The sequence below is a fragment of the Sphaerodactylus townsendi genome, linkage group LG03 (genome assembly GCF_021028975.2).
Source record: "Sphaerodactylus townsendi isolate TG3544 linkage group LG03, MPM_Stown_v2.3, whole genome shotgun sequence".
Lineage (NCBI taxonomy): Eukaryota > Metazoa > Chordata > Lepidosauria > Squamata > Sphaerodactylidae > Sphaerodactylus > Sphaerodactylus townsendi.
Window position 1 is genome coordinate 113,351,238 of NC_059427.1, and position 72,089 is coordinate 113,423,326.

A 72,089-nucleotide genomic window follows, 5' to 3' on the forward strand; every position below is an offset into this window, starting at 1 on the left:
TCAAAAACATTTGCACTCTGTTTTTTATTTTATTTTGAATTTCTGTGAGATTATTTGGAAGTCATTTCTGGCTGTAAAAATACAATAAACAAATGTGGGCAGAGGATTCTAGGAATAACATTGGAGATACCTGATAGGAGTTTCCAGTGTGTGATTTAAGCTCAAGTCAGGCTACAGGAAGGCCTGACTTGGGCTTGGGTATGTTATGAGGATAGAGATTCTTTGCTTTGAACCATGTCCCCCAACAGGAGTTGTCACGCCTACACCTGAGAAACTGTTACCGTGTTTCCCCCAAAATAACCCCTACCCCGAAAATAAGCTCTATCATGATTTTTCAGGATTTTTGGAGGAAGCTTAAAATATAAGGCCTATGTCAAAAATAAGCCCTACCAGTAGTTACAGATCAGGATGGTGTGATCCAGCATGGTGAAGGTACCGTATTTCCCCTAAAATAAGCCCTATTCCGAAAATAAGCTCTAATGCATCTTTTGGTGCAAATATTAATATAAGACCCAGTCTTATTTTCGGGGAAACATGGTATAAAAGCCAGTATGAAAACAGTAGGCATCCATTATTTTTTTCTTAAGTTTGCCTACAGTACAGGTTTTCACAATGACTGACTTGCAATTTTTCAGTTGTATTTATTATTTTTATAACTGCACAAATCAACCCTAAATTAAAAAGATTTTTTAAATGCCTAATAAAGGTTTTGGAATTAAAATTAATTAGAAAGATTTTTAACAAAGCAACTCTGCAAAGTCAGCAGAGATTAGACCAGAGTAGCCCAGTCAGTTTTAAATGAATGTGTACAAAGCCTAAAGAAGGGCTATTTGTTCAGCGATTACGGAGAGCGTGCACATGCATCCAGGAATCATCGCATTTTGCACAGTGGCTGCGTCATCTCTGTTCACCTATAGAGAAAAGAGGCTCAGAGAATCCGAGGGCATGGCAAACCTTGAAGTAAAAGTGAATTGAACAGAGTTCATTTGAATGATTCTGAACCTAACCAAGTACGTTGTGATTCTGTATTTCTCTGTGAGTAGTTTGAACACAGCAACTCTATAGCAACAGTGTTTGTTAGCAGACACACTTGAATCTCTTTTCATGCCACCCCAGCCTCCCAAGAGAAAGAGGCACACAGAAAGTGAGCGGTAAATTTATTGTGCCTTTTTATGTACCAGCCTGCATACTATTAAGACAGGACAATGGTTACTTTCTTGAAGGACATATTGGAACCTTCTCAGAGGGACATCTTCAACCAGTTAACACAGACAGACAGAACTATGGCTTTCTCCATAAACACAGTGAAAGGTAAGGGTCTATGTATGCCTTTATACCATTATGGTAGACTTCACTATTAATATTCTGCCACCAAACCGAAACAGGAGCAAAATTTACTGAAGGGTGGGGAATGTATTCCAGAGTATGATCTGAAGGCACACCAATGCAGCAAACTTCAATAAGATCCAAGTGTAGTCAGTGCCTGGAAAAAAGCTTTCCTGGGGACCCCTGTATGTACCATTTTGAGTTCCATGACAGACGAAAGGTGATGTGTGAATGTAATGCAGCTAAAAAAACACAGGCAAACCTGCTTTCTAAGAATGCAGCCTGGTATTTTTCACTTTTGTTCTTTTCTTCATTGGTACTAATTTTTGTGAGTGGGTTCCTATCAGCTTTCTACTGATGCAAAGGGTGATAAGGGGCTTGCTTTAATACTGAAAAGGTTAAGCCAAGGATTGTTGGAACCATGGAGACCAAAAATTCTGAGTAGGATGGAGCTGCAGTAAAGAGGCAAGAATAGTTTTCCTTCGGTGGCAGCAGAAAGCCAGTAGGATTGTGTTCTGTGGTTTGGATTCCAGGGTAAATTTCCATTCTTGTAGGAGGTTGCCATCAGTGGAATGAGACATCCTTGCTCATCCTCTCTTACTGCAGCCCCAAATGATCTCTGTAACATTGTTCTTGGGGGACCAGGGCCCTTCAGAATCAGCATCATTGTGGAGTCAGAGGTGTATTGTGAAAGGAGGGGGTGAAAATCACATTCAGTATAAGACCAACTGACTGTCCTTTCTGAACATATACAATTCTTTGACTTGTTAGTTGTTACATGGGTATTCAGATTGTTTTTGCCCAGCTGCACTATACAACTTACATAGTTTTAAAAGGACCATGAAATAAAAAGTGGATTTAGGAAGGGATTCTATAGTGGCCAAGGGTAGTGTCTAGGAGGTATAAGCAGACAAAATTAACATGATGTCTAGGGGTTTTGGGTGCAAGGATGTACATTCACCTTTTAAAAAAGGTTCTGATATTAAAACAAGAAGGCAAGGAAGGAACTGCAAGTCCATTATAAATACAGTATAATTGTACTTGGTTATGAAGAAGCTTCTAAGGGCCAAACTAGACATTGCAGCATCTAGATGAGCAACCTGTGGATGCTGGGACTGTTTAAGAGCTGAGATTGACTATTTAAGAATCATACAAGAGTCCAGTTCTGATCAGGTCTGTAGTGTGTTGAGACAATGTAATCTCGTTGTCATCCACCCCTCTTTTTCAAGTGTCAAAACAGGGTATTGGACCTATGGGTGCTGTAACATCTTGTTTGGCCCTAGGAAAACTGGAAAGTGGAGCACCACCCTTGACAGATCACATCCAGTGTAGGCGTCACTTGTTCTTGTGAAATTTTTTTGTAGTTGATAACATGAAAAAAAATTCCCTCTAGATTTGTCCTGATAAATTTTTTGTGAGGCTTAGAGGCACTTATTTTTGTTAGGGTTATAGTCAAAATTCTACAGTGTCTCTGTGGTCCAAAGTACTTATTCAAAGTACAAATGACTAGTCTCCAAATTTACCTCTGCATGAACAACAATGTTCAGGAGGCAATGCAAGGCCATTTTTTTTTGGCCAGGATTTTGAATGGGTTATCAACTGTAGCCATCTTTTGGAGGAAGAGAAGGTTGCTAATACTTCAGGGCCTGTTGCCTGCCACCACTAGAAGTGGTGTCCAGAGAAAAAATTACAAAGAAACACAAGGTCTCATTTACTTTCAGGAAGTTTTTACCTTAGAGTTCCTAGAACTACCTGAAAGTGGCAAAGATAGTTCTATAAATTACCAGAAACTTTATTGTAAGAACATCCAGTTTTCTAATAGAATTTCCAGCAATTCCCAGAGCGATCACTTCTGGGTAGCTCTAGAAATGGCTAGAAACTTTATGGTAAGAACTTATTTTAAATATTCAAGGCCATATTTTCTTTTCAGTTTTTCTCCTGGGATGCTTTTTCTCCTCACCCCAACAACCCTCTTCTTGCTGGTTGCTTGACACTGTCTGGCAATCCTAGGAGAGGGGGAATCTGGGGGATTATTCTATTGGTTTTAAATGGATGTATTAGGGTGGAGGAAATGGCTCTGAGCAAAGTGCCTGTTTTCAGCCTGCCCTGACCTCCCCTGTCCCCTCCAAAAAAAAAAAGGAAAGAGGGAGAGCATGGCCCAGCACTAGGCCAGCCCTGGCCTTACTGCTGTGAGGAACACACACAGCTGACCCCAGTCTTCATGCTAGTGAGGGACATTCCCAGGCAGTCTTAGCCTCACTACTGTGAAGGCATGAACCTGGTTCAGTGGCTTGACCAGGCATGAATGTTTGTGGAACACAGCACCAACATAGAGATACTGTTTCTTTGGCATTCCTCTGTTCGATGTAACACTTGTTCTCACTTTCAAGACTTTGTAGTATTTCATTTTTAGTCACTTTTCCAGTCAGAGCATCATTCAGTTGCAATGTCAATATCTTTAATGAGTCTATTCCTGTGCCAATCAGTACTAGTCCATGTGGATATCACTGCTAGTTCATGTAAGATAAGTTCAAGAGTCAGATCAAGTGGAAACAGCACTGGTAGCAGTAAAGGCTCAGTGTAAGAAGTACTTATTTGAAGAGACACTTTCTATTTTACATCCTTCCTACATGGTGCCATCAATGCTGAGAATGGCTTGTGGAAATGTTCTTACTAAGACCAAGTCTGTTCCTGACCCTCTACAGGAAAGTACTCAGGAAAGAGAGGTACAAAGGTGATCAGCATTTGCACATCACAAAGTGAAAGAGCTAATAATTTAACCCAGATTTTCCTAATGAAATCCAGACATGACTAAACATTAATTTTGTGGAATATGGCAGGAGCAAAATCTTAAATGCTGCTTCACACATGCTATTTTTCACACATGGCTATCATTTCAATGGAGGAAACAGTATCCACAGCATGGGCTCATATGTTAAGCTTGCCAGCTTCCATGAGGGACCTGGAGATCTCCTGGAATTACAACTAATCCCAAATCTCCTGGAGCATATGGCAGTTTTAGAGAGTAGAGTAGACTCTATGGCATCACATCTCCTCCATCCTCACCCTAAACCCCACCCTCCCCAGGCTTCATTCCCAAATCTCCTTTCTTTCAAGCCCCTCTTTCATAGACTGAGATCTTGAACAATAAAACCATAAAATTTAAATAAAACCCATATGTAAAAACACCTCCCTTAGAGTCTTCCCTGCAACCTCCAAAAAATGAGCAATCAAATAAGTATGTTGAGGATCAGAGGTCTCTAAGAAGAACTGAAATTTTTGCTCTGAAGTTGCTCAAGAAAATATGAACCATTAATTAAAACATGGCACAATCCATTTTAGCATCAGATGGGACACAAAATCTCCAAGAATTTTTCAACCTAGAGATGGCAACTCTAGGATATCATATCTGAGGTTCCCATCTGTGTAGCGCTATGAAAAGCTGCCATTGTCTGCCATTTCCCAACATTTGACAAAATAGGTATGCACGCATTGTGGTGTACATACAGTTTCCCCTCTATAAATTCATACCTGGGGAAAGTCATCTGTGCATAAGTTCTCAGTCCTGGAACAAAATAGCTTCATCTAGTTTCTGAGTTGGAGCTTCAGTAGTTTCATTCTTGATCCAGTTGATTAAGTTCAGAGTGGTACGTTCTGCCCTTTGCCAGAAGTGTTAGAAAGACACATTAAGTTCACTCTCCAGTGATTAACTTAGTCCACTGCTCCTGTTGTCCCAGTAGTAGGGTAGCTTCAGCAGTTCTACTTTTCTGATGCCACAAAGATAGCTATGGAAGGAGATGGGCTGTAGCTTAGTGGTAGAGTAACTGCTTGGTACGTAGAAGGTCCCAGGTTCAATCCCCAGCATCTCCAGTTAAAAAATCAGGTAGTAGGTGATGTGAAAGATCTTTCCCTAAGACCCTGGAGAGCTGCTGACAGTCTGAATAGACAATTCTGATTTTTGATGTTCCAAAAGGTCTGACTCAGTATGAGGCAGCTTCATGCATGAGAAGTCCCAGACCATGTTGGAGGAAGCCATGTTGGAGGTGTTCCCCACACCAATACTAACCCTTGAACCAATCTGTTAACACTGGAGTGGGGAAAAGTTATGGAATAGGTTCTACCCACATGGTGTGGAGCTTCTCAATTTGGCAGAATGGGAAAGATTGGGATGGCTGCAGCTCCCATGCTCCTGGGGTAATATAAAGTCTAAATACAGAATTGTTCTAACATCAACAATGATTATTCAAAGAGTCCGCCATTTTTTTGTCTTTGTGAGCTCTGTTCTACTTTGTCTCAAGGGAAAGACAACAGTGCAATTCTGTGTTGTGCGGCAGAAGTGAAAGGAACTTGTTTCTGCCTGGGAAAATAGTGCAGATTCTCTTTTAACCTTAGAGAATCTCAAGTGCCACTTTCATCAAAACCCTGATGCTTGCACTGTTAAAGATTGAACTTTGAAAAAGAGCATGTTTGACAGCAGTTTGAAATGGACAGAAATTGCCGCCGCCATCTTGGAAAATCCCTGGAAGTTTGGGGGCAGTGCTAGGAGGGAGCTCATTTGGAATGTGATACCTCTGAAATTGTGACGTCCACCAGAGCAACTGAAGATCGGCTGTAATCAGTTGTAATTTCAGTACAGCCTGGAGGATGATACATTAAACTCTTAGGCATGCTGATGAAGTGAAGGGACTCAAGATTCTTCTTTGAGAGAAAGGGGAAGGCAGCAGGTGCTGGCTCATGCACATACACAAAGCTGCCTCCAGCCACCGACTCTGCTATGAGAGACCAACCCAAGGCTGATCACTGTAAGGTTCTACAGTGAGGATAATAATTGGGTGAATGTACAATTACAAACCGAAAAGTTCAAAAAAACAAAACAATATTTTCATTTTAGCTGAGGTTTGGGCACAAACCAGAACCAAGCTAGGTGTATACTTTGGAGATGATTACTGGCAAAGTTTTCACTTGAAGTAGGGTTGGGTTTTCTCTAACTAATGCTACCAACAAAGTCTCAGAGATTTCTAGGTGTTATATTTCTGTTGGTGATGCAAACCCTGCTGGAATTTCCATTCATTCTGTAGTTACCCATGTGTCAAATGAGATGCTGAAACTAACACGCCTTTATCTGGATGGCTGGGGATATCTGTCTCCCCTGTGATGGGTACAAAGCTTCTGAGGAAAATGCATAGTGAAGTAGGTGTGATGCAAGCCAAGTGAGAGGACTTGGATCCAAGTCCTCTCCTTAAAAAATCCCCAGCCAGCAGTTTTCCATGGCTTTATGAACTAGTCAGTCCTGTTGCTCGGTAACTCTAACTTATACAAAACGGGTCCAAGTTTAATTTCAACATTTTGGTTTTCATTTGTTGTACATTTGTGTTTATTTTTAAGATCAGGAATGATCAATCACATGTTGTGCACCTTCACAAGAATACCATAACTCCAAAACTACCAGTGTTCTAAGTTTGCTATTAATCTATGTGGTCCTATTTCCAGCTGTGTAGTTATTACTGGCCATAGCGCATTATAAAAACACATCAAATTGCTCTACATGTAGTTTTTAATATCACTTGTGAAAACAGTTACTTTCCATCTGGAAAAGTGGTCTGGTGACCCCAGTAACTCCATGAGGGTATCAGGGCTGGTTTCAGAAATGCCTGTGACACACAGAAGACAGGAATAGTGAGTGGCAGCTATTGTTCCAAGTTGCTAATGCTTCTCACCTGCTTGGATGATCAAGCGGGATCTGCCACTCGCTCATCTGGCCCTCTCCCTTTGAATAGCAATGGAAGAAGGGAGAGGAAGAGGAGAAGTCACTGATTCCACTTTTGGTGGTTTACCATCAAAAGATGGAGAAGAGGTGAAGAGGCTCAATTCTTCCAGGTAGCTCAATGCCACCCTTGTACTGCTGCCCAGCAAGAGGAAAAGAGGAGACTGTGATGGCTGCTGATGTAAAGTGGCAGGCCCTCCTTAGGCCAGTGGGCCTCAACAGTTGCCTGGCAACACCTACCCTTTGTCATGATTCCAGCCAAACCTGACACTCAACTCACTCCCTTTCAGCTGCTAGCTCAGCTTGATGACAGAACTAGAGATGGAATTCATGGGCAAAACTATAACAATTACAAGCTGATTTAGTTTGGTACACAGCTGATTGAGTTTGGTACACAGGTGGCAACATCCTAAAAATTGTTATCAAGGTCAAACTCAATGCAGTGGGAGAACACAGTCATATGTAAAATAGGTCATGGAGGTTCTATCTTTATACAAAACAAAGTAAGAGAGTGGGAGAAATTACTGCCTGTCCTCTCCCCCATGATACCTTTCACTTCTGATGTCAGGGCTAGAGTGGGAGGGGCGAAAATATTGAAAGCAAAGAATGACAGCAGAGTGGTGGTGTGCAAAATAATAGATCTCCCACACACTTTACATGTGAATTAATATATCCATATGAAGGTTCTTATAGTTTGTCTCAAGTCTATGATGACCGCATGGTGACTTGCCTGCCTGGTGCGAAGGTTGCGGATGTCACGCTTCGTCTGGATAGGCTTTTAGACAGTGCTGGGGTGGAGTCAGCAGTTGTGGTCCACATTGGCACCAACGACATTGGGAAATGTAGTCGGGAGGTTCTGGAAGCTAAATTTAGGCTGCTAGGAAACAGGTTGAAGTCCAGGACCTCCAAGGTGGCATTCTCAGAAATGCTACCCGTTCCACGCGCAGGGCGAGCTAGGCAAGCGGAGATACAGGGTCTCAATGTGTGGATGAGAAGGTGGTGTAAGGCAGAGGGTTTCAGATTTGTCAGGAACTGGGGAACCTTTTGGGACAAGGTAGGCCTGTATTAAACGTGGGACGGGTTTACTCCAACCAAAGAGGAACCAGGCTGCTACGCTCAACATTAAAAAAAAAAGGCGGCAGAACAGCTTTTAAACTGATCACTAGGGGAAAGCCGACAGAAGCTGAGGTGACTTCGGGGTTCGGAATAGCATTACCCATGGGGATGCAGGCAGAGAGGGAGGTTTATCTAAAGCAACCACATACAAGCAAGGAACATAGCAATGTGCATGTGGACAAGCGGATAGTGATCTACAAAAAAGACTTGAGGGTAAAGCAATAAAAATCCCAGGTTAAGGACAGAGACAGGGTATACAGGTGTCTCTATGCTAATAGTAGAAGCATCTGACCTAAAATGGGGGAGCTAGAGTACAGAGCGCTTTGAAGCGAGGATCTCGATATAGTGGGCATTACAGAGACATAGTGGAATGAACAGAACCAGCGGGATGCTGTTATACCAGGCTACAGGCTCTATAGGAAGGATAGGACAAATTGCATTGGGGGTGGAGTTGCCCTTTACATCAAAGAGAGCATAGTATCACATAAAATAGACAATGCAAGGCGAGCTGGTTCCCCTACAGAATCACTGTGGATATCAATACCAGGTGTGAAGGACAGTTTATTATTAGGAATATATTATCATCCCCCTGACCAAAGTGCACAAGAGGATTCTGAGATGGAAAAAGAAATTAGAGAGTAATAACAAACACAAAAATGTAGTGGTAATGGGTGATTTTAACTATCCCCATATAAACTGGAAAAATGCATGTTCAGGTCATAGTAAGGAGAGAGCATTCCTGGATATGCTAAATGACTATGGCTTAGAGCAGTTGGTTGTGGGTCCAACGAGGGGAGAGGTGATCCTGGATCTTTAATTCTTATGTGGGACCCAGGACCTGGTGCAGGAAGTCAGTGTTGTTGAGCCGATAGGAAATTGCCACCACAATGCTAAGTCAGATTCAGTATCTCAGCATGCGAACAAGTGGCAACTACTAATGTAGTTACATTCGCCTTCAGAAAGGGAAATTTCTCAAAGATGAGGGGGATAGTGCGCAGGAAGCTGAAAGGGAAAATCAAGAGAAAATCAAAACTGTCCAGGATGCTTGGAGGTTGTTTAAAAAACACAGTGACAAAAGCTCAGCTGGAATGTGTTCCACAGGTTAGAAAAGGCAGCACCCAGTCCAAAAGAAAGCCACCATGGTTAACAAGAGAGGTTGAGGAAATTACCGAAAAAAAGAAAATACCGTCTTTGTCGGGTGTCCAGTTTGGCTTTGGATGCATAATATGAGAGGGAACACAAATGGTGGCAAAAGAGAAGCAAGTTAGCTGTAAGGGAGGCAAAAAAGGATTATGAGGAACGCGCATGGCTATGAACATCAAGACCAGCAACAAACAAAGTTCTTCAAGCGCCATCGAAAGCAGGAAGCCAGCAAGGGAAGCAGTAGGCCCAAAGTTAGATGACAAAGGAACAAAGGGTGTGCTAAAAGATGGCAGGGAGATTGCAGAGAAGCTGAATGAATTCTTTTGCATCTGTCTTCACCCAAGAGGAGGTGAGGAATATTCCTGCAATCTGAACCAAGCTTCTTAGGAGGCTTAACCGAGGAACCAGCTTAAGATAGCGGTAGACAAGCGAAGAAGTTCTGGCAGCCATTGATAAACTAAATGTTACCAAATCCCCTGGCCCAGATTGCATTTTCACCCAAGAGTTCTTAAAGAGCTCAAGCATGAAATTGCTGATCTTCTAATTTCTTTAATATGCAACTTATCCTCTGAAATCAGGGCTCCATCCCTGAAGACTGGAAGATGGGCAATGTCACGCCAACTGGAATCTGCAAGAAAGGATCTATAGGGAGACCCGGGAAATTACAGGCCAGTCAAGCTCGACATCTGTTCCTGGTAAATTAGTAGAATCTATCATTAAAGATAAAATTATAAAACATGTAGAAAAGCAAGACCTGCTGAGAAAGAGGCAGCATTTTGCTTTTGCAGAGGCAAACCTCTGTCTTACAAACTTACTAGAGTTCCTCTTTTGAGGGTGTAAACAGGCATGTGGACAGGAAGAAACGGTGGACATTGGATTTCCAAAAGGTTTTTGACAAAGTTCCTCACCAGAGACTGTTGAGAAAAACTCAGCAATGAAGGAACAAAGCAGGGGAAGTCCTCCTATGGATTAAAAACTGGTTGAGAAACAGGAAACAAAAGAGTGGGTGTAAATGGGATGTTCTCACAATGGAGAGAGATGTCGGGAGTGGTGGGTCCCCTAAGGATCCGCTTTGGGGACCAGTGCGCTCTTTTAACCTATTCATAAATGACCTGGAAGTAGGGGTGGGTAGCGTGGTGGGCCAAGTTTGCAGATGATACCAAATTATGTAGGTGGTGGTGAGAACCACAAAGGATTGCTAAGAGCTCCAAGCGGACTCTTTGGATAAATTAGGGGATGAGTGGGGCTCAGAAATGGCAAATCCAGTTCAATGTAGCAAAATGTAAAGTGATGCACATAGGGGCAAAAAAATCCAAACTTCACATAAGACGCTTACAGGGGTCAGTGCTTTCAAAAAAAGTCACAGCCTGGTGACCAGGAAAGGGATTTAGGCGTCGAAGTTGATAGTTCCATGGGAATGTCAACTCAATGCATGGCAGCTGTGAAAAAGGCAAACTCTATGCTGGGGAATCATTAGAAAAGGAATTGATAATAAAACTGCAAAGATTGTCATGCCCTTATATAAAGTAGAAAGGTGCTACCGCATCTTGGAGTACTTCCGTGCCTCAGTTCCTACGCCGCAGATCTCCAAAAGGATATTGAGGAGATAGAAAAAGTGCAAGAGAAGGGCAACAAGGATGATTGAGGGACTGGAGCACCTTCCTCTATGAGGAGAGGCTGCAGCGTTTGGGACTCTTTAGTTTGGAGAGGAGACGTCTGAGGGGGGATATGATTGAAGTCTATAAAGTTATGCATGGGGTAGAAAACGCTGACAGAGAGAAATTTTTCTCTCTTTCTCACAATACTAGAACCAGGGGACATTCATTGAAAATGCTGGGGGGAAGAATTAGGACTAATAAAAGGAAACACTTCTTCACGCAACGTGTGATTGGTGTTTGGAATATGCTGCCACAGGAGGTGGTGATGGCCACTAACCTGGATAGCTTTAAAAGGGGCTTGGACAGATTTATGGAGGAGAAGTTGATTTATGGCTACCAATCTTGATCCTCTTTGATCTGAGATTGCAAATGCCTTAACAGACCAGGTGATCGGGAGCAACAGCCGCAGAAGGCCATTGCGTTCACACCCTACATGTGAGCTCCCAAAGGCACCTGGTGGGCCACTGCGAGTAGCAGAGAGCTGGACTAGCTGGACTTTGGTCTGATCCAGCTGGCTTGTTCTTATGTTCTTATGTTCTTATGTCTAAATCTTAAACACTACAACTCTGATTCTCTAGCATGCACAACATATTCTCCAGCCTTGTCCATTTGGATGAGTGTAAACAGAGTCAAATAACATCTTGCATTCAAAATCAGGGCCTGAAGATGATCCTGAAAGACCTGCCTCTTTCATTAGTACAGTGATGGTGAACCTTTTTGAGACCGAGTGCCCAAATTGCAACCCAAAACCCACGTATTTATCGCAAAGTGCCAACATGACAATTTAACCTGAATACTGAGGTTTAGAAAAAACAGTTTGCTCTGAGGCACAAATTACTTGGGAGTAAGCTTGGTGAAGCAACCATACAATGCTTCGAATGGGTAAATCACGATCCTAGGAGGGTTTACTCAGAAGCAAGGCCAGCCTAGATATGTGTGTGTGTGTGTGGGCGCGTGGGTGGGTGGTTGGGTTGGTAGGTGGGTGATTTTCCGCTCCCCCACATGACAAACTCCATGCGTGCGTGCCCACAGAGAGGGCTCTGAGTGCCACGTGTGCCAGAGGTTCGCCACCACTGCATTAGTACTTACCAGACATATCATGACTCCACTGGGCTGAGGGGATGGTCAGCTTAAGTGTTGTCCTGATAAATATGTGGAGGCCTTAACTGACTGGGAGGGGCGGGTGGGCAGCAAATGGTTCCAGTAAAGCACGAAGACCAGATGGCTGTGAATACCAAAGTGCACTTTTCTCTTCCCTCTAGAACAGCAGGGGAGATGGGTTGCTATGGAGTAGGTGGGTCAAGCTTCATTTTAATTCATTCAGGCAGCAGATGTGCTGTTTGCCACCCAGGTGGTGAGGATTACAGTAATACTGTCTGCAGCTCATGAGTTTGGCGGCTGTGGGCTATGGAAGCTCCACCTCTGCCTCAGGGACAGGATGCTCTTCAAAGAGATTTTTTTCCCTCCGAGTGGCCTCATTTCATGGGCAGAGGCAGGCCTTGTTGCAAGTGGTTGAGACAGGGGAGGGCAGAGAAGTGGTTGCTCTCCGGGTCTCTAAGATTCAGGGAGAGTAGTTGCCACTGGAGAACTGTGGGAGGAGAATAAGAGATTCCGGACAGAATTGGAGCTTTTAAGCTGTATATTGTTAAAAGTTTGGAGCTTTGCCTGAGAAGACATACAAAACAGATGTTGCTAGGACTGCACTCTGACGAATAAGCCATATGTGAATGCAGCCAAATTCTGACGTCTGCTTCCTTTTCACTCTTAAGGAGCTGATGCATTTGGCTCTTTGCCTGCTGTGGAGGCCGAGGAAGTTAAATTGCTCCCCACTTAGCCTGTATTGGTCCTGCTGCTACAGTGTATCCTATGGCAGATCAGGAAAGAGAAGAAGAAGAGTTTGGATTTATACCCCCCCTTTCTCTCTTGTAGGAGACTCAACGGGGCTTACAATCTCCTTGCCCTTCCCCCCTCACAACAAACACCCTGTGAGGTGGGTGGGGCTGAGAGAGCTCCGAGAACCTGTGACTAGCCCAAGATCACCCAGCTGGCGTGTGTGGGAGTGTACAGGCTAATCTGAATTCCCTAGATAAGCCTCCACAGCTCAGGCGGCAGAGCTGGGAATCAAACCCGGTTCCTCCCGATTAGATACATGAGCTGTTACCCTCCTGCTGTTCCTGGCTGGACAAAGAGGCTGGACAAAGCTCTAAAAATTCATTAAATAGGTAACCCTTACAAGGTACCTCTTGCTAAGAGCAATCCAGGTGTTTAACTCTTTTTGACATCAGAACACTTGAGCCCCACTGTGTTTTAAGCCAGCCTATGGAGCAAGATGGCTTCTAGATGATCAACCTGATCCTTTCACCAGCCATGCTGAGATGATTTTCTTTTAGAGCCTTGATGACACTTACTTGTTATTCATTGGCTATGCCTATTTTTGTTTTAATTATAATACATGCATCCCCAAAGACAGATGTGAGACAGATGTAATATAGACAGAGTGCTACACATCCCTCAGTCACAGAATCAGCTCAACTTCCTCCTAGCTTTGCAAATGGAATGTATATTGCAGCAATTCGAAAGTTGTCCCTCTTATTACATTTCAGACAGCACATTTGCTTTCTTCAGCATTAAAAATAGCTGTCTGAACATTCAAGCATCTATCCATTCATTTATCCATTTCATTTTTAAAAACGAAAAATTGCTCTGCAGACAGGGAGAGTTTTCTTGGCAATGTCATGGTCAATCGACGACATGTAAAGTCAGCTTCTGCTTCAGATGTGCCAAACCATTGTTTCTAGAGCACAACTCTGGAAAGAAAAAGTTGATGTATTTGGACAGGGCATGGCAAGGGTTCTTTCAGAGTGTTCTAAAAATAGAAATAATAACTATCACTAAAAAGTAGGGTATATTATAGCACCAGTTTGGATGGATTTTGTATTAGTTAGGGGGTTTGTTCAGGGGATAGTTGTAATGTAAAGTTCCAGTCACCAGCAACCAAGTCCATGGAGTGTGATGCCATGGAATTGTCCTTGTGTGGTGTTTCTGACTGGAAGTCTGCACTGACTAAATTTATTTATTTGTTTGTTTATTGGCTGCCTTCCGCCGAAGGGCTCAGGGCGGTGAACAAGTACCTTAGTGTGTGTGCATTACAGAGGTCAGATTTGCAGGGGATAGATCAGAACCTTTCCGGTGTCCATACAGCTGATGTGTTCACTTATTCTGGTGTGTTTAGTTCCATTGCCATTCCACAGTTTTGAAAGTGAATGAAAAAGGTAATCATGTTGGGGTGGAGTAATGTGGAGGAGGAAAGGGGGAGGGATGTCAACATTCAAGTGCTGTTTGAAATTAACATTGAAAACAGTGACCAAAAGGCAAAATGTCCAACGTTTACCAAAATATGGATTTTCATCACAGGGAGAAATTTGATAAGAAGCTGTTGAAGAGGTTAATTTTTTTTTCATTGCCTATAATTTACTATTAACTGACTGATTGGTTTACTTGCTGTTCTTAATTTCCTTTGCCATACTATATTTTTCTACTCTAGCTCCAGAAGGCTAGACATCTGGCATTTCGAGACATTTTGCAATAAGTAACCTGCTCATCAAAGGTTTATTTGCATTCTCTAAGAATGCAATATTAAGTTGGAACAGTCAAAGAAATTGAAAAGACTATTCTGCTCTTGAATCAAATAGTCTTTGAAAGGTCTATTTGTTCCAAAAATGTTTCTTTCAAACTGCAGACTCGGAAGAAACAAGCTGAACTTTGCTGGGACAGTATTTCAATAGCCACCGAAGCATTCAGCACATGTCAGGATTTGAGCTCATGTAAGCAAGTTCTATTTGAATGAAGTCAGCCAGAACAGGAAGCTTCAAAAACATTATCAAGCCAAGCTGGACTTTGGGTTTCAGCCACCACATATTAGCACAGAGACCTTTATGCTAACCTCACCAGGTCCATTCACTGATGACTACAAAACTTCATGTAATGTTTTTACAAGTTCCAGGGTGGGGCTGATTTAAACATAAGCTTGCTGTTTGTCTGTGGGAGATAGGATTGTGATTACTGGCGTCTGGAGCTATCAAGCAGAGCAAGCAAGAGAAATTGAGACAGGGAGCCCAAAGCCGCTAGCCTGGTTCTTGTGGGGAGTCCAAGCAGGAAAGCAGCCATGTTTATTTATCTGGTTTTGCCATGGAGGGTAACAAATTTACACAAAATCTCAGCACATAAGAGAGCTGCCAGTGCTTAAAACAGAATTATTGCTTCATTAAATAGAGAAAACAGGGCCAGGGCCAAAGACATCAAAATGATTTTGTAGCAGAGGAGCCAACACAACTGAAACTGTCCAGTGAAATGGTTTCACTGAGTGCATCCTTTTTCATTATTTTGGGGCTTAACTCTCCTTTTGCTTGCCAGGATGTGCAGATGTCATAACTCTCTTAATCCAATTCATTTTGGGACAGGGTGTGGAAGCCAGATTGCTGATTTCAGGTAATTGCCAGGGTGGCTTCTGGCCTCAGGTGAGGGGCGAGGGGAGATGCTTACTTGTAAGTGTGCAGTTGCTCCTTTGGGTCCTGGCTGAGGAGATTGGGGTGTTTTTTCCATGGCCAATATATCCTGGGATAAAGAGGTGAAACATCCTGGTTCGGCCATGACTTTCACCTGGCTTCCAGGTCTAACTCAGGCCCGCCCTACGAGATTTCCCTTATCCCACTTCTTTCAAAAGACAATAAAATTGGATGTTCTTTTTTTAAAAGCGCCGCTCTTGCTTCCATGCAAACACCGCAGGAGATGGACTGGTTTATTTTTCCTGCCTCACTGCTTGCAGCCAATCAGATCGTTGGAAAAACGGGATAGTTCATGCATGCGCAACATTGGCGAGGAAAATGAAACTAAACAGGAGGCTATGCAAGTTCTTCCTCCTGGCCTGAATGCGCTGATGGGCTGCCGTGCAGAGGGAGAAACCGAGATAGAAACATCCCTGTATGTATGATCCCGGTTTTCCCCCAGTATATTTTGTCTGTCTGGAAAATACCTGGGTACCTGCTTGGGTTCAGAACTGAGAGTGGTCAGCCATAGAGTGGGGATTTTGCTTGAGCAAAGTGTTTGCCCAGTAGTTCCACGTGATCTCTCTGTGGTTTTCCTGTCATCAAGGTGCCTCAGAGCTTGTTCTAAATTTGCATGGCATAGAGTTGTCAGACAGTGTCCTGTGCCATGCATCTTAACTTGTCAGTTGTGGGGTACCTTGCTTGGGATTTTGTAGGGCTGGGGGTGTGTGATTGGGTGCTGCTGAGGGAGCTTGGCTGCTTTAGGGATGGGAGGTGATTGGTTGCACTCATAGTTGGCATCCAGAGCTTTCTGAGGCCTTGTGGGTGTGTTTGCAACTGTGTTTTTTTCAGATCAGTGGCCACTTATGGGCTGCCTTTCATTTTTTCCTGGTGCAACTTTGTGCCTCTGTCAAAGGGCATTCCTGGGCTGAAAAGCATCAGGGAGTTGACTCTGCCATATTCCAAAATGCCAGCACAGAGCCCCACATGAGTCTACAGCTGCTGCATAGCAGCATTTGTGCCCAAGAAGTGGCACAGTGATGCTGAGGGCCTGTGCTGGTGTAAGCGTTGTTCAGCTTCCTAAGCCCATTCACCCAGGATTGTGCAGCAAGTTTCACAATTGCAAGGACACATTTTGCTTGTGTGATGTTATATAAAATAAGTGTTGTGCATACTGTCTTGCTTTCCCCTGCATTAACAAATTGTTTCCAATGGGGTACCTTTAGTGTCTGAACAAACCAGGCACAAATTCAACCACCTTCAGACTATCGGACTACAGTGTTGCTGATGTGAAACAATGACATTGCTGGATATTAAGAATATAAGTTTAAAGTTTGCAACAATGGCCAGCTAGATGCTGGCAGCTCAAATGAAAGGTATGAAGGTGATCTCATACCCAGAAACCTTATGTTTTATTATTCCTTACATCTACTTGTCAGAGTTATATTGCCACTGTAAATGACCATTTGGCTGGTATGGCTAATATCTCTTATTGGCCATTTCCCCAAATCTCCCAAGTTTTTTTGAAGAAAGCACTTTGTAACAGCACCATTAGGTGGCATTGAATGCATTTGGTCACAGCAGTAATGCATTTTGTGTGTTTTCTATGCTGTTTAGTACAAAGGGGATCTGGGAGTTACTAAATACTTCCACTTTTTAAAAAATAACTCCTGCCTAGGGACCTCCAAAGATACATTCTGCTATGGGTAAAATGAGAATAAGAAGGCAGTTTATAAGTATAAATAAACATCTATATTGTCACCATCTTGTCTGAGGTTTCTTGTTATATGTGATATTCAACATAGTTCTAAACTTCCTTATTCCCAGTTTTCATGGAGTTCAGGTTCTAGGAGATGTCCTTAAGATTGCAGATGAAATCATCTCTAGACATCCTCAGTCAGTTTTGTGAAGTGCAGAAATATCTTGCTGTTGTGGTTTTTCCAGGCTGTGTGGCCAAAGTCTGGTGGTTTTAGCTCCTAACCTTTTGCCCACATCTGTGACTGGCATCTTCAGAGGCATGTCAGGGTATGATGTATTTCTTTCTGTGGCCTCACACCATGACATGCCTCTGAAAATTCCAGTCACAGATTCAGGCGAAAGGTTAGGAGCTGAAACCCCCAGACCTCCACACAGCCTGAAAAACCCACAATAGCAAAGGGATTCTGGCTATGAAAGCCTTCAATAATACATTGCAGAAGTATCCTTGGACACAGCTATTCTTCTCCAGCCTATGAAATCTTAGGAGAGCTAGGAGAGCACATAATGTTTTCTACAGCAGACCTTTATCTCTATTTCAACCAATGCATTTTGAAAGTTAGCTATTCCCTCCTAAATCATTTCAGCAGGAAGTTAACTACTGCCAGATTTTGTGGTCTCTCAAACCTGTAATGCATTAGCAGTGCAATCCTAAAGATAGTTATGCTCTCCTTAGCCCACTGAAGTCTATGGGCTTCAATGGCTTTAATTCTGTCTAGGATTTCACTGTAGGAAGCTGTGAATTAAAGTCATGCATAAACTCCATGATGCATTTCTTCAAGCTCAAACGTCTTTGGACTTAACTCTGCTCAGAAACAGCAGTGCTGGGATTTCCCACTGGAGCCCAGAGGAAGCACACAGTCTGGCTCTGCTGATCCCTCTCTGAACCATCCTGCCATCCTAGCATGTCATTTTTAATGCCATGTTGTGTTTTGCCTGCTTGTTCTCCAGGCTCACAAAGCACTCTTTTGTTCAGGCTGCTTCAGCACTTCCTCTCTCTGACTGACTGGCAATTGTGCAGTTGCTTAGTTTCAAGGGTTCGCTGTCTGATGGGCATGGAAGAAACCCTGTGCAGTGACAGTGGTGGCAGCAACAGCAGAACGCCACTTCAGGGAGAAATGAACAAACAGAGGCTGAACGAAGGTGTGGTGCCAGCCTAAAGTGGAAAGCCCATCATTTGTCTCTTGCAGAATTGGAGTTCTTGGCAGGGCTGGCAGGACACCACAGAAGCAGCTGGAGCAGCACAGTTTGAGGGATGCCCACTGGGAGATCATGCATGTGCACCTTCTACCCAGAATGCAGATCCCCAGAATCCTTTTCAATGTCACTACAGATCCCAAGACATGCAATGAGTTTACGTTCAGTCTCATCAAAGGCTACCCTGGCAGCCCGGAGGGCAGAAATGTGTCTTTGGAAAACCTTTTCCTGGGTTTGAGAAGTACTATAGAACAGCCTCCCAGAGGGGGATAATTAGCCCAGCCCCTTCTGGTACTGGTAAAGCATGACTCGTATTTTCTAATTATAATTTATGATTTAGTGACTCTTCCTCTTTCAAGCGTAGGAAGGTTAATTAATACCAAAGAGGGTGAAACATTTCTGGACCCTGAAGCAGGACTGACTAGGGCAGTTTACATTGTGGAGAGGTTGTGTGATTCAGCTAACTCAGGGATGTCCTACGAGATAAAATGCTCATATTGATTAGTATGGTTAATTCATTAATTTTGCATTGCTAGTGTAATGTTTAACTCCCCCCCCCCCCTCACACACACACACACACTTCTAACATTATCAATGCTGACAGCAGTTTGGCAAATAGTATTCATATACAAGAATATAAGAATAGCTGTGCTGGATCAGGTCCTCCTACATTCTGTTTCCAACAGTGGCTGAGTTTTTGGTCGCTGCAGATAGTCATTCCCTGCTTTAGCATCTGGAAATCAGAAGTCCCCTTTCTCCTTTCTTTCTCCAAGAACTTATTCTAGGGATTATGCCGTTGTCCATGAGCTGCAATTTCTCTCTTTGCAAAACAGCCCCCCAGCTCTTACTTTTGTCACCCCCAGCATTCCCCTGAGCAGTGTTAAGTTTCAGTCTTGCATAAAACCATTTTGGTGGGGTGGGGGCAGGGGGCTGGCCGAGCATTGTGCTTAAGAATTGTGTGGCAGGCTAGACTTTAACAGTAGACCTTGTCCTGCCGTGGAGATGGACAGTGGTGGGAAGAGCTCTCCATACCTTCCCACATCACGATGCAGGTATTAAATATGGAAAGTTGGCAATCAAACCACTTGTTATGTTGCTATTTTGTGCCTCTTCCATTTCCCACCACAATGGCTGCTATTGTCTGTGATATCTGCAGTCCTTGTGAGGGTCATGCTCCAGCTAAATTGCTAACTTTTCCCTTGGCACCATAGTGATGACGGGATCTTTTTTCTGCTAAGGAACACAGTATCTGTGAGTCTGCCACATGCCATGCAACAGCACAGCTTTGTCCTAAACTGACCCTGTGGCCATTATTATCCTTCTCGTTCTGCTTGTATTTGCTATGGAAACAGTGATGGGATTACAAGGAGAGTGGTCTTCATACCACAAGATAGAAGATATCCTTGTTTATTAGCATTTTAAATCTTCAACCTGTTGCATTTTAGAAATACCGTAACTCCAGATTTTGTGCATATAAAAGGTAATGGCTTGACTTGTATTGGTTGCTCTGTTATATGAATTATAACAGTTTTCCCTGAGTGCAGTGCAACAGAATTTGTTATGATTTTATTTGCATATATTCATTACTTTTCCCTAGATATCCCAGCGGAATGTTTTAAATTATACTAGCTCATAGGATCACAAAAAATATAATTTTTAAGGATACAGTGACTAGATTTTCCACCTAATCCTAAGTATGCTTGATCAGTGTTTAGGAAACATCTGAGTCAAACTCTTGAGGTATATTCCAAGTCAGACTTTATTACGGTCAAAGACCAGTAAAAGTTATAACAATAAAACCAAACTTGGTACATCTTGTGGTATATTGTTCACTGCTTCCTCTACCTAGCAAATATCCTAATCTACATTTCTAGTAGATGTCTAGATTAGGCAAAATATAGTTTTAATTTCATATTGTAATTTGAGAAAGAGAAGGTGTATCAGTTTTAAGAATTATGACAGATGTTGTTATGCCACGAAGACCTGTTGGGTTCCATTTCTATTTTCCTTAACATCAGATTGGATGAGATATCTGCTCATTGTTTTCCTTGTTAGAGAAACATTTTTTCACCAAATGGTATTAAAATATCACAGAAACTACCGGTAATCTGTTCTCTCTTCCAAAAACTCCACTGATCTCTAGTGAATTGGAAAAATGGGTCTGAAATTACAGCCTTCGGAACAATATTTATTTTGGATATTTCTATGACACCCCCTTAGAGTCCTGATTGAGGCAGATTACAATTAAAAATCACCACATAAAAAAACTAGCCATTAAAAAGACCACTAAAAAGCTGATCAGATAAAACCCCTAATAAAAAGCCTTGGTATAATGTTGTGTTTTAGTCCGGCACCTAAAAAAAGAGAAAAGTAGGTATAAGAGACACGTCAAGTGCGATGGTGTTCCAAAGGCGAAGGTGCTGCAATAGAAAATGTCCTGTCTCTAGTTGCCACTTGTCTTTCTTCTGAAGGTGGGGCAATGGGATGGCTTATGAGGCAGATCTCATTGTGTTGTTCAGTATGGGAGGAGATGGTCCTTCAGGAACCCAGGCCTCAAGTCATTTAGGACATTAAAAGTAAAAACCAGCACTTTGAAGACCACAGGCAGTACAGATCTTTCAGCAGTTGGGTGATACTATCCCTGTAACTGACCCCTGAAAATAGCCTGGCAGCTGCATTTTTGGACCAAGTGAAATTTCTGAATTATTTTCAAAGGCAGTGCCATGCAGAGGGCATTACAGTAATCTGTCCTTGATGTGATAAAAAACATGGATCACTATGGATCACACTTTTTGAGGAATTGCCAAAGCTGGCAAATCAACCAGAGCTGATAAAAAGAGTTATGTGCCATGGGAAGACCTGAGCCTCCGACTGTAGAACAGGATACAGTAGGACCCTCAAGGTGAGTTCAGGGTGAGTTCTACCCCACCCACCCTCGCAACCAAGTTGACTCCTCAGTCCTCCAGTAGCTTTGTCATTGTCCAGCAGTACCTCAATCTTGTCTGGATTGAGCCTTAGTTTATTGGCCCTCATCTGCCTTATTACCTTTTCTAGGCATGTATTCAGGACTTTCATAGAAAATGGATTGTTCAGTTTGGCAATATCTGAAAGCACACTCCTAGTCTGTATAGATAACTTCTAGGCTTGCACCAATTAGTTCATCTGCATATGAGGTATATTTCAGGCATGATAGCTAGGGGCTAGGTCTCCTAAAATGCACATGATTGACCCAAGTGCATTTTTGAACTGCTTGGCTATTTTACCAGCAATGTTGCTTTAATTGACAAGAATAAGGTTTGCTTTAGGCCACCCAAAGCTATCAGAATTAAGGCTCCCACTTGCAAATGTAGCAAACTTCCTATGATAGACTATGGCTGATTTTTCACTTTTAAAGTGCCCATATCCATGAACGTATCTGCTGTGGGGCTTCCCAACCAGCTTGTAATTCCCCATGGCTGCCTGGCTGTTTCCTTTACTTGAGTCACGGCTGGAGCAGGAAGCCCCAGCTGGTTCCCCATGAGCCTGGGGCTTTCCTGGGGCTTTCCCATAAGCATCGAGCTCTTCTGCAGTCTCTTCCAGGCATGCATGGGCAGCTTCCGTTTCCTGTGTTCAGATAGGCTGAATCTCACCCCATTCTCTCCCCCCCCCCACTTTTAGTACTTTAAAAACAGAGAGAATCTCCCTTTCCTCCATCTGCAAGCTCCTTGCGCGTCAGGTGAATTCTCTTGTTTTGGTGGGATGGGCCAGAGCAGCGAGGTGGGAAAAATGGTCCTGCTGTTGCTGCCATGGAGGTCTTCACTACAGGGAGGGAAGCCCCCAGAGCAACACAGGGGCATTAAAAAAGAAACTCCATTTTGGTTGTTTTGGAAGGCCACAGAGCAAAACCAATGCTCTGGGGTGGCGGCGGGGCAACAACGTGGCAGACACACTGCAGCAACGGGGGCAGTGAAGAACTCTCCATTGCACGGAGGCATTTCCTGTGCCAACAGAGGAGCAATTATACCATGAAAAACCAGCCTATGTGTACCTTTCATAATTTTCAATCTCCATTTATCAAATTGTTGCTCAGGGAGGAGGAGATCCCGCTCAGTGTCTTGCTGCAAAGTTGAATGTCTCTGAGCAGCTGTGCCAGATGGAAGTAAACTTTCCCATTCATAATTTGCAAGAGGGTCTTCCAGCAATGTTTAAAAAAGGCTTCTTGTGGTATGAACTACCTGAAGTCATGTAATATTCCTCTTTGCTTGCAAAAATGCTCAGAGAGATTTCTGGGTGAACGATAATTAAAATGTGTAGTTTTCATTATCTTTCTGGGAAGAGAATCCAGGACTGTTCATTTGTTCAGTGTCTGGTAGCACCACATCTGCTGCATGGCCTCAGAATTCCCTCTGTTAGGGCCCATGTGTGAAATTCCATTATTTTTCCTTGCTAGACAGACTTTGCTGTTGTTGACTGTCTTGTAGTACTGGCGGTGCCGTAAATGATAGTAGCAATTTCATTTCAGGGACAGCATGCTTTTTTGTTATCTCAAATTTCTGGAAATGTTGTTGCTTGTTCTAGATTCTGTTTCAGGTACATTTTTCAGATTCCAGACTTTTGGGACCATTATTTCTGGTGCCACTTTCTCTTTCCCAGAGGCAGCAGAAGTGAAGAATGAAGGGGAGAGAGGAAGTGTGCCCTGGCAAACAATTGTTGGGTAGTGCACATGCCCTTTGCATTTTAAAGGGCCATCATTTTCTCTGAGAAGACCTGGCCTCTGACTTCCAGAAGCCAAGTCTATGCCCACTGTAAAATAGTGGCCCTTTAACATTTAAAGGGATGATCAGCAGTGGAACAACTGAGAGCTGTGGCTGTCTTTATCCCCATGGTCCTTTGAGTTTCTGGTCAGCCTCTGTACCAGATGGCTGTTGCTGGTAAAGTTGCCAGCTAGCCAGGAACAGGATGCTCTGTTTTCTTTTAAAAAAACAGAAACAGGCAGCTGAATCTTTTTGTGGCGTGGGATTAAATAAGATCACCTGATAATTGCTACAGACAAAACAGATATTAAAGTGACCATAAGAGGGACCACTTTAAGCACAGGCAACTCTACCTGCCAGTTAAGAACACAGTTTGCCAAGACTGTTTGGACTTTTCAAAGACTGTTTGGACTTTGATCACACGAGGGCTTCTAGGCAAGGCTGATCTGAGTGGAGCCTCTACTGCTGCTGGCACTGTAAGAGTCCCTTAGCATGGGCTACCCCAGGGCATTTTTATCCTCCCAGTCACCCCGGAACTCTTAAACTGAATAGGGTTGCAAGACTGTGGTTTCGTCCTTTCTTGTGTGTGCTTGCCTGTGTGCAGAAATACAGTTTTCCCCTTTTGGCCAGATTGGAGGTAGCCGCTTGGCCGTAGGATTTGGATTGATTTTGATAGAGCAGCTGTATCAGGGGAAAGGGTGTAACTCATCTTTTCTTAGTGCCACAACACTGATCCAGTTTGCCTTCTTGTCATGGCTGCTTTCAAGTCTTGACACTGAAATCAGGAGGCATAGTCAACTAAGTTACCCAGTCAGTTAAACCTTCTATGTAATGCATGGCTTAACCATCATGCCAGTCTTCATCTATGAAATCCCATTCCCACATAGAAAAAAAATGCAGTTTTAGTGCTGGGAAAATGCTACATCTCTGCACTCAAAGTGCTAGCTCAGTGATGGCGAACTTATGGCACGGGTGCCAGAGGTGGCACTCAGAGCCCTCTCTGTGGGCACACGCACACAGAGTTCGTCATGGGGTGGAAAATCACCCCCTCCCCACACACACATCTAGGCTAGGCCACTGAGCACAACATGCACGCACTGTGGTGAGCAGGGAGGACTTGGCTGGCGGGCCTGGTGCCTGTGCTCCGGGTGGCTGCTGCCCGAGGGGGGGGGGTGCAGAGGAGGCAGAGATGCTAGAGAGGCACAGTGCAATGCATGTGGGACTTGCTGGAGGCTAGAGCAGGCTGGCCCCTGCTCGAGTGGGTGGGGTGGAGGAAGAGGGAGCCAACCATTTTTTTCTAAACTAAAACCTCAGCATTCAGATTAAATTGCCGAGTTGGCACTTTGTGATAAATAAGTGGGGTTTGGGTTGCAGTTTGGGCACTTGGTCTCAAAAAGGTTCGCCATCACTGTGCTAGCTGGAAGAATGTCTGGATTCCCCACAATAAATGTGCATTTATCACCAAATAAAACACCCTAAAGTCTGGGAAGGCTCTTAAGCACACGTTACACAGCAAAATCACATTTCCAGCTCCTAGACTCTGCTTCTCCAATGTGACAAAAACACAATTCTGGAGAAATGTTCCTGGGAAGCTAGGAAGGCAATAGGAGGCTTAAGCAGGCACCTCCTGCTGTTTCACCCTTGCAAATTGCTTCCATCCACGGGTGCTTTTTAGGGGAGAGGTAGCGCCAGTGGTTTACAAACTTGTTTTGGCCACATAAAGATCTAAGATCCTCCACTATGGCATTAACCCCTAGGACTAGAGGATCGAGAAAAGACCAGGGCTGTCCTAATGTACACAGTTAGATGTTCAAAGTGTGTGCAGGACGGCAGCCACAGACCTTTGAGAGCAACAGCTGCTCTAACTAGACCTAGAGTTCTGGGTAAAGAGGCACTGGATGAAGGGGGCTGGGAAAGCAGCAAGGCCAATAGTTAGTCACATGTGAAACCATTTGCTGTTTGCATCCTACGTGGTCTATAGTTCTAAAGCACAGGCCATTGTGTCTCTGGGATAGCAAACCCTCCCTAGAAATTCCTCAGGCCTTTTCCAAGCTGCCAATAAGGTTTCTGTTTATGGCTTGCTCTGTTGCTTGTCTTTGACAGTGAGACAAAAAGGGCCCATTGTGCACAGCCTGAAAGGAATAGCCCAGTCCCACAGCCTGCCTGCGATCCTAATGTCAACTATTTGTTGCCTTGGCATTTCACATAAACAAGCTTTTCCCCTCAGCCTCTAAATATCTGATGCAGCATGCTTCCTTGCTTTAGTTTTGCTTTTTGATAGCACAGAACAGTTTTCAGCCGGCAGAAGGGCAGAATAGATCTGATTGTCCACAGGTACATTGACCAAATGAGAAGAAGACATTCATATGAATGGACTGAATGTGGGACCAGGGCCACTGGCCTCACTAGGCCTTCACATTAGAAAACTGGCATGAAAAGAATTTCCCTCCTGACATTCCCAGGCTTTTCTAAGAGTTTGTACAGCCAATCTTTTCATATCATTTTTATTCTGACACCTAATTCCGTTCTCAGAGATTTGTCATGGTATACTGCAGGGGTCTGCAACCTGCGGCTCCAGAGCTGCATGCGGCTCTTTCAGCCTTATACTGAGGCTCTGCGTAGCCTGGAGGTTGGAGGGTAGCGTGGCCGTGTCCCTCCAGCCCTCTAGAGCAGCGCTGGAAGGAAAGGTGAGTGGAGGGGCCGAACCGGAGCCGCCTCTCCGGCTTGTTAGATCTTTGGGGCCATGGAAAACGGGTCCAAATGGCTCTTTGGGTGGTAAAGGTTGCTGACCCCTGGTATAGTGGTTGCAGAGAGCTTCTCTCTGTGTGTGTCACTTTTGGTCTTTCTCTCAGCCTAAGTTATCTCTCAGGGTTGTTGTAAGACAAAAATGGAGGAAGGCAGAACCACGTATGTTGCCTTGAGATTCTTGGAAGAAGGATAAAATAATAATATCTGATAGATTCCAAGTAACAGCCCGGTGGTATCTGCACAAAACACAATGAAAGAAAAAGATAGCCTTCTTCAAACAAAAATAGATTTTAAAATACAGATTTTGAAGTAGGGTAAAGTAAAGTTTCCCCTTGCGTCGTGCAGTGGGGTACCACTGTAGGCAGTGATTTTATAGGCAAGCCGTTTTTATGGGATAGTTTGCCATTGCTTTCCCCAAGATTTTGAAGTAGTGAAGCATTAACATAGGGACAAGTAGCGATGAACTTTTCAGTGTAAAGATCAGTGTGACTACCCATTTGCTCAGAGAAGACCTTCAAATAAAGAAACTGAGACATTTCAGCATTGCCCTGGGCAATGGTGCTCAGTCATATTACAGAGACTATCCAGCAGTGGTGGGATCCAAAAATTTTAATAACAGGTTCCGATGGTGGTGGGATTCAAACAGTGGCGCCGCCACACACACGCACCTCCAGTCCCTATTGGGCAGGGAGGTTGCTTTAGTAACCCCTTCTCTGCAGTCAGAAAAAATTAGTAACCACTTCTAGAGAAGTGGTGAGAACTGGTTGGATCCCACCTCTGCTATCCAGTACATGTTCATGCCTATTATAGACAACTGTGCCCATTTCAGTATAGTACAATGTTCCTGAGAAGACATCTGATAAACAGATTCTGAGTAGTTCCTTGGGAGTTTTGATGATTTGATGGCTAGTATCTTGCTCCAAGAAGTTTCAGCCTCAGGGAATATTCTCTGGTTTGCTAACTCTACCTGCCTATGATCTAATTCTCACAGTTCTCTTGCCCTAAGTTAAATTACTGAGCTCATAGGGCTCCTCAGTGACCCCGGCTGACTATGGGCCTTTCCCCACTCTCTTCGATCCCCCCTATGCCTTGCACTGCTCTCAGCGTGCAGCATCCCAGGCACGCACCCGGGCGTCCCCATGACCGCGGGGTCATCAAAAGGCGCTGTTAAGAAGAGCGCCTGGGATGCCGCGCACTGAGGGGGCGCAACAGCAGCAGCGTCGGGGCGGCTGCGCTGTCGCCGCCCCTGTTGTGGGGAGTGCTGGAGCACTCCGCGCTACTCTCCTCAAGTAGCGCGGGGCTTAAGGTAAGTGGGGAAAGGCCCTATCTTGGCTTCTGGCTCAACCCGTTTATTGACACGGCAAATCTACTTACACGACTCCTTGATTTCCTTCAGGCTCTTCCCTGCTTCTTGCAACAATAATCTGAGTTGGAATGAGCAACTCTCATCCAACTTCACTACTGTATAATGTGATTCCCAACTCTTGGAATTTGATTCCTTTTTTTGAGGAGCTTTTGGTTTAGTTAGTCTATTCATTTGCGTATTATATTCATATCTTGCCATCCCTTCAAGGAGTTTGTGGTAGCTCACACTGTTCATTATTCATTCATCTCACAACAACTTTGTGAGGAAGGTTAGGCTGAGAGAGGATGATTGCCCAAATGTTACCCAGTGAGAGCTTAGAATGGATATCCTGTGTGCTAATCTTGCCCTCTGACCACTGATGATTGTGATAGAAACATTTTATTTATTTATATAATTTATTATCAGATTTATATACCATCCTTCCCCCGAAGGGCTCTGGGTGGTGTACAACACAACACAACACAACACACACACAACAAAACAGATGGAGCATCGAACCAATTACAAATTATAAAAAACAATATAAACTCCAAAAACATAAACACTAAAAAACCCATTAAAAGCAGTATTCAATGCAATACAATAAACAATATAAAATCAGCGTCCTGCAAGTAACCCATATTAATGTGGCTGCAGAAGCTGAATTTTAGTTTATCTGCCAGTTGCTGTGCTGGTTTTTAATTTGATTTTTGTACGTTATGGTACCTTTTAACTTTTTCATTGTAAACTGCTTTAAGAGAGGTACAACATCGAAATTGGATGTGTATGTGTAACGAAATACTTGAATGCGAAAATAAGCAGAATAGGGAGATTGCAAAAGTTGGCAAGGCTTAAAAGGAAACTCTCAAATGGTTTCTGCATCAGCTCTAAGAGAGCAAAGATGCTTGCATCACAAGCTAAAAAAGAGGGGCACTTTTAAAATGACATAGTGAGTAGCCCTTAAGATGTTCTGTAATCATAGCAGACATAGGTCTCCAACCTATGGTCCTCCAGATGTTCATAGACTATGATTCCCATCAACCCTGCCAGCACAGTCAATTGGCAGAGCTAATGGGAATCGTAGTCCATGATCATCTGGAGGATCGTCGGTTGTAGACCCCTGATATAAACCTACCCATCACTGCAATCATCCTTCAAGGACCCAATTTCATTGCCCTTGCCATCTGAGGCTAGATGGAGGACAACCCAAGAAAGGACTTTCTCCATCATGCCACCAAAACTTTGGAATTCCCCCCTGCCCAGAAGATTTGTCTGTCTCCCTCTACTGGTATCTTTTGCCATAATAGGTGAAGACCTCATATGTGTGCGTGCGTGCGTGCGTGTGTGTGTGTGTGTGTAGCATATCTGCCAGTAATGGCTTTGGCCCTCCCATGTTTGCGTGATTTTAATTGAATTCTTATAATTTTTAATTGAATTCTTCTAATTTTAATTTTAACAGTATTTTAAATTGTTTAAATGTTTTTTATGTTCCCTACCTTGTGGACCTGATTAGGTGGGAAGGTAGCATAAAACTGTTCCAAATAATTAATAAATAAATGTGTCAAAATTATGGATCTTGGACAACGTTTTGCTGCAGTCTTAAAAGGTAACTTAAGATGGGTTTAATATTAATCCCCAAAGACATCTGAAAGCTGTTCCAGAGTTTACATTCTCATATGCCTGTCAAAGTAAATATATGAAGCTTCCTTAGCTGCAGACCCAAAATTCAATATCCCTTCACACACAAAAATTAACATTTTGGGAGGTGTTGATGAGTCTGCCATCCTCAGAAAGGCCTAATCCTTCTTTTCATCATGCCCAGCTTATGGGCTCTACAACATTTCATAGACACGCATGCCAGAAAATGATCATCACATCTCAGAACCAGCTGTCTGTCTGCTGGTGCTGGTAAGAACATGAACACATCCATTTATTGCAGAGTCTGTGAGACAGATTTTTGAATTGTGAATGGTCTTTATTTCCTTTCATTGATGGCACTCTGCTGATAACAGCCAGACCAGCTGGGCTATTTTCACTTGCTTTGGGCAAGACTGTAGTCAGCCAAAGACTGCAGTTCAGTTATGTGTGTGGAGGCGAATCCTTATGCCCACTCAGGGACAAGTGTTTTGCATTAGTTTGGCTCTCAGTTCCAAAGTGAAGGAAAGCATTTGCTACTCCTCCTCCTCCTCCCCTCACTGGTCTCTGGAGACAGGAGCCCTTTCCGACTAGGGGGCCCAGAAGAAGTGAATATGGAAACCACATGGCAAAATAAATAGGAGACCAGCACTGAGAGGCCCCACACTCCTTTCCTGTGTGTATGAGGGGGACTGGGACTATGAACACTGTTTTTAAATAAAAGGGTGGAAGGGAGAGGGAGAGAACACAAGTCATTGCTATTCTTTCCAACATAAAAATTTGAAAACTCTTATGCATTTGCAAAGTCTCCCCTTTCAAGGTATGCTTTCATTTCTTTTACTTCTTGTTTTGAGCTGTGTAAGAAGAATGTTCTGACTTTAACCCCTTACCCTCGACAAACTGTCATTAAATAGAAGGGAGTAGAAATTACCTTGAAGCCACTCTCTCCTCCAAATTAGAAGCCATTCACATATCACCCCCATTTCATACAGTGCAAATTTATGCAGGTATGAGGAACTTTCTTTTTCTTTGTTGCATCAGGAAAATCTCTTTGTATTTCAAAGTCAAACAATCAGTGAGCTTTTGCTATGCAGTGACCACGCTACAATGACTGTTTTCAAAACAAAGATTTTTATCTGCTGAGTTTTGCTTCAAGGAATTTATTCCCATCAAATGGAAATTCCCATCAAATTTATTCCCTGCTGTCTCTTATAAACTCATTCAGTTTAATGGATCTGACATAAAAACCAAAGTGTTCTTGGTTGGGGTCACCATAGAGAGGAGAAAAAAAATCCAGAGAGCTAGCCAAGTGTTATAATTTCAGTGTAACCATGTTAAAGGCAAAGCAGGATGATTCTCAAGGGAGGGTCCAAACTTTGCTACTATTTTGGAAGGGATTTTTGAGGTGAGAGGTCAAGCATGGAAAGATAGAGCTGCTGTAGTAATAACTAGTCACTCAGATTTACCTCAAAGATCTAGGCATATTTTAATGGAGGTGCCTTGTTGGTGATTTTACTGGGCTCACATCAACTCTTGCTCAGAGAAGAGAGCTTTAGGCCCTTTGTGTTCTTGGATCGTTTTGACCCGTCTTACCCAAATGTCCAAATGTGATGCTCTGTTTCCACACACATAAATAATGGATTGATTGACCCTAACTGCAGCAAAAAATTCTAGCTGTGTAAACTATGTGTTGATTTTAGCTCTTTATTTTTTAAGTATGCAGAGCTAGACATCTTTGGTTTACCAATCTCCCTTTCACAATTATGTATGATTAAAAATGTGGAAAGAATTTTGCAGGGTTATAAAGTTTCAGCCAACCTTGCCTTAAAAAAACCCTTTATTTCAACATAAACATCTGTGTTTCCATGTTATTTTTTAAATTCATTGAAGCCATAGGATATTCACAGCCTTCTTAATTAACTTGTTCCAATATTATGCAATTATTATTTTGGTATAATATGACTACTTGAACTGATGCTGGTAATGGGCACATGGATCTAGTAGCTGACTCGTTATTCATCTAGCCTCATAGCATAGGAAACTTTTAGCATCTACTTTAACAGAGTCTGTAAGTAGCAGAAACTGCTGGAAGAGCTAAATATTTCTTTTTGTTCGTCATTTTCTCTAGGACTAGCAATGTACTGATCATTGGATAGCCACTTTTCATCATAATTGCTATATACATGGTTATATTGCTTTAATTCTAGCGCCATTAAAACAAAATCTGGGAAAACTCTGGTGGCAAGGAGGGTGAAGTATGGCCACTATTGAGGGACTAGGCCATGGAAAATACAGGAAAACGTGCCACATGGAAGCTTCAGTGCCACTATGTTGCACCAGCAGCTGCAACATCAGTAGAGAAACTATGCAAGCTTGGCTCCATATGGAAAATACTTGGATCTTTGGGCTCTGCTCCAGATTCGACTGATAGCAGTGTTGTTGCAAGCAACTGGATTTACCTCAACCCTCAGTGCTTAGCCATTTTGAAAGAAACCTTTTGCTATGATATTTCAATAAGTACTTTGAAAGGTAATGAAAGCATTACTTTCACTCCACATTGTCCTCAGTGATGCCTTCCCAACCTTTGAATGCTTTAAATCTAGCCCTCAGGACATGTTTGTTTGTTTGTTTGCTTGCTGGTTCTAGCATTGCCCACATTCTGAATTGCTCAGCGTCAACATGCATAGCTTTGTCCCTTTTTTTAAAAAAAGGACTACATGATTGCTCATTCAAATAGATAAACATTCCTGAGTATTCAGTATTGACAAATTCACTCATTAGCTATGCCTTCCTGGCACCTAAAGTTCTATTTGATTGGCTGTTGCTAGTCCATTTTATTTGCATATTGCTGCCTGTGATGCTCTGGAATTGAAGTTCTATTCAGTGAACAGCAACTCTGATGGAGGCCTGGAAAATTGAAACATACTGTGACTGTGTTGATGTGTTGATACGTGGTTCCTTCCTGAATCTCTATTATCCTTATACATTTTTTTTTAATTATGACATCCACAAAAGTGACATGTCAGTGCTGGGGTACCTTCACCAGCAGATGACCAGTAGATGCCCCATGCTGCTTCATGAGATAAGCTGTAGATCTTCCTAAAACATGAGGATCTTGGCTGTTATTGGCAATGAAAAATCTGGGTTTTAATATAGTTCCAAAGTCTTCCTGAAGCAAGAGTTACTTAGGATGTACACAATCACTTTATCAAGCATATGCAGGACTAGAGATGTTCATGACTTTCTCCCAGTTCAATTTTTTTTTGTTATAGGGGGCCTTTTTTTAGTCCCGTTCATTTACTTTTATTTTCCTTGTATATAAATGTTTCCATTTCTTTTATTCCTCTTCTTGGTACTCTATTTATTTCATCCTTGATTTGTCACACAAATCACACCAGCCACTCAGGGTTCAAATGATTAATGGGGCAGCATCCTAGCACTGTATCACTGAGAACAAAGAAAACCAATTTAGAGTGAGGATAATGCTTTTAACACCTTTCAAAACAATTACTAAAAAAACCATAGCAAGGGGTCTTTTTTAAAACTTGCTTCAAATGTTGCAAAATGTACCACTCAGAGTTGTTATGGAGTGAAATTTGGGCACTAGATTTTTAGACTTAGGATTGTTATATTTTCAGCATCTATCAGTGGTCTTTAGTTCTGCTTTATCAATAACGTTGGTGTTTATGTGCATGGACAAGCAAGGATGAGTTCTTACATTTGTCTTTAAATGTTGCAGACATGTGAGCTCACAAGGAGCTGGTTTTTGATCAATTGCTCCTTGCAGCCTGTGGAAAGAGGGGCTTGTCTGTAGCACTGTTACTTCTCTGCAAGTATGATGGGAAGAATTGTCTCTGAGAACTACTTCTAAGGGTAGAACAAACATTTTGTGCTTCATATTCAGTTTTGAAAGATGCTACAGTTTGGAATCCATAACTTTATCTGTCCGGGTCGGCAACCGGGTCCCCCTTTAATTACCCTGGAGGGGGACCTTGACATTATCCTAATGTGGAATTCCATGAAGATCAGACAGAAGTAGAATCTTCTGCCTGGCTTGGTGAAGTAGAGTCCCTACAGAATGTACCAACCTGGTGCTGTAATTGAAAGACTGGTTTGTGCATTCCAACAACAATTTAGGGCCTTTTGGTTCTCTCCATTTATTTTATCTTTGTCTTTTTCTACCTAGTGTAAGCCAGTGTTTGTAATGATCCCCCCCCCCCCATTTGAATCTCCAGTTATTTGGCATGACAAGCTGTTGAGAGTAAACTATCTGAGATAATTATTATTCCACTTTGCAGGAAGACAACAGCATAGTTTAGGCAACTGTAGATGGTGGATAATTCCTGCTAGATTTTGATCCTAGAAGTTCCTTCTCAATTTTGATCAAGTAACATGAATTAGGGTCATTTGTTTCCTTCTCCTGCCAGACTGGGACTGAAAGCCAGTTCTGAGTGGCTCAAAGCAGGGGGAAAAGAAAAGTGAAAACATATAGAGCCCATCAGTGGCCAACTATTAACGTGCTTCCAGTGCTGTTCAAGAAGGGCACGTGTACTGCTTATGCAAGACCAAATTCCAGACTGTTTGCACCCTGTGTAAGGCTATATGCCGCTGCTAGTTGCATGGCAGCTGAGCCAAAGAGTTCAAAACACTGCAGAAATAATGGGCAGACTGTCATGGGGAAATGTCGTGCTTTGATAAACATAAACCTCCTGGCAAGGTTCCGTCCCCTCTGATACTTGCCAGAGTGGGTTCAGTCACAGTTTAATTTAGTGAAGGCTGCAGAGCGACACAGGTTCTGGAACATACTTCAGTCTAATATAAACATATGAAACTGCCTTATACCATGCCAGCTCATCAACCAGTCCATCTAGTGTGCTATCGTCTCTCAGGAAGAGAAAAGTCTTTCCTAACAATTAGAATCATAGAGTTGGAAGAGACCACAAGGGCCATCAAGTCCAACTCCCTGCCATGCAGGAACACACAAGCAAAGCACTCCTGATGGATGGCCATCCAGCCTCTGTTTAAAAGGCTTCAAAGGAGACTCCACCACTCTTCGAGGCAGTGAATTCCACTGTCAAACAGCCCTGACAGTCAGAAACTTTTTCCTAATGTTTAGGAGGAATCTCTTTTCCTGCACCTTGAATCCATTACTCCATGCCTTAGTCTCTAAGGCAGCAGAAAACAAGCTTGCTCCCTTTTTGACATGACATGACATTTAAACATAGCTGTCATGTTCCCCCTTAACCTTCACTTCTCCAGACTAAACATCCCCAGCTCCCTAAGTCTCTCTTCGTAGGGCATGGTTTCCAGGCCTTTTACAATTATGGTTGCCCTCCTCTGGACACGTTCCAGTTTGTCAATATCCTTCTTAAATTGCGGTGTCCAGAACTGAACACAGTACTTTAGATGGTCTGACCAATGCAGAGTAGAGTGGTACAATTACTTCCCTCAATCTAGACACTGTACTTTTATTGATGCATCCCAGAATTGCATTGGCTTTCTTGGCTGCCATAGACTCATGTTCAGTTTGTAGTCCACTAAGACTCCCAGATCCCTATCGCATGTACTGTTGTCAAGCCAGGTGTCACCCATCCTGTATCTGTGCATTTCATTTTTTTCTGCCTGAGTGTAGAATCTTACATTTATCTCTGTTGAAATTCATTTTGTTAGTTTTGGCCCAGCTCTCTAATCTGTCCAGATCATTTTGAATCCTGCCCCTGTCCCACACTTTAATTGGAGATGTCAGAGATCAGACATGAGACCTGTGAAATGTACAGCATGTACTCTCCCACTGAGTTACAGCCTCGCCCCTATCTGGAGTTCAGACTTATTCATTTATTTACTTCATTTATTATATCTCATCTTCCCTCTCCCAGTGGGGGACCCAAAACTTACAGGTTTCTCATCTACAATGTATTGTCGAAGGCTTTCAACTGTTCTGGTGGGTTTTCCAGGCTGCGTGGTCATGGTCTGGTGGATTTTGTTCCTAACGTTTCGCCTGCATCTGTGGCTGGCATCTTCAGAGGTGTATCACAGAGAGAAGTCTGTTTCACACAGAGAAAAGTCTGTGTGAAACAGACTTCTCTCTGTGATACACCTCTGAAGATGCCAGCCACAGATGCAGGCGAAACGTTAGGAACAAAATCCACCAGACCACGGCCACACAGCCCAGAAAACCTACCAGAACCAGTTCTCATCTACAGTTTATTCTCACACCAGTTCTATGAGGTAGTCCAGAACTGAGAGTGCGTGACTGGCTCAAGCCCACCCAGCAAACTGCTCTTGGTAGAGTGGAGATATGCAGTGTGCCTTCATGGACCAGTAACCCAATCTGAAGTAGCTGATTCATCTGAATACTCTGCTTCATCATCTTAGTCCTATAAATATGGATTGGTGATGTTAACAGTTTATTTAAAGCTTGTAATATGACAGCTATAGGCAGGATAGGAAATATCTTTCTGAAATAAATAGTTCTTCTGAGTCTGTGAGGTATAGAGATTAGAATATTGGACTAGGAGAGGAAACCCAGATGCGGATCTTCACTCATCCATAAAGCATATTGGGTGTTCATTGACCAGTTATTCTCATCCTAACCTACCTCATACAAGGTTAAATTGTTGTTCCTGGAACAAGAGACTTGAGCTTGAATCTACCAATCCCTGGCCTTTCTTGTTACAGGGAAGGAGCAATCACTCAGTGTCCAGTTCAATTCCCCACCTCTTCAGTTCAAAAGGAATCTCAGAGAGCAAGGCTTGGAAAGGCCGCCAAATAAGACCTTAGGAAGATTGCTGAAGAACAATCTTCAACATTATCAAAGGCCCCTTCCACACACGCAGAATAATGCGTTTTCAAACCACTTTCACAACTGTTTGCAAGTGGATTTTGCCATTCCGCACAGATTCAAAGAGCATTGAAAGCAGTTTGAAAGTGCATTATTCTGCATGTGCGGAATGAGCCTCAAAGTCTTAGTGGAATATTATTCAGCAGGTGCTGTTATTTATCTCTGTGCCACATAAAGTGTCAACTGCACATTTTTACACATGAAGCCTTTGTTAAATGAGCAAGACATTTTTCTCCAGGCCAGGTAGCAACACTGCTTGAAAGCTCCTGCTGTCAATCAGCACTGAGTTGGCTTAACTTACCACTGAGTAACTTCGTATGTTGATCTAGTGTACAGCATTCCCTAGTCTTCAAGAATCAAGCACTTTGTGCAGCAGATTGATCTGTCTTGTGGCATTATTTTGAACAATGGCATTCTGGAATAAGGAAAGCAATGGAAGGGACTGATTTATTGTTTAAAAGATGACATGATATCTTCCTACAGGGGACGCTGATTGCTGCCCTTGAACTCACCTCCCTATACTTCCTGCTGTCGTGAGGAGGAACCTGGCAACCCTATCAGAACTTCTTATTGCCACAGGGACCGGGAGATTCTTGTGTTATTGTTGAAGAAAACTCTGAGACATTCTCACATCGTTTAGCGAGAGATTCACAGTGGGGGAGGGGGTAAACCCACAACTAATGTGCCAGGGGGGAGTAGGGAGTGGGAGCAGGAATATCTTGATCAAGAAACTTATTGGCAGAGATTCCAGCCCATGCTTCAAGCTGAAGAAGCTGTCAATTTCTATACTGCTAAGATGATCTCTGTATCTTGGGTTTTAGATCGAGCATTGCTGTCCTGCAATATCGGCCTCCCTTCCCATCTCGTCCAACGTTGCCGCCAGTGGCCAGCCTACACCAATTACACCTCTCTCATTGTCAAGAAGCTAGCTGAAGAAGACAAGTTTAGAACTGCGAAGTGGTTGCCAGTGCCCCAGATGAGTAGTGAAAAACAGCAAAGCCCTGAGAGTTGTGAGGATGTCATCCTACAGAAGAAGCACAGCGATGGATCTCAGGAAGCAGAAGCTACTGAACCAAGCTCAGCATTTTCACATATGGGTACAACTTTGAAGGACTTGCCTGTCTGCCCCAGTGCCCTGGTGATGCAGACCAGCTCATTACCTCTGGGCCCCACAGCTACAAGCAATTTAGTGATTTTTTCCAGAAGAGCCCCTTTCCGTGTGTTGCCCATGAAACTGCCAGATATAACTCCAAGCAGCAAAACCAAACCGTACCACTACAAGGATAACACCATGTGCATTTCGATGCTCCGTTCTACATTAAAATCCCTCAGCAAGTAATGAGTATATCTGAACTCTTGTGTCTAGAAACTGGGCAGGAGTATTAAAGTGAGTGACATATTTAGAGCAAAAGAAAACAGCGGACTGACAAGTGGGAAATAATATGAAACTGGATTCACATGCCTGAGGTCTTTCACTCAGTCATAAAGCTGGGTCATAAGTGGAGTAAGTAACAAGACTATGAGTGAGAACTAGCATAGTGTGGTAGTTAATAATGTCATTGTAGGAATAGACAGTCAGTGGTGGTGAACCTTTGGCACTCCAGATGTTATGGACTACAATTCACATCAGCCCCTGCCAGCATGGCCAATTGGCCATGCTGGAAGGGGCTGATGGGAATTGTAGTCCATAACATCTGGAGTGCCAAAGGTTCGCCACCCCGGGTCTAGAATCTAGATCACTCAAGCTAGCTGAATCTCATCACATCTTAGGAGCTAAGCAGGATTGGCCCTGGCAAGTAGACTTCTAAGGAACACCAAGGTCTTGACATGGAGGCAGACACTGGCAAATCTCCTCTGAATATCTCTTGCCTTGAAAATCCCACTAGGGGTCACCATAAGTCAGATGTCACTTGATGGCCAAAAAGAAAATAGAAAAAAGGAGTGGAGTCTAGTACCGTGTCTGTGTCACTGGGTGGTTGTGAGTATAAAAACCATATATACCATCCTGAACAGAATGGAAGGAGAATAGAATGCAGTGGATGCCCATAGCCATTGTGGGGCAAAAGTGGGTGGGTGCCCCATCAATCATTTGTCATGCCCCTCCAATCAGCATTAAGAGTTGGTGTGAAATCTGTCACAGGTATTTCAAGAGTAAATCCTCTATATAAAGGGAAAAGAAAGGAGCTGAGGCAAAAAACAATCATGTCATAAATCTTTCAAAATATGAATTCTCTTTTCAATTGGCTCAAACAGAATGAATAGTTAGCAAGGCTGAAGAGTCCTGATTTTAAAAGCCTGAGAACAGTGAAGTAAAATAAATCATGTTATACCAGACTCTGAGCAAAGCAAAGGAAAAGACAGAGAGAACAGGACAGTGTTCCACAACAGCTGTGAAGAACTCTTATTGCTGGGGAAATTATTTTTGACAGGACAGAAGGCAAATAATAAGGCATTTAGGGCTACAGGTAAGTGAGCACAAATCTTTTGCTGATTTATATGACCCCACAGGAATCTTATTCACAGCAGAGGGTTGATTTTTCTCCGAAGATGGAATGTTGCTGGGAAAGGATCCCTTACCTGTGGGCAGCTCAGGGATCATGCCATCGTTGCTTGACATGTATGTGTTCACTGTGGCCCTTTCTGCACGGGCCCATAAACCTGGGCTAACCATGGGATGAAACCCAGGTTGGGAGGAACTTCACATGGATCCTGCTCCTAACACGAGTCCATTCCACATTTCCCCCCCAACCTGGGTTTTTCAAGAATCACGATTTGCTCATTTCTTTTGTTTTAATGCACCTTGCAGCTGCGACCATGCGAACGGCCGGGCAGGAGGTGCGTTATGTGGCTGTGCTTTTCTCTTTTTAAAATTCCTAACTCCATCTGCAGAGCCACACAGGCCCTTCTGGGGACATGAGGCGTCAGCAAGGCTCTGGGGGTTCATGTGTAACTGTGCATCAGTGGGAGGTAAGTTTAAAAAAGTGCCTCCATGCGAAGGTGTGCACCCCAGCCGATGTGCTGGCTGTCCATGGCATGGCTACTCATGCGAACAGCCCAGGGCTCATGTATCCCGCCTGCAACCCTCTTTCAATTTGCTTTGTGGAAAGGACCTGTAAATTCTAATTACAGTATGTTATTATGCATTTTATTTATTCATTTTATTTACTTTATTTATAGTCCACCTTTGTCAATGAGACTCAAAACAGAGAGTGTAAATCAATGCAATCAGATGAGATATTGAATAAACAATACAATAAGACTAGGATTATAGCAATTTGAAACACAGCAAAAATCATTCTACATAATATTTCAAACAATGTAGAAAATGTATTGTCGAAGGCTTTCACGGCTGGAATCACTGGGGTGATGTATGGTTTCCGGGCTGTATGGCCGTGTTCTAGCAGCATTCTCTCCTGATGTTTCGCCTACATCTGTGGCTGGCATCTTCAAAGGATCTGACAGTAGGAAAGGAAAGCAAGTGGAGTATATATACCTGTGAGTAAAGGTCAATAGGTGAGGGCACATGGACAGTTTCAACAGAAAGGAAGAAACCATGAAAATGAACAGAATTTGGCTGCCAGTTTTGAAAAACACTAGAGTCAAGACAGTGACTTATAAGCTCCACACAAACACAGGATGACTATAACCAATCAAAGGGAACAAAGGTCAGACTACTTCTATTCAGGTGCCTCACCTATTGACCTTGCTATCTCCATTGTTACTCACATGCTACACTTCATTGTTACTCACTTGCCAGGCCACTCACACAAGCCTTTATTGGCATATAAAACAGGACAAAATTTTAAAACAAAACAAGGTTAAGAAATACAGTTAAGATTGCTAAAATTACTAATTTTCAGTATAAAATTTGCAACAGTTTCACAAAAGAGCACATCAGAGCTGTTCAGGAGATTGGGTATCTTATAACACTCATGCCACTGAGAACATTTCAAGAAAACGGAATTCATGTATTTCATGCATATCTTATTGTATTTAGGGCATAGAAACAAAGAATGGTCAAGTGTTTCAACCGTAGTCCTATCACATGAACAAACTCTTTTAGAACGTTCCATATTCTTAAATCTTCCCTCTAGCAGAGCTGATGGCAGCACATTACATCTTGCAGTAGCCAAAGCTCTCCTCTGGGTGGGATTAATCAGCAGACGAAGATATGCTGCCATAATTCCACGCTCGCATGGGATTAATAATGTAGTCGGAGAACAGGTTGTCTTGGCAGCACGAGTCAAATTATGAAAATCAAGATCCAAGAGCCTATTCTTAACTAGTCTGAAGGCTTCCACCTTTGTGAGCATAAGGAGTGATTCCAAGGGGAAACCAATAGCTTCATCCTTTCTAAAGATCAAGGTATACCATTCTGAAATAAAGTGATCTGATAACAGAGAGGGAATATAGCTATTGGATCCCACTAGAAAATGTATATGCAGCCAATATTTAATGGCCCTTATCTATGCCAAGGTTTCTAGAGTTGTTTGGCCCATCTCAATGCCACAATTTATTTTTTGTTATTATATCGAAAATATCTAGTGTCACTTGTTCCCAGATATATTCCAACCATTTCTGAATTGTCCATTTTTTCTTTTCTTTCCAGCCCAAAGCTATTGTTGCATGGGCTGCTTTAATCATTATTTTATGCATATAACTATATTTTTATCCACCCTTCTATCTTCCATTACACCCATGAACATTAAATCATTATTTAAAACAATATTAATCTTCACCAGTTTCTCAATATATAACAATACAATTGCCCAATTTTTTTTCATTTCTGCACATTCTATCCACATATGACTATAATATGCCTCCTGGTCTCCACAGTGCCAGCATTTGGAACTAAGTCCTTTTATCATATATGCTAACTGTTTTGGTGTTCTGTACCATTTTAATATCACTTTTCTTTCTAACTCCATATATTTCTCAATCTTTATATTTTTTTCAACTCTATTAATTTTTCAATATTTCCAGCGTCTAAAAATCCTTCCTTCTCCCATTTTTGTTTCAATGTTCTTATCATGAATTCCTTATCATCTACCATATATTTATATATATGCCCTAGAATTTTCCCTTTACATTTTTCATATAGTTCAAGACACTTCGACATTATACATTCCCCTTTTATTCGTGAAACCTTTATCCTTTCCCAAATACCTGTCAAAACCAACCAGTTCTCGTTTCCTCCTAACTCTATAAAATTTTGTAATGTCATAATTTCTCCTCCTCTAATCAAATTTGCCATAGTTTGGATTCCTTTTCTTTTCAATATTTTTATCACTTTTCCCCCTTCTTTTCCAGCCACACTTCCCAAAGGTGCCACATCCAGAGTGCCAGGCATCCATTTACCTCTCTATTTTGTAGAAACTTTCCTGACTTCCTCACACAGAAAATACATGCATATGTGCAGTTACTGATCTTACACATTTGTTAGAGGGCTCCATTAGAAGTCTTAAGCTAATGATTTATTTTGTGTTCAATTTGTAAAAAAAAAAGTTTGTATAACTGTGACTTGAATATTGGGAATCTGATTTGGCATCAGTTTAATAACTTAATCCTGTAAGAAAATGGACGAGTTCTTAACTATAACCTAACAGTAGCTAAGTTCAAGCATAGAACTGCAGCAGAGATCAAGAGTTTTTGGAGAACTAAATCAGTTTGTTCTCCAGATTTAAGTACAGAAAATCATAACCTCAGCTTGTTTTACTCTGAAACAAAATAAGAATGCTGCTAGCTACAGATGGTATGACGGGCATTCATGGTTTGAAGACTCTGAGTGACAGAGCTTTCTGTTTCCTTTGCAGAAAATTTATGGAGAAAAGAAGGTTGCATTTGCAGTTTCAGGTGTCAATAACTGGAGGAAAGGCTCCCAGATTTCTTTAATTCTGCAAGATATGTAAAATAGTTGTTTGGGAGAGCTTTTTTATAAAGCTAATAGAGATCAGGGCTGCAGTCTGTGCCACAGTGTATGCTATTCCATCATGATCTTACAGCATTTTTTTCATCAGAGGCATATTGGGGGGAAATGGTGCCCAGGGACAACCTCTGCTCCAGGCACCCCCCTGGCCTCACATCTCCCTGACCTGCTGCCGCAGCACCTGTCCAAGCCACCATGACCCCGCCTCCATGCAGGCCTCCTCTTGCAGAAGCTGGCCTGCAGGGAGGAGGCGGCGGGGGGGGGGGGGGGGGAACCGCAGCAGGTGGCCCAGGAGGTGGCCTACTACCATGGTACCTCCTACACAAGCCCCATCTAGAAGGCAGAGCTCTTCTACAGCTCTTATTCACTTCAATGAGGTTTGTGCAGAAGAAGTTCCCAGTAGACTGTGCCATTAGGCATACTACATAATCAAATGGGGATGCAGGGAATGGTAAGAACATAAGAAAAAACATGCAAATCAAATATTTCATGTTGTTTGTGAAGGTTTGAGGTCTGTATAGCTGCACCTCCTCCATATATGAGATGGCGTGTTTCTGTTCATTTTATTCTTAGAGGTTGTGAAAAGAAACTTTCAAATGAGGCTCCCTCTATTTTTTGCCGAAGGTCCTAATCACTAGCAAGAAAGATTCTCAACATCTGAAGATTATTCTGCTAAAGTCATAATTTTGTTACTTTTGCTGTACTATTTTAATGTCAGTATTTTGGGGTGTTCCTTCCGATTGACTTGCAAACAGTCCAGAGAAAGGATTCCAACTTTTCCCTTTTTTGCCTAATAACATCTGGCATTCACACAAGCTGCACAGTGGAAGGAGAACAAAGAGTTAGTAAAGAAAGTCAGGGCACCCCACCCCCAACTGCCACCAGATGGGGGAGGCCCCACTCGTTATTACAACATGAAATCCTGAGGCCCCCAGCTAACTGCCTCTCTGAAGGAGCTTTATTGTGCTACGCTGGGAAGATTGAATCCAGTTGTTCCTCTGTGTATCAATAGAATCCAGGTGCTGTCTGGCTTGTTTAAGTGATTGACTAACCTCACACAACAGCAACAACATGGGCAAATTTACCCTCAAAAATAACGCACAGAGAAGGCTGAAGATTCTGTAATTTAGCAGCTGATTTCAGTTGTTATTATTGTGGTTTTAAAACAGATGGCTATTGTAAATGAGATCCAAATCAGTGCAGTTTATAGCTTCCTTGTTCAGAAGAGCACTAGCTGGAGCTACAATGAAAGGGCCAGAAGAATAGCTTTGCCAGGTAAATTATATATGAATCTGAATTCTGCTTCAGGTTTTTGTGCATGATGTGGGAAGGCATGATGAGAAACACATTTGTCTTTGCTAGAGATACAATCTATCTGTATGCAAAGATATGATTTATGAACCAGCACTATAACTGTCAGACATAACATTTTAAATGGTTTTGAATTCTAGAGGAGCCTTTCTATAGAGTGTAGCAGACATTTGAGAATGCTACAGTTCCTCAGGGAATGAAGTCTATCACATTTAGATTGGTTACAAAATTCTAATAGATTTTAGTTATTATGGTTTACACTCTGTAAGGGAAATATATATTTGAAAGCCTCCTTACCACTCTAGCCATGTTTTGGGTTTTGGGCACTGAAAGGCTAGCGTAGCAACTCTGCACAGCCCCAGTAAGGCTCCTAATAACCTGGAGGAAAAAATGTCTGGCCCTTTTAGCAGCAGTTTAATGTGTCGAAATGGGTAACAACATTTTCACAGCATGAAAATCCCATAAAATCCCAGAATGCCTCTACTAAGTGGAAATAAGTTATTCTTGAATGTACCAGTCAAAGCTTTGCCCTTAGGCTTGCCGGCAAACCTCACCTTTGCCCACAAACACCTGAAATGGATAGTGGGTGAAAATGGTGTTAAGTTGGCGGGTGAGTGCCAGCATTGTGCATATGCACAATGGCACTTCCAACAAAAACCAGAAGTGATATCCTGGTATACGCTAGATAGAATTTGCAGTGTGAGGAATCTCTTACATTTCAAGTTTTCTCCAGAAGTGACACCAGCTTGCTGGCAGAATGCCAGGAGGCCAGCTCCAACCCCATAATGCCTCCGGGAGGTGCCAGCTTCTGCCAGGCAACCCTGTTTTCCCTAGGTCTCCCACATATTTATTTACAAATAACAAAGACTAGTTCCTTGTTAAATACAGGGATTATCTTCTGTTTCCACTGTGCAGTAGCTGCGTTAGTAACAATGTCATCAAAATATTCCATTTTTTTCTTGTGCTTTGCAGAATCATAAATAGCAGCAAGTAACTTCCCCGCTTGTAACTATGTCTCTTTCCCTTACCAAGGCCAGTTCTGTTCTTTTCCAGACTGATGGCTATTTCAGGCTTTTTTTTTAATGTGTGAAGAAGCTGAAAGATCCATTCCAGTGCCACTTTTTAACACTTCCATTTTTAAAAAATTTCTGCTTTTTTGCTTATGTATTTCAGAGGAGACACCCTTTCAGGAGGAAAATGAAGTCTAGCGGCAAAAATGTCATAGGAGCATAAATTTTGCAATGGGTCATGCATCTCATCACCTCGAGCTTTTCTTCAGGTTGGCTTTAGATCCCTACCCCTGTTCTCACTGTCCTTGTTGTGGTTCCACAGCTTGGGGACAGCACTGCTATAGTAGAAGATTGGTATGATGTCAATGCTGGGAGTGGGCGAAGTGGAGGAGGCAGAAATAGATTTTTATACATTTTTCCAGCTTTGCCAGTGTGAAAGGAAGTGTTTATAGCCCTCTGCACAGACATAAGTGCTTTGTGTGTGTTCGGTACTGATGACATGATTTCTGTGCTTCAGAAGCACCCCTCAACCAACCAGTTTCTGCATATGCCCATCATCCCAAGATCCAGCGTGGAATGCATCAAGCCCTAAGCCTCAGCATGTTTCTTCAAGACTGAGAGTGTAGTTCTGTGCAAAGTTACTAGGAAGTTACTACCCTTGAGCTTAGCAGAACTTATTTCTGCACAAGGTTGCCTAGGTTTGGGCTGTAAGTCCTAGCAAATATAGTAGGGTTCACATTCCTAGAAGTTGGCTTGGAAAGGCAGTCCTTGTTTATTTGAGGGAGAGGAAAACTTCAAGAAGGCCCTAAAGAAATTCTCAAATAATTTGCCAAGTTGAATCCAGTTTCCCCAAGTCTGACAGGAGACAAGTAGCCTACCAGCTAATCCAGAAGCCCACCTGCCTTTTTTTCACTGAAGAAATGGGCTTCACTTTCTCTGATACTTGTGACAAGTCACTTACAGTGTAGGAAAGTCTGGAGTGCCTCAGGTCTGCTGGCAAGATACAACACAGCCCCAGAGCCACAAGGGTGGCTGAAGATCAGCTGTAGCCATGTTAAGTCCAGAACTGGTTCCAGATGCTGTCCTATAGGTGGTATACCCAGCCTCTGGACTGCAGAGGCTTCAGGGATAGACTTTGCCTGTAAGGCAAGGTCTACCACCCTATATTGAAATGTCTTATAGGCTATAGTCAGTCCCTCAGCCCTTTCAATATTAAGGGATTATTAATTTCTATGATGGTAGACCTGGCCTCTTTATAGAAAATAATAGCTGTTGATTCTTTTTAGGATCGGCTACAAGGCACAGGGCCTTCTCCTCCTTCCCCCCCACTTTAATTTTGTGTGGGGAAGGGCATGATTATCTTTTTATCAAATGTTGGATGTATTATTCCCATATTTCTGAAAAAACCTCCCAGGACAGTAATAATCCCAATATTCAGCTGAGGTTTGCAATTATGCCCAGCCTGACTTCCCAATATGAAATTAATTTTTTATCTGCACACCCCTTTCTATTACCATAAGGAAACAAGACTGTACCACCACAACTGCTGTGCAGCCTTAAAGCTGTCTAATCATTGTTGAATCCAGATAGTGACAACGCAAACAGACCAAAGGCTTGGTTTATGAGTAAGCACAATGATCAAACGTAGTATATCTATTTGCTGAATAATGCCTTTATTTTGTATTGTATTTTGCTTTAGGATATTTTATGTTGCCTTGAATCTTAAGAGAAAGACAGGATATAAACATTTCTGACAAAATTAGAAGACAGGATTCAGTGAGTCTATCCTTTTCATAGCCAGCAACAGGATTGACGTGGTTGTGCAAGAAACTGCAGCCTTCTAGATCAGAGTAAATAGTTGTGTCTATTTAAACTGGTTTAATGGTCATTCCCATTACACTCATGGGGAACCGTGGGAACTGTACCGGGTATGGTGGTGCAGGGATGTCTAGCAGAAAATTCTGAGGACCTTCACAGAACTACAACATTTGTAGAAATCTCACAATAATCATGCCAGTAAACATTAAGCACGCAGCACAGAGATGCCTGAGAATTAAGAGCCCAAGTCACCTTGCAAATTTTTATCTGACTTTAAAACAATCATTGGTTTCAGAGTGGAACTCACAGTATATATGCTATATCCCATGTTATAGACTGTTAGATATGTTATATACCATGTAGGCTTAGATGTTATATATGTTATAGATTGTCCCCTCACTTCTCTAATTACTTCACTGTACCTTCCCTTTGTATTTGGTAGTCACCAAAGGAGCAGCAGCAGGAAGAGCAAGTTGCCAGAGGCAGTTTAGGTCCACAGATTATGAAGGCCTTCCAAAGACAAAAAAAATTGACTAGAAAATATTAATTAGCATTTTGTGGGGTAATGCTCTGAGCCTGTTAAATTTTATATAGCTTAGGGCCCCTGCAGATCGTAATCTAGTTCTGGCTGAGCAGATGCATATAGCATTCATAATGTGAGTTTGGAGGTCCCTGTAGGAGAATATGAACCATTGCTGTGGATGGGGTGTGTTTAAAAGCAAGAAGGCAGTTTATACACACAGTGAGCCAGCTGCTGGTAGAACTGTGAGACTGTGATTGGCTTACAGAAGAAATGCATTGCAGATTCCTGAGTGGGCTTGGCCAAACTCGGGAGGCGAGCCTTGCCTTGCCTTGTTTGGATGGGTGTATGTGATACCACTTCCAAAGGCGCAGCTAAAAAAAGGGCTGGGCTGGCTGTGCCCTCCCTTCCCTCTGTTTACTATGGTAGTAATATCTGATCCACTCAGAGGATCCTCTGTAATGGCAAGGCTGGAATGACAAGACTGTTTTGGTCAAAAGATGTGTGTTGCTTTGAGGTCAAAGCACTGCACACCCAAATAAAGACAGCTGCGGCTGTCCAGCCTGGCCGCAGCTTATAGTCTGAATGTCAAGGCAGCCACTGCAGTGGGCACAGTAGCAAATGGGAGAGGAGGCAGGCAGCAACATATCTGGCATGCCTTATCCTCCTGAACAGAAGAGGGAGAGTGTAGAAGCTGCACATGCTATACTGTCCTGCAGCCGAACTCTGTTCTTTGGCTGCAGGAATTTGGAATTGGCAGCATCCCACAGAGCAAACAAGTAAAGGCAAACTGCATGGAGTCAGGGATGTGGCTAGGAACTACATAAAATAGCTGGAACCTACCACAGAAGGAGCTCCACACAGTTTAGAGGTGTCATGGGATTTTGCAGGGATTGCACTTTTCATTATTTTTTTAAAATAACATTGGTAAAAAAAAGCAATCAAATGAATTAATGCTGGAAGCCTGATTACAAGGGAGTAAAGTTGCCAGCTCTAGGTTGGGAAATACTTGGAGGTTTTGGAAGTGGAGCCTGGGGAGCGGGGAGTTTGGAGAAAGGCAGAGATTCCAGGTACAATACAATGTGCCCCCTCCAAAGCAGCCATTTTCACCAAGGGATCTAATCTCTGTAGTCTGGAGAGCAACTGTAATCTCAGATCTCCAGGCTCTACCTGGAGGTTGGCTGTGACATTTTTGAACAGCTGCTTCAAAACGAAAATATGCAGTAACCCTGGAGTGCCCGTGCAAAAAGGGGGGGGGAAGGGTGGGTTGTTCTTCTGCATCGTGGATGACGTCCCACCATCATTAGGAATAATACATTTTTTAGCAGTAGTGTGTATAGTCAATGCAATTGAAAGGACAAGGGGGAAACCTCCAAAACAATGCAGGGAAAGGAGGTGTGCAGAATGATTTCACAGAAAATGTTTCCAAGACACAAGCCTGACCACTGGGAAAATCAGTGTTAAGCTGTGCCTGTGGATAAGGCCAATATCTTTTGGATGAAAGAGCTAGAGAGATTGATGGTGTATTTGTACTATTTGTTTTATCTATCATGTACAAGCAGAGCCTTTTGGAAGCAAGAAGACTCTTAGTAACAGGCAGCAAATCCATCAACTCTATATCCCAGAAATAACCTCCTTTCTACCCAGCTGTTTCCAGTCCAGTTAAACTCTCAAATCTCTGCCACTTATTATCTCTACAACCCTTCCAATTGATGTATTTCTCCTACCCCCCGCCCCTGTAGAGCACTGATTTAAAACATTGTGCTTTAGAAATATTTTCCATTCAGGAATGACATCTCCTAATCATAAAACCAACCAACCATCGCTGGTCATGAGCACGTAATCAGTTTAACAAAGGATGGTTAATGCGGCTTTAACATTAGTCCATTCTGCACAGCACAAATGAAACATCCCGAGGATGCAAAAAAAAGGCATTTGGGGGAGGGACTCCACACAGCTTTCCCCCCAAGATGTCTTATTTCTGCTCAAGGCATCCTATTTTGAAGATGTTAATAGGTGGAACCCCCCCCCCCCCCCAATACTTGCAAGACGTCTCCTACTGGCTGTGCTGAGCTCAGGAGGCATCTTATTTTTCCAGGCCTACCATTAAGTCTCTGGTCAATTCCCACCTCAGCTTGCGCCTGACATTTTGTGTGCTGCTGAAGGGAGTCACCCTGCCTCCATTTGCTGAAGGTTACCCCCGGACATTTGCTCTGCAGTCTCCAATCCTGGGTACCCTTTCAGCCCAAAACGTACATAGTTGTACTCGGCTCATCCTGCTGATTCCAGCAATATACAGTTTTCCTATTTTTAAATTTTTGTTGAGGTGTCCGAGAAACAATGTAGATACACTATGAGAATCTTAGCTGCTTGGAGGACTGGTCTGTGGCCCAGTGAAGAGCATTGGGAATTCAAAGGGCAGGTCTACCCCTGCTTCAGGCTGAAAAGGTGTATAGCAAACGTCCTGGTGCAACCTTCAGTGGATGGAGGCAGGGAGACTGCCTTATTGGATGCTGGAAAGGTCTACATGGGAACCACAAAACGCAGCATTCAGACCCGTATTAAGGAACACGAAATACACTATTGGCTTAACCATCCTGAAAAATCTGCAGTTGCAGAATATGTGTTAAACAAAATTGGACATAATATTTTATTTGAGAACACTGACATTCTGGACAATTCAGAAGCTTACTATGTCAGACTGCACAGGGAGGCCATTGAAATTCACAAACACCAGGACAACTTCAATAAGAAAGAAGAGACGTTAAAAATTAGCAAAGCCTGGCTCCCAGTACTTAAAAAATGGACTGATAACCCCACCCGCAATACAATGCACTCAACCACACCTTTGCATAGCAAGTTCCACCCAAACACTTAATGACTGGTTCCCCACCCTGGGACATGGACAATATACCCCACTAAACTTTCCCTTCTCACTTAGACACAGTGTGAAACAGACTTTTCTCTGTGATACCCCTCTGAAGATGCCAGCCACAGATGCAGGTGAAACATTAGGAACAAAATCACCAGACCACGGCCACACAGCCCGGAAAACCCACCAGAACTTGAGGAGGAAATGGACCACAGAGTTTAATGGACGGGTCAGAAAATGCTTCTTTTCTCTTCTGATGCTTGTGCTGTCCAGAGGGGAAAAAATGAGAGTTGACTTTTTAAAAGATGTCCCCAGGATGTCTTATTTGTGCTGTGCAGAACGGACTGTGCTGGTGTATAAGGGAGTATTTCCCAGACATTGCTCTTTTGACTCATGTGGAACCACTATTCTCCCTCAAGAAATACTATTGCAGAGAAAGTGGAAGAGCAGCAAGGTTCTCTCTATTTACCTGTCTGGAACCAACTGACAACTCCACCCCTCCCAGACCTGTCTCTTGCAGTGGCGGTTCTACCAGGTCATTTTGAACCATATGTCTTATCAAAGAGTTGGTACATGAGTTTGCTTGTTTCCATTTACCACATCTATTTTTCATTCATGCTGAGTACTGTAGGTGATCACTTTGACTTGGAAACCACTTTGAATGTGTTGACATAAATAGGGTATGTAAGTGTAGTGGAACAGAAAGTAAGCAAGCAAGCAGGCGTTCATGAGTCATCTGCACAAGAGTAAACCAGACATGCAGCACAGGGTAAGGGAGGGAATATTGCACAATGGCATTCTCCTTTAAATCTCCTGCCACAGGTTGTGTGTAAAATGCAGCAAGGCAGAAAGCCTGAGTGGTACCCAGTGCAATCTCCAAAAGGTCATGCTGGTCTCTTAAGCAAAGGGAATAGAATGCCAAGCTGATCTGAGCTTCTACTGCCATCCAAAGAATTCCCCCTCCGGGTTGGAAACCTGGGCTGCATTTTAGCAATCTCAGGAGATAGATGGCATACCAACAACCCACATTTAGCTAATCTGTCAGCTAAAAACAGCCAGAAGCCTGGGCAGTGAATAAATGAGCTCTACAGTGGATGCTATTGCATCCTACACTCTGGGCTGTAAAACACTGCAAATTACATTGGTGCATATGATTTGGTCCCGCGGGGAGGGGGGAAGCCCACAATATTGTCCATTTTTCCAAATTGTCAAAGGAAAATGTTCACACAGAGTAGGCAGCTTACCTCCTCTTTGCTCCGGTGCAGCGTCAGGCACGCACCTGAAGTGCTCTTGCTTTCTGAGGGAAAAGCCGAGAGCAAGAGCAGTAGGCATGTGGCAACTTCCTTATGTGTCCGTACAAGGAAGTTTGCCATACTGGGGTTCGTTCGCCAGCACGCCATATCCAGCCTCTGCATAATCAGCCATAGTCTTAAAATCTGGTAAATTAGAGATGTTAAATTAGCAAATTAGAGTGTTGTTCATTTTCCTTCATAGTTAGCCATGAGATTCTTTCTTGCTCTGTCAAGCTGGCAAACATTTTTGGTTTCATTGTATCTCCATTTAGCTGAGAGGCTGCAGCTCAATAATAGAGCAAAAAATATTTATAACCCACTTCTTCACAGTAGCCTGTTAAACAATATTAAAATTATACAGTCAAATAGACATGTTAGTACTCAAGGCTATTAGTGGCTGTTTAATTATCATAGATAAGTAGGTGTTTTATGAAAGAAGAATATTAGGTGAAATAAGTAAGATGGAAGACCCCCCCCTCAAATTTATATAATGTTTATGCTATATTGAAAATTAATACCTATTTCACTTATTATTTGTTTATATATATGCTTGTTGAATACTAGTTTGTGACGTTTTTAAATGGTTTGATGTTCTTTAACTGTGTGTGTGTGTTTTATATTGATAAATATTATTATTAATAATAAAATATTAGATGAAACATTAGTGAAATATAATAGGGGCAACTTGCATATATAAGAATCCTGTCATGACTGGAATCTTTTTTTGCATATTTTTGCCTGTTTGGTAAAAATTTTGTGCTATGACTTTCCAAGAAAAAATCCAAAACCACTTTGCTTTCCTTGCTGTTCTGATGGATTATGGGAATGCAACCTCATCATCACATTTCTGATAAAGGGAGCTTTGACTCTTGAAAGTTTACACCACAAAATTCTTGGTCTCTGAGGTGCTGCTAGACTTGAATCTAGCTCTTCTAATGCAGACTACCATGGGTACCCTCCTGAAACTATCTTCACATTTCCCTTGGCTACTCTTCAAGCCAATCTCAAATAAAGACTGTAACTCTGAATGGATTACACTTAGTCTAGTGCACTCATACCTTTCCTCACACAAGGCCTGATATTCTAGGGACAATTTATCTTTCCCACCAAGATACTGGGTGGGGGAGGGAGCCACAACAGAGTAGGATTACAGCACAGAACATGAACCAAAAATCAGGTTTATGGGGAGGAAATCATACCGCTCTATAACAACATTCAACTTGGGGAGAGTGGTTCCTATTTCTCCTCTGAAAACTGAAGTTTCTCTGACTGTGGCCATTAATGCATGCAGTGCTTACCTTGTGGATGTTTGCTTCACAGTGCTTTTCCCATAGTTTTTTTTTTGTTCAAGTGGAATTTTCCTGCTGCAAAGTGTCCCCAGCCAATCCTCCATTTTGCTCACCCCCTCACTTCCTTGTTCTGTCTGTGCAACCTCCAGCTGGGGAGGTTGCCTGCTGCCTTTTTTGAGGGGGGAAGTGCCATCTTTGGTTAGCATTAATTTGCTAAACCATGTAAGTTTTAGATCAATTTCAGGGGTCTATTGCTCAAGCAATAGACCCTCAGCATGACAATTAAACAAATTATTTAAAAAAACAAAAAACCAATTAAAGAAACAAAACAAAACAGCCCTTTCAATCCTTTTGAAGTGGTGCACAGAAGAATGAAAAGAACTGCTGCTGTGTGGGCAGGAAAACTCAGTAGGAGTGAGAAACCCCAAAGAAAGAGAAACACATGTTGATTCCCTTCACTCTCCCTGTGAAGGGAGAGGAAAAGTCATGCTTTCAGAGGTTTCATAAATTGTGCAGATTCTCTGATCTGAGGCAACTTGTTTTTAGCCAGACACAATACAGGCAAAAATTCACTCATATTCAGTCAGACAGGCTACCTGTTTAGACCTGTTTCAAAATTAAAACAGGAAAGCAATCACATTTTTTTATTTTAAGTATTTTCCAACCTCAGAAGTACAATTTAACAGATGTCACTTTAAGACTATTGCAGTCAGAAGCTGATTACACTCTTTGCTTAAGAACATTAGTACTTCATGATCTTGAAGCTTTAAATCTGTCATGTTTTCTGTAAACATTAAATCTTTGCTCAGTATTGCTAATTTATTGTATAATGTAAAAAACATTATATGCATTGTTAGCAAACTTTTGTCAGCAATGTGTTAGTGTATTAGGAAAGTAATACATTGCTTTCTCTTTGTATTTATGTAACTAAGTTGAATGTCTGCCTAGTTTGAGGAAATCATTGAATTTTAGAATATTTGTAATGTTGTTATGATGCTTATAATACACTAAATTACAGCTTGGCAGTTTCAGCAAAAAGGGGAAAGAGTAGTGATTCCCTTAAGGTTAGTCAATGTAAGGAGAATGTATCCTTACCTGTATACCTGGAGGCAGGTGATTGATGAACTTAGAACAGTAGTTCACAATTTAAAATTAGCAACTTTCTAAGGTGGAATTAAAATAGCATTTGGAGACTGAGCCACAACATAGGTTTAAGATTTTATTATTATATAGTATATTGAATTTTTTTTCCAGGTTACTGGCCATTGACACAGGATTCTGTCTTGTATTAACAATTTCTACTGTGTGTTCCCTTGTTTGTATTTCTAATATACAGTACATAGCTATGCCAGTTAAGTAAATTTGCATCCCATTTTGCATTCATATTTTATTTAAGGCCCTGCTATCTTTTGAAGGGCTACATGTCTTCATAGGGGTTTGTGTCAGAGGAAGAACAGAACATCTAATCACAAATTGCGCACAACTCATCGTGTCCTGCTCTACAGACATCTACTTGGAGACTGCAGCAGAATTGCCAAGGATTCTGTAGCATACACATCCTAAGATGTGATGTTGGCATGGGGATCTTCCATACCACATTTTAGCAAATCGCCCTAGCTCTCATTGAGGAGTGCCAGTATCTCCTATACAGATGTTCCCCCAAAGCAAAACTCCTGGCACACAGAGTGTACCCAATGAATATTGATTGCCTGCAAATGGATGCTCGCTTTCCCTTTTTGCTGATGCACTTACCGCCATCAATTTCTACACTCAGATCCAAAATCAGTGGCGATGATAATATGGTGCTGCCTTGCTGCTCCCATGAAGTCTTCCTGGCCGCAGGGGGAGGCTTGAACAGTAAAAAAGCCTCCCCGCCACCAAGAAGCCCCCATTGGGCTGAATGGACTTAATGCTGCCTTTTTGGTGGCATATGTCCAAGGCCTGGGTTGGCAGTATAATGCTGGCAAAGGGCAGGAGGGAGCCAACTAAGGTCAGCTTCTCCCCTAGCCATCCTTTTGCACCTATGCCTACTATGCTGGTGGCAGCAGGGGCACTTGGTTGCTGGTGAGGCATCCAGCATGGCATCCCAGTCAGTGGTGGGATTCTAATAATTAAACAACCGGTTCACGCCCCCCCCCCCCGGCCAGGTGCCCCCGCCTTCACGTGTGCCCTCCTGTCCACTTATCTGCTGCAGAGGAACATTTTGTGGGTATGGAGGGGGGGCAACGGGGCCTTGCTGCCGCTGCTCTGAAAGCCCCCTCGCTCCCCTAGGAAGGGGTGCTCCAGGGCTTTTAGCAACAAGGTGCTCGGCTGCTCTGGGGCTCTGAAAGCCGCTTTTAACAACCAATTCTCTGAACTCAACAAAAAAATTAGGTACCGGTTTTACTGAACTGGTGCGAACTGGCTGAATCCCACCACTGATCCCAGTGCCAGGGAGGGCTGCAGCAGCTACAAGCCAGCAGAATTCCCCCTCTGCTGGGGCAAGTGCCCCAGGGAGTGCTAATCTGCCAGTGCAGCCATGCACCACTCCCATGAGTGGATTCCCTCTTTGGATGGGGTCTTTAGTTGGCTGTGCAGAACAACACAACCATTTTGTATTTGCAAAAAGCCATCCCAGCCTGCCTGCCAGCCAGCCTCCTTGGCCTTCACAAATAATAGTAAACAATGAGCATAATATAGATTTTAGTTTTCCAAAAAACAGCAAATTGATCCATCTTAAGTAAGATGAAGATTGCTGAGTCATTCCCTAATGAATACACAGGGAATGCACACTGTATGCATCCATCCATACGAAAATAAACTCCTGGAGAAGGTGCTGCCGTTTTCAGTTCAAGTGCTATACACATTTTAGCAGCATAATGATTTGTTGGTACACAAAGAACTCTTTGTTCCAAGGAGATTAGAATATAATCACTGTATTGCTTTGCTGCTGTTCTGCATCACTTACTATTGGAATGGAAACACATAGAGCTACTTCCCACTAATTTCAATGCTTAATGGCCTTTTCCTTGTGTGTAGGGATGCTGCAGAATAACATCAGTTGCAGAGAACACTCATCTCCAGGGGCTAGAACATTCGTATATCCTACCTCCCTTTTCTTTTCTCTCTAAGAGGCGCTGATGCATAATGCTAATGTTGACAAAAAGTAGGTAGACTCTCTTTGAAAATGCTGAGTTTATCTAACGCAGCAGCCAGTGAGGGCTGCTGTAGACCTTCAGATAAAGATACTTGGTCTCATCCCATGTTTGGGTCTTCCATACATTTACAAAAATCTACTCATCTGGCTTGGTCAGAACAGGTGCAAGCTCAAGGTTGGGAAATACCTGGAGATTTTGGAGGTTGAGTCTGAGCGCAGCATAGTTTGGGGAAGAACTTTAATGGGGTGTGATGTCATGGAGTCCACCTTTCAAAGATGCCATTTTCTCCAGGGGAACTGGTCTCTGTTGCCTGGAAATCAGTTGCAATAGCAGAAGCTCTCAGCCACTACCTGGAGGTCAGCAACTAGAATGGAAAAACAGCCACTTTGATGAACCCATTGGAGTGCTGCTCCAGCATCCAATAACCTTTGAAAAGGAGGAAGGAATGTTGGAGGGAAGAGCGAGAGAGACCAGTCACAACTGAGGTCTGGCTCAGGAAAAAGAGCTGACAGAGTGAAGGGCAGCTCTGCTTAGTAGTGTGGCAGAGCTGTTCAGCTTTACGCCTGGGGAAGACTACAGTACTCATTTGTTATGCCTGTCCCTGGGGATGAATAGACCTTGTATATGTTACAGCCCTATCCACAAGCTGGGCACCCATTGACAGGGTCACAGTCGTGCCCGGCCACTACCCCAGAGAGGCTTTCCGGTGGAGCAGGTAGGCCTGCAAAGAGAAAATGCCTCCTCATTGCTGGGCAACCTCTATGGGCCGCTCAGATCTGTGTCACCATTTTAGGTGGCTTAACTCTCAATGAAATGCTGCCAGCACAATGGGGCGAAAGGCCAGGAGAAAGCCAACTAATGTTGGCTTCTCCCCCAGCCATGACCCCAGCCTGTCACCTCTATGCTGACAGTAGTGGCAGAGGCACAGGGACACTGTAACAGCATTCCATGCTGTGTTCCAATGCTGGGTGGGTGGATGGTGGTGGAGACCAGCAGTGGCAGAATGCTGGCAAAACCAACCGTCCACCAGGATAAGTGCTCCAGGGAAGGCAAATCTGCTGGCACAGCCACACACTGCTTCCAGTGTGAATTTGCCCCCCATACCCCAAAGGGGATCTTAGGAAAGAGTAGTCTGGTGCGGTGGAATCCTGTGTGTGCGAGAGCATGCAACTTAGTGATTGGTTAAAACAGAAAAGGCCTGTTTGTGCCTGAAAGCATTATGGGAAAGTCTAAGTAGTTTAATTTAAATTTATAACTAATTTAAATGTATATGCCTCAGCCAAGTTTCTCCTATGTCTACCTGGAGATTTGTGCTGCTATGTTGTACCTCTAAACCAACCTATCCGAACCTACAATTATCTAAGTGATGGAATATGATGACAATGAACCCTCCACCAATAGGCACTCCCCGATTTGCCTTCCCCCCAAACCTGGGAATGCCCAACACCCTCCCGATTGCTCCCAGCCTCCCAGAATCCCCAATGGCTCAGCCTTTGCCCTTGCTGCTTTGCTGGCCACGCGAACACCCTCCCAGTACCCCAAGGCTCCCCATATATTCTTTTCCCCACCCTAAGCCCTACCTTTCAATCCTTCCCCACCCTAAGCCTCCCCATTCCACCCTCTGCCATCCCAAGCCTCACCTTTCCATCCTCCCCATCCCAAGCCTCACCTTTTAACCTCCACCCACCTCACCTTTCCACCCTCCCCCACTCCAAGCCCCATCTTCCCACCCACCCCCCACTCCAACCCACACCTCTCCTCTCTCCCCCCACCCCAAGCCTCACCTTTCCACCTTCCCACAATCCCAAGCCACAGACTTAGGACAAGGTAGGTGGGAAGTGTCACTCTGGGTGGAGGGCGGACCGCTATATCCCCAGTAAAGCCCATTGAAGGAGAAAAAGCTTGCTCATTACCCCCCACGGTGCTACAGCCCATTGCATCTCCCCCCACAATGGGCTTTGCTGCTAGTACATAAATAAACCTTCTTAGTTGTTTATATACAAAATGCCACATTCTCTGAAAGGACTAATATTACGGCTGGACCTGAATCTGACTCAAGAATTTTAACCAAAATGATAAATTATGCAAAGGGAATATATTATGCTAATTAGACACATTATTTCCTTTTCTTACTAATTATGCACTAAAAGCAATTAAATTATAAGCCCTTCAGTTCCTACTCTCCTGCTCAGCCCTGGCCATCTGGAAATCCTGATTATTTTATTTTATTGAGACTTCTACTCCACCCTTATCCCATGAGGACAGTTTAAGCGTTGTCTAGGCTTCTCATAAGCCTCCACCCTAAGGGGAATGTTATCCTGTCTTTATTTACACAGACCAACAATAAAACAAACATCCCACTGGCTGATTAATGCCAGATCTGAGGAGTTTCTCCTCCACCCGCCATCAACAAAAGTCACCCCATCCCCCACCCACTCAAGCAGCTGATTCAATAAAATAAAAGACCACACAAGCCCCTGCTGAAACAATGTTCTGTAGCCCTCCATGTTCTGCGATAGGAAAGCACAAAAGGTGTTTTCCTGAAAAATCTTTTCCTAGCTGCACGTACCATCTGGCTATTCAGTGCAATAGCTGGGGAAAAAAATATATCCAGTCACGGAAGTGTCTCTCAAGACTATTGCTGAGCATCCTGTACCCCACCCACCCAATATAACATCCAGAATGTCATATTTAGAAATCGAGGATCCTCCCCAAACTCACAAATCTGTTTCAGCATACATTTTACTGAAAAGCTAGGCATTTGGTTTTGGATGGATTTTACGTGTTTGCACAATGTAGGAAGCATGAAGGACTGTTCCTTTCAACTTCGTTTCTTTAGCCCTTTCCCTTCATCAAAGTCCAGATACAGTGAAGCTTAGCCTCTGGAAAGCAACCTCACCTCATGTTCCACAGTGACAAAATGGATGAGTATGTACTGTATGCCATAACCTGGGGGTCTGCAACCTGCAGCTCTCCAGATGGCCATGCTGGCGGGGCTGATGGGATTTGTAGTCCATAAAACATCCGGAGAGCCACAGGTTGCAGACCCCTAACCAATAAAATCTGTCATACTACCTTAAAGGTAAAGATAGCCCCATGTGCAAGCACCAGGTCATTACTGACTCCTGGGGTAATGTCACATCAAGACATTTACTAGACAGACTTTGTTTATGGGGTGGTTTGCCTTCCCCAGTCCTCTATACGCTGGGTACTCATGTTAGTGACCTCGGAAGGATGGAAGGCTGAGCAAACACTGACTACCAACTGTCAGGGTGTGATCCTTGATGCCTCCTTGTCTATGCAGGCTCAGGTATCTCAAGTCTCTCACCTGGCTTTTTACCATCTTTGTCAGGTGAGACAGTTGGTACCCTACCTGTCCCAAGTTGTCCTAGCCACTGTGATCCACACAATTGAAACCTCTAGACTGGACTACTGCAACTTACTCTGTGCAGAGCTTCCATTGGGCTTGCTCTGGAAACTCCAGTTGGTGCGGAATGCAGCAGCACAGGCCCTCACCTGGACCTTGTGGCAAGAGCACATTCAACTTGTGCTGTGTGGAGTACCAAATCAAGTTCAAGGTTTTGGTTTTAATCTTTAAAGCCATTAATGATCTGGGACCTTTGCACCTGTGGGACTGCCTCTCCCAATACATCCCCTGGAGAGCACTCTAGTCCATGGAGAACAACTTACAGGTGATCCCTGGGCCAAAAAGACATCCAGCTGGCCTCAACCAGGGCCAGGGCATTTTCTGCCCTGGCTGCAACCTGATGGAATGCTCTGTCCAAGGAGACCTGGGCTCTGAGGGATCTGATGCAGTTTTTCAGGGCCTGTACGATGGAGCTGTTTGACCAGGTATACGGTTGAGGCAGCAATGGGCTACCCGTGCTAAACTGCCCCCCTCATCTCCCCATCCCCCATCTTTCCTCCTGCTGTTGGTTTTGTCTTGCAATAAATGATATCTGATGATTGATTTTAATATGCTTTTAATTGATTTTAGATTGCATTGAAACATGTTGGAAGGTGACCTAAACCCATGAGGTGGAGGGCAGCATAGCTGCGGGAAGGAAGGAAGGAAGGAAGGAAGGAAGGAAGGAAGGAAGGAAGGAAGGAAGGAAGGAAGGAAGGAAGGAAGGAAGGAAGGAAGGAAGGAAGGAAGGAAGGAAGGAAGGAAAATGTGTGCATAATTGAAAATTCAATCCAAAGGGAATGTATGCTCAGTGTGAAGGAGACCATGAGTGTGTAAATGGCCTTAGACTGAGTTCAACTGGCCATTCCACTCCATGCTTTTATAACCTCATGACTAGATGACTGCATCTGCTCTACATAGGGATGGCCATGCAAACTGGCTCAGAATGCAGCAGCTCAGTTATTGTCAGGGGCTAGCTGATGGGAATATAGCATTTCAATTTTAAAATGGCTACATTTGCTGTCAGTTTGGTTTATAGTTCAAGAGGCTAGGACACAGTTATCTGCAAGGCCATCTCTCCCTATGTACCCTTGTCTAACCACTGCAAAATTTCATCCGCCACCTTCTAACTTCGCTCATGCTTACGGGGTGCCCACCTGCTAATGACCGCAGCATGTGCTTTTCCTATCATAGCTCCCATATGTAGCACCCGTGATGCAGACAATTTTGAGCGTGTTGCATGCTGACCTGTATAGAATACAATTGCAGCAATTAGGAGGAAGTGGGTTATTCCAGGAACTCAAGGGACACAAATAATAATGAAAGTGGGAAAGAAGTTATTGCCAATAACAGAATGCCAGTGCGAGTCATAGAGTAAGCAACAATGCCTGGTAGCCTTTCTCACACACCAAACTATAAATAGCAAATTAATTAACAGACAAATTACGACGGAAAGCTACGGAGCATGCCAATTACTTATTGTGAAAAGGGAAGTAATGACTCAACAGATAAAAATGTCACCAACAACAAAGGAATATATCTCCTCAGTTTCATGTTTCCTGAATGTACATTTCCTCCTCTGGGTTTCAGAGCCAAGTTCTTCTCCCCTGGGTTCCTGACCAATGGGAATTGCCCTTTTTATACATTACATATTACAAGAAGAAGAGTTGGGGAACTGTGAAAGAACCACAAAAGCCGTTAAAACTCAAGAGCAACCTTGCCATCCGTTTCTTTGGCTAACTAACAGGATGTTTTCTGCAACCACTTTGTTGAAATTTATCTCTTTCTCCCCACCCCCATCACCATCATATTTTCTCCCTCTTTTTCTTCTTCAAATTGAAGTGAAGGAAAAACATGGACGTATCTTCATATACTAACTGGTGCCATGAGCAATGAGCAGCATATATGTGAATATCTGGGGTTTCCTCCAACTGCAGTAATGGGGCTGTTATTTATATAAAGCAGAATTCTCTATCTTACAATGAGCCTGTAGGCAGCAACAAAATATCTTTGAATGCCTTTGGGGAAAATTGACCTGACATAAACCAGACTCAAAGAGTAGTACATTTTTCTCATCTTAGATACATGCAGATGAAAAAAGGGGCCGTGCTGTACCATTAAGTTTCCAGAAAAGGCCCACAAATGTTGGGTTGAAACCCTTATTAAACACCATAATAGCTCAGGTAATCATAGCTGCCAATGCTGAGGCTGGTGAGAAGAAATCACATTCTATCTCTAGGGCCAATCAAGCCTCTTGTGAATCAAGCCTTCAATAAACCACGTAGTTACTTTAGACTTGACCCCTTCACTTGTCTTCACTGGACTGTTTCTCTGTCTTTGAATCCTCTGCGTGGCAATTCCCCAGTCTTTTGCTAGGGGGTGCTGTGCCACTAGTGGTCATTGCATTTACAATCATCCATGACATAAGTGAAAATTATTGCTCTGGATCACCTTTCCAAAACACACCATGGAGACACTTTTGAGGTTGTCCTTTTGAGGGTCAAGGTTGTCCTCAAAAAAATTGTACTCATATTGCCTTTATTCTTGACTTTTTCTTTTGTTTCACAAGGTTTGCTTCATTCAGCCAAGATTTTTCAACAGCTGTGCACATCACTATTTGATATTGCTTCACCTTTCCACAGAATTAATATAACCTTTAGGCTTTTCTTTCTTCTTTCATCAAATCTGGATTTTGGTTACAACGTCATGAGGTCCAAAGAAATGGCAGCGACCTGTCCTTCGGGAGGAGGGGATGAATAATTTGCTCTGGTGATATCAAAGATCAATCAATTCCCAAGTGACAGAAACAGTACATGACAAAGTGCAAAAGAACAGCCAATCATTCTGTCAGACCCGTAACTGAATTTAGCTTAAGACAAATTGAGACACTTACCAATGAATCATGCCAAAAGCTCACAAAACTTGGAAACTGTGGCCCCTTCAGCACATGCAGAATAATGCACTTTCAATGCACTTTGCAGCTGGATTTTACTGTGCGGAATAGCAAGATCCACTTGCAAACAATTGTGAAAGTGGATTGAATGTGCATTATTCTGCATGTGCGGAAGGGACCTGTATGTTAAGATTGCCACCTTGACTTCTGCACCAGATGAGCCGTACAAACATTGCACAGACTGACAGTTCTCGCTTGTTTACAGTCATTCACACATGACAGCAAACACAGGTGGGGGCTCCTCCATTGCTAAACCTCCACTAAGTGCTATATAAATGTTTAATAACAATAATCGGATTCCATGTCAGAATTAATGACATGAGATGCCAATGGATCGGGGAAAAAGGTAACAGCAAAGCCAGTTTAGAAAGAAATGAAGAATGACAGTGTTGCTGCATCATCTCAGTGGTTGATACTAATTGCCTCTTCAAAGCCAGGATCTATTACAAGCAAGATTTTCTCCTTGCGTTGACGCACAGTACTCAAGCCTCTCATTCTGTTTGAATCTGGCATAAAATATCCACAGCTTCCTTTCTTGCTTCTCACAAAGCAAATTAGCTTAACGAGCTTTTTTTTGGTTTTGTTTGTTTCTTTGATTTTAAGTCTGCCCTTTCCCAACAAAGTTGGGCACTGGGTAGCTTACAACAGTAATTAAAATTATATATTTACAGTTAAAATCCTCAATTACTTTCTCTTCACTGCCTATTATGCACGTTTCATCGGGGCAGGTTTCTCTCTGCTAAGTGTCACAGGTAATTTACTGTGTCTGTGTGACAGCTTGCAATTCACAGACAGCTTAGACATACCATTCTATCTGGTCTCAGTGAAACTCAAGAAGTACACATGGCAGAAAGGTTATATGCCAATGTATGGACCTGAGAAGCCAGACTTTGGCAGTACTGTGTCATGGAGGTTATGCAATAAACATTAAACAAGCCACACTCAAATATTTGGTTTCAATAACCTTGTTACTAACTTTAATCCGGCAAAACAGAAGAAGATATTACACAGCTAAATTGAAGGCCAAAAACACTGGATTGGCCACCATAATGTTTGGATCATTTTGTACACCACCCAGAGCCCTTCGGGTGTGGAAGGTATAATTAATAAATAAATAATAGGATGACCAGAACTGACAAGCTTCAGGTGGCATCTGGAAATCCCCTGCTATTATAATTGATCTCCAGATTACCAAAATTCTGGAGAAAATGGCTGCTTTGAAGAGTGGACTCTATCGCATTATACCCCACTGAAATCCCCACTTCTTCCCCAGACCCTGTCTTCCCCAGGCTCCAACCCCAAAATCTCCAGGTACGTCCCACTTCCCACTAGATCTGGCAATCCTAATGCTGGCAGAGCAGTGTTCAGCATTTAAACAGCACTGTGACAGAAAAGATACAAAGAGGAAAATGCTTCAGTAAGCATGGAAACTATAATTTCTTTCTTAGCATAAAATTGTCCCACTTTAATAATAACATACATAGCCAAATTACATCTAGATTATCCTCCTATGGAGGAGTCCGGCTGCTCCCTAGGGGAGGGTTTTAAAGGAAAGAATTCACCGGGTGCCTTTTATTATGATATTACCGCTGTTTTAATGAAATTTAGTATGTTTTAATGTTGGTGCTTTTATGGGTTGTTGTTTTAATTGTATGGTTTGCCCTCTAACTTGTTTGTATTAATTTTGTTGTGCACCGCCCAGAGCCCCTTGGGGATAGGGTGGTATAAAAATCAAAATAATAAATAAATAAAAATAAATAAATATTAGAATTCATATCTTTTTCGGAATTTTAGTCTTATTCTAATTTAGATAAATTAATGTCCTCGTTCAAGTAATTCTTATTTCCTGGAATTAAACTTGCCATTTTAAAAACAACGAATTCTACACTAGCTCAGGCCCTTTCCGCACAGGCCAATAAACGCAGGTGAAGGGGGCGATAACACCAGTGTTGGGCGAGAACTTCACATGGTTCCCGCCCCTAACATGGATCTAACCCGTCCCTCACCCACACTATTGGCCACAGGGCAGGTTTTTTGAGAATTGTGTTTTCAGTGATTCTTTTATTCTAATGCACCTCACAGCTATGGCCGAGTGAACGGCTGCAGCTGTGAGGCATGTTCAGGGGCTGCAATCAAACTAGAGAATTGCAGCCCCCAGCTCCCACCTGCACCGGCACACAGGGGGAACGGGCTATAACATGGGCCTGGGGGCGGTCCTGCCTCCCTGCAAAGCTGCAGGGACCCAAAATGGCACATGCCTCTGTGCAAAGGTGAGTGCCCCATTCACATGGCTGGCTGTCCCAAGGACAGGGCAAGGACAGGTTCATGTAACCCGTCTTTCACTCGGGTTTATTGACCTGTATGGAAAGGGCCTCACATATTTCAAATCTAATAACACCCACAGCCAATTGGCATGCTCATTTTGATCCACAAACCTGATAATGTAGGAGAAAGCAATTTCAGAGAGATGGGAGGCAGAACCTCCCCCCCCCGGAAGTAGCAGTATTAGCCCCCTGCCTCAAGCAATACTTTTTTTCAAGTCTGCAAGCTACCCAATTATAAGCAACACACAGCTACACATATGTTTCACAGAGAAGCCACTAGCAGCTCCATGGGGTGGGTTTTAGGTGTTAAAAGAGCACAGGATAAGAGCAGGCAGGGAGGCAACAGTCACTTTCTCCTTCATGCATTGGTTGGGATTTGGGAGGCACAACATTTCCATAACACAGGAAGTAGAAAGCTCTAATCTCACTCCTCAGCACAAGGACTTTATAATATGTACATGGAGCTTCGTTGTTGCGTCCCTCAAGACTATGCTATGAAGTGGGAAATACCAGTAATGTTGCTGGTCCAACAACAGGTGGTGCTGCATCTAGAGGTTAAAAGCCAGCAATTTAAGGGTCAAAATAGATTAGATGGTAGGAAATCCTCCCACTGCTTCTAAAATGTTAACATAAACAGTGGGACCTGATTTAGATCTGGTCTGCTGGGTGGGTGGGGGGGGGAGTTCTTTAGAGGTTTGTTCAACATTCTCTCCCCTCTGCAATGGAGTTCTACTCCAGATCAGGCTCCTACATGACCTACTACTAGTATTTTTAAAACGGAGTACCCTTTTCTAGATGGATCCCGTCTAAGGAATAACTTGGCAGAATGCCAGGAATTGGAGTCTTTTATACAGGAGAAAGGAGTGTGATGAATCCTTCCTGGCTTACAGACTGCACTGAGAAACGTAGGGGAGTCTAATTGGCTCTGGATAATAAAAGTGGAGGCGCTGCAGTTTTTAGGACAATGGTAACCCTATGAGGCAGGCAACTATCTCCACTTCTCGGTTCATCTCAGCCCAAGATTATGTCATCAATCAGTTTTAAAGGTTGATGCATAAAATCTGCTAATTGGTGAACAAACCCCATTGTGTTTTCCCTTAGCTGGCTTCTTAAAATGTAATTTCAGGCTCTAATTGCACTCAAGTTTGCAATTGGCAGTATATCATTGGCAGCCCAGAGTTTGTGATTCATTGCAAAGTGAAAGTAAATGAATTAGGAAATGCAGCAGGATAATCCAACAAAAATAGATGGGACAATTAGATCCCCGTTACATCAATGCAGGGTTGTTGGATGCACACCCACATATATAAGCCTAGAATTACAGACAGAATGTCAATGCTGTGTGCATTAAATGACCTGATGCCAGTTACAAATGAAAGCTGAGTTCTAGCTGAGGCCAGTAGGAAGGTGTGTGTGGGGGGGGGGGGGAGGTTGGTTCTAAGATTTATTTGAGTGAGGAAAACCCCAGAATGGAGAATGGATGACATTTTTGTCTTTTGGTCACTGAGGCAAATAGAGCAAACCAGCTCAAGTGTGATTGTCACCATGCAAGGCACTTCCTGAGTGGCTAACAGGATCCTTTTCCTGATTTGGGTAGGCATTAAGTCAACTTGGGGAGGACACAATAGACTCCTCATTCCCCTGAATGGAGGCCAGAGTAATGAACAACAACCATCACAGTATTTTAGCACACCAAACAAAGTATGGCTAATCTCCACAGGAATATGAACTTAATTTTGAAAACCCAACACAAGCTTCCAGATATGTTCTGGCTTCGACAAGCCTTTGGAGACTCATGAGTGTGTGGTATTTTCAGTGTTGGTCAATAAGTCACATATAAGATTGTTCTTATAAATATCAGGTCAGATTTCACTTGGCTTTGCAGAGCTTTCTCTTGTTGCAAAAGGGTCCGTAGTTTTATAGGTAAGCACAAATTTGAAGCTGGGTTCTTTGCATCGCAGCCAACATTCTAGTGATCATGCCACACTGTCTCAAGACAGCACTAAGGAAATAGTTGTCCCCCTCTTTCCTCATTGTGTTCCTCCACACACTTCCAATCAGTTTGCTCAAAAACATTGTCAGCTTTAAGCACAAGAATTACTTTTCAAGCTCCAAACAGTCCTCCTTTTTCTAGCACCTTTTATCCCTCCTAGCACCTTTACTCCCCCTTGATTGGGAGGCATTAGCTTCACATGAAGTCTTCTGTTCATTCTCAGCATACTTCTGCTGGCACAGAAAATATCCAGAACCTCTCCATTTAGCAGCCTGCCTTCTGGACTCTGTCTGGACAAACACCCACCCGCTTGGAGCTTTCTGACCAAAGCTATTATGAGAGAAGCACTTTTCTCCTTCTGCACCCTGCCCAGTGGCTCAGATGGAATGCATTAATTGCTCCCAGAACAAAAAAAGTTACTTATGCTCCTCTGAGGCCACATGGCCCACTGCCATTGTATGGAAAACAGCAAGCATTTTCATGCAGCTGTGCACCTTTAAGTATATTCAACCATGGAATGTATTAAATTTATCTTTTTATTCTATCAGGCTTTCTTCCCTTACCTTGAGCCTTGAGGTGGTAAGAAATTACCTCTCATCTTCTGTAACATGCCAATAGGTTATAAATGTGTCAGAGGGCACTTTGTTCTCTGTGGGTAAATGTGTAACACTGAAACGGATTTGAATTTGTGCATAGACTTTGTCCTGTCCAGTGGAATTATTATGGAAATCCCAACCTGCTCAATATCATGAGGAAGCTGGGCTTGTTTGGATGCCATTAAGGTAATGAGTGGAAAATTAGATTTGTTATGGGAATTTAAGCTCACACTTTGTTTAGGCCACCCTGTCCATTTGAATAAGGCTCAAGCATGCTCTTTTTAAAATCAGGGGCGGGGGCGGCGTTATCCCCCCAATTAAAAAAAACAGAATTTTCAGCAGATCAAGGGGGTTCCCCAAGTCTTAAAAAACACTTGTTGGGGGTCAGTCTGCCCTTATCTGTGGATTTAAGTATCCCGAGCAGGGTATTAGAAACAAAGGCCCTTTCCCCACTCACTGTTTGCTACGCGCTACTCTCGCCGAGTAGCGCAGGGTCCAACTGCACTCCCCACTACAGGGGCAGCTACAATGCAGCCGCCCCAACTCTGCTGCTCTTGCGCCCCCTCAGCGAAGGTCATTCTGGCGCTGCTCAGCGAGCACAGATGACCCAGCGCGAAGCGTGAGGCAGTGGGGAAGCCAGTCACGACCCTCCAGACTAAAAAGGTCCTGAACCAAGTGAAAGCGAGGACGTCATTTTAAAAGTGGGGAAACGGCCAAAGATACCCACAGGGTTAAACTTTATGGGCTTTTGTGCTTGTCCTAGTTTTAAAAAAACAGCACAAGAAAAGGAAGCTGTTGTGTTTTTCTAGAGAGAAGAATCAATAAAGAATATTGTTGGGAGACCCAATTAATTTTTCAAATTGTATTTATGCATTAATTTTTTCCTTGCATGAAATCTATTATTATTCCTGCAATTTGCCTTTCTTGACAGAAAATGGCCAATGTTTAATATACTATGAAATACTAAGAGTGCACAAATTTCTACTCTTTAGCATTCAGATCATAGACTATAAAAACAATTCAAAACTGGTTGACAGCTCTGATTTGGGAAATACCTGAAGATTTTGGGAGTGAAGCCTGAGGAGCCCAGGGTTTGGGGAGATAAGGGACTTCAATGGGGTAAAACACCATAGAGTCCACTTTCCAAAGTGGCCATTTTCTCCAGATGAACTGAGATCATTTGTAATCCAAGAAGGTCTCCAGCAACCCTACTCAAAACTTTCCTCAGTTCTGCTCAGTGGGAAGGTCTACACTGTATGTCTCAAGACAAACTGGAGAACAGTGTAACACAATCCAGATGGAGCTTAGTGAGGTTCAGGGTGGAGAATTTCCTCAATATTAGAGTGCCATTCCTCAAAAATGCATTCCATTGTCCAATCTAGTCTGCTTGCTTGTGTTTGTTCTAGGAGAAAGAGGAGATAGGTGGATGAGTGGAGGAAAAACATACCCTGCCTTAGAATGTCTGGAAATAGCATCTAAAGGAGGAAATGGATGTTTGTTGAAGGGCCACTAGCAGGTCAATACGGGCAGCCTACAAACAGTCCTCTTCATTTCCCAGCTATGTATTGCTTGAAACAATTTGGAGGAAAGAGTAGGGTTGACATGCACAGTTCTGCGTTAACACATACACACACTGGAAAAATTACTAGGATATGAGCTGTCGGCAATAGGGAAGTTTATACTTGGTTCTTAAAAATGAAACCATTAGTCTGATAGCTGTATCATGTAGCCTAGAGTTGATGGCTCTTGTTCTGTCTGCCCTTGACTGGGAAAGAAAAGGAACAATATCATTATCAAAGCAGACAGGAGCACAATCTGCAGATGATATATCAAGACTTGCAAAATTTTAACAATGGAGACTATGAATAGCTGAATAGCAAAAACGCCATCCCAAGGGAGCTGTTCGCATCGCTCCCAATGATCTTGAAACAGCTGTTTCCCAACGCTGCTCCCCGAGCTAGGTTTTCCGGAAACAGCGGCTTCCAACCGCTGCCGTGCAAACGGCAGCAGCTGGAAGGCGCCATGTCCCCCGCACCATCCCTGCAAGCTTTCCTTGTCTCCTGGCTTCCGGCTCATCGCAGAGGCCAGGGGACACGCCCCCCTGGCCTGCGACTCCAGAGCCATTGCTCCAGCCTGTGGGGGCATGTCCCCTGGCCTCTGCGATGAGCCGGAGGCCAGGGGATGAGGTAAGCTTGCAGGGATGGCGCAGCCTGTGCAAAGGCTGCGCCGCTGCCTGTTGCCCTCCCAGTACCTTCCGTGCGAACAGTCCCGGGGGGGTGCGTTGGCATCGTTTACGCCACGCACCCCCGCACCATTGTGGTGCAGAAAGGGCCTCACAGATAGTTGTTGAGGAAGATAGGAAAATCCATCTTGGGGTTTTACAGTTTGATATTAAAAAATAAAAGTTGGTACTGACATTTATCAAAAGCTGGAATAAGATGCTGCCAACAGAAATACCAATGTAAACATGGAAATAGATATAGTTGCATTTCATCTGAAAATATCTTCTAAACCGAATAAAATTTTGCAAAAACTGTGTGACCTTGCATTTTAATATCTAGTGAATTGGCATGTGTTTATCTAGGATCTACTAGAGCTTCCTGGAGGTATTCTTGTAATCAAGCAGATCTCATAGATATATTTTGGATTGTCCTAATATCTAACTCTTTCGTGAAAAATTCTGAATATTATTTATGATATTACAGGATACACTTTGCCACTAGACTCTGTAGTTACATTGCTGTTATCTAAAAGAGAATGTCTCTGAGGAGGCACTAGTAGCATGAAGGGAAGACCTTCCATGGCTGTTGGGCATTAAGAAAGGTATTCATGATCATTTACACACTTTTGATCTCCTTTACTTTGAGTGTACATTCCCTACGGATTGGATTCTCAGTTACACACAAACTTTCCACTCTTCAAAACTCATTGATCTCTTAGATCACAGAATCCCCATGGTTTCTAAAACCTGTTAAAGTGCAACTTTTCTCTCTCCTTCCACAGGGAAAATGAAGATCACTGTGCATTAAGCTTTCTTCAGGTTTTCTTGCTCCTTACCACCTTTTCCCACCCATACAACAGCAATTTTCCCCACTTTTCGGGCCACCATTTCAAAATTATCAAAAGGGCTTTCTTTCCTTTTTTAAAAAAAATGCCTATTGCTGGAGAGATAGATCCTAAAATTGATATGAAATTGACCAGGCTTAGCAAAGTAATGCTAGACCAAGGGTCTGCAACCTGCGGCTCTCCAGATGTTCGTGGACTACAAATCCCACCAGCCCCTGCCAGCATGCTGGGCCAATTGGCCATACTGGCAGGGGCTGATGGGATTTGTAGTCCATGAACATCTGGAGAGCCGCAGGTTGCAGACCCCTGTGCTAGACCAAAGACAGCAACCAGAAAAAAAGTGGCAGGCAACCTCCCCAACTGGAGGTTGCATAGAAACAACAAGGAAGCAACAGGTGGGCAAAAGATGGTATAATAATTGAAGGCTGTGGCAACCTATTAGAGTCAGATCAATTATTCACCCATTTCCTTGTCCCCTAACCCTTTATCTGTATTTGATGCCACACCAACAAACTCTGTGTTTTATAGTAAAATTTTAATACTGTATGTTATTATGATACTTAGATTCTGTTGATAAGTCTTCAGTCTGGTCTGTAAAGAAGTATATAGGAATAGCACTTTTGATGAGTTCATTTGGACTACACTATTGATAAGACTCTGAATGTTTGATGTATTTATCTGTCTTTTATGGACAATTGTTTTATTGTAACTTGGAATGCCAATAAAGGCTTGTCTACTCTAAAAACAGGTGGGCAAAATGGCAGATCAGCTCAGCTAGGGACACTTCACAGCAGGAGAATCCCTGTGCAAACAAAAAAAAAATTGTGGGAAAACCCCATTGCAAAGCAAACAGTTGTGGGGTAGTAGTGCATGCACAAATGGCCTACGTCTGCTTCTCAGAGTTGAAGTCACCAGAGAGTATACCAAGTTCTCCCACCACTCCTACAGGGGCTTCAGGCTGCAAAGGAAAAGAGGAGGGGCTCAATCTTCACTCTGATCCACTGCCTCACATCACATCCCTTCATTTTCCTACCCATTTCTATGAGCTACATGTGTGGAAAGAAGTGTAGATCCAGCCATGTTCTCCTTGGCATTAGGCAGGAGAAGCTTACATAAATCCTCATACTCCATGCCAGTCCCTCCCCCTTCCTTTGGTTCATGGAGTACCAGCTAATCCCAGGTATTGCTGCTCATCCCTGGAAAAGGGTTCTGAATTGTCTGCCCTCCCTTGTGGCCAACTGTGCCACCGTCTTCTGCAGTTCTTAGGAAGGCCAGTCCTACAGCTGCCCCAACAACCTTCCTTGTCTCTGTAGCCTCCTCTTATTCCTGCTGCACCTTTATCTTGATCATGTGGCAGAGTTCACATCCAGCTACAGCTCCATACAGTGTCTTAGCTACAGATAGTGAAAATCATAAGAGGAACCTCTTATAAATTAGTGGATTTTGAGAACCTGAAAAATAGCATTTATGACTAAATTAACATACAAACATTAAAGTCTTGCAGATGTTAATGTATAATTGGATAAGTCTGTCAAAAATTGTCAGTTTTTGTAATGGTAGATAGAATGATAGATGAGATTTAGAGTTGCCAGCACTGTCTCAGAGGGAAGGCAGCATGATCGGAACCTAAGCTGGGTCAGTACTTGGAAGGGAGACCTCCAAGGAAGACTCTGCTGAGGAAGACAATGGCAAACCACCTCTGTTTCTTAATTGCCTTGAAAACCGTTTGCCGAAGTTGCTGCAAGTCAGCTATGGCTTGATGACACTTTACACACACACACACACACACACACACACACACACACACACACACACACACACACAGAGAGAGAGAGAGAGAGAGAGAGAGAGAGAGAGAGAGAGAGAGAGCGCACTGTCTCAGCAAATTCTGGGAGATTTTGAGAGTGGTGCCTGGTGATGGTAGAGATTGGGGAGGGTGTGACATCACTTCCAGGAGACACTATGAATTTTCCCTGATCTCTTTGGCAAAAACCATAGTGACATGGTAAAGTCCTAGAGTGTCACTATGTGGGACATTTCTGGACATTTTTTCTCCCATTCCTCAGTTTCTCAGTGGTGGGGGATTAGGGGAAAGGGAGTTACCCACATCAGAAAGGCAAATGGCAAACCTAATGCAGTTGATCTGATATATTTTAAATGTTTTGATCATTTTAAAAAATTCACTTTTGTGAAATATTTGTAAAAGTAATTGTAAAAAGTCTCCCAAGTATCAAACCATCTGTGTTCCTACCTTAGGATGTTGAAAGAAACACAGATTTTTGTTTTGATGTGGATTAATGTCTTGCAATGTGTGCTTTACGTAGTATACCCAAGGTTCTCACAATAGGTCAATAATTTATTTAAAATGATGCATTCCAAGCAGGTAATAGAAAATTAGAAGTTTGAATTGGAAATATTTTCCTTTCACAATCGGTATAGTTAAAATGCTGATAAGATGTCATCTGGAATATTATTTACTTTTGGTTGTTCACTTTTCAGACAGAAGAATTCAGACTAGAATAAAATGAAAAGCTGAATTTTGATTTAGTTTTTAAAATGAGTCAAGGGATGAAGGTAGAAATTGCTGACATGGTGGATGCTAGATCCCTCCCCCCTTCTCAAGAACATAAACAATTGCTCAAAACACTACAATGAATATTCCTTATGTTCAGTGTATTCTAGGGAAACTTGCCAGACCTCACAGGGTGCTGGCCTTGTCATAATTATTGGGTAAATGTTGTGCTAACATGTTAATATGTATTATTTCGTGG

At 43.0% G+C, this 72,089-nt stretch overlaps 1 protein-coding gene across 2 annotated transcripts; it reads left to right on the forward strand.

The window, feature by feature from the left end:
- Positions 1-1,183: 1,183 nt before the first annotated feature.
- Positions 1,184-37,304, forward strand: CDRT4 (CMT1A duplicated region transcript 4). Of its 2 annotated transcripts, none has more exons than XM_048487879.1 (2): positions 1,184-1,311; positions 36,627-37,304. In XM_048487879.1, exons 1-2 carry the CDS (start codon positions 1,206-1,208, stop codon positions 37,142-37,144), a joined length of 624 nt encoding a protein of 207 aa, XP_048343836.1. In that variant the 5' UTR covers positions 1,184-1,205; the 3' UTR covers positions 37,145-37,304. The 2 variants fall into 2 exon arrangements, with proteins under 2 accessions (XP_048343836.1, XP_048343837.1); XM_048487880.1 differs by lacking the exon at positions 1,184-1,311 and adding an exon at positions 29,702-29,784.
- Positions 37,305-72,089: the final 34,785 nt, after the last annotated feature.

Coding starts and splice junctions, on each gene's coding strand:
- CDRT4 (XM_048487879.1), top strand. CDS start 1,206: ATGGTTACTTTCTTGAAGGACATATTGGAACCTTCTCAGAGGGACATC. Junction 1,312..36,626: donor CTCCATAAACACAGTGAAAG/GTAAGGGTCTAT, acceptor CTTGGGTTTTAG/ATCGAGCATTGCTGTCCTGC.